This window comes from Arachis hypogaea, chromosome 18 (genome assembly GCF_003086295.3).
Source record: "Arachis hypogaea cultivar Tifrunner chromosome 18, arahy.Tifrunner.gnm2.J5K5, whole genome shotgun sequence".
Lineage (NCBI taxonomy): Eukaryota > Viridiplantae > Streptophyta > Magnoliopsida > Fabales > Fabaceae > Arachis > Arachis hypogaea.
This window is the reverse complement of record NC_092053.1, coordinates 105,953,016-106,020,272: the sequence shown is the minus strand read 5'-3', so window position 1 is coordinate 106,020,272 and position 67,257 is coordinate 105,953,016. Positions and strand designations below refer to the sequence as shown.

General features: G+C 35.6%; 2 protein-coding genes, 1 long non-coding RNA gene and 1 other non-coding gene across 15 annotated transcripts; 3 read left to right on the top strand and 1 right to left on the bottom strand.

Annotated features, from left to right (window-relative positions):
• Positions 1–9,972: 9,972 nt before the first annotated feature.
• On the top strand, positions 9,973–10,080 carry LOC112774154 (small nucleolar RNA R71). The gene has a single exon (XR_003188655.1). It is a non-coding gene; the product is annotated as a small nucleolar RNA R71 (small nucleolar RNA).
• A 26,739-nt stretch (positions 10,081–36,819) lies between these two features.
• Positions 36,820–44,867, top strand: LOC112770988 (citrate synthase, mitochondrial). Of its 4 annotated transcripts, none has more exons than XM_025815522.3 (21): positions 36,820–37,053; positions 37,306–37,375; positions 37,556–37,618; positions 37,870–37,911; positions 38,448–38,513; positions 38,643–38,708; positions 38,879–38,992; positions 39,140–39,203; positions 39,945–40,027; positions 41,072–41,121; positions 41,201–41,278; positions 41,417–41,545; positions 41,630–41,672; positions 41,779–41,865; positions 42,392–42,496; positions 42,913–43,020; positions 43,560–43,610; positions 44,137–44,210; positions 44,303–44,354; positions 44,483–44,576; positions 44,670–44,867. In XM_025815522.3, the coding sequence occupies exons 2-20, from the start codon at positions 37,325–37,327 to the stop codon at positions 44,567–44,569; spliced, it is 1,413 nt and encodes a 470-aa protein (XP_025671307.1). In that variant the 5' UTR covers positions 36,820–37,053; positions 37,306–37,324; the 3' UTR covers positions 44,570–44,576; positions 44,670–44,867. The 4 variants fall into 4 exon arrangements, with proteins under 4 accessions (XP_025671307.1, XP_025671305.1, XP_072082195.1 ...); XM_072226094.1 differs by having other exon boundaries at positions 36,845–37,142; XM_025815520.3 differs by having other exon boundaries at positions 44,483–44,867.
• A 6,419-nt stretch (positions 44,868–51,286) lies between these two features.
• On the top strand, positions 51,287–56,649 carry LOC112771379 (uncharacterized). Its single transcript, XR_003187043.3, has 2 exons — positions 51,287–51,472; positions 56,178–56,649. It is a non-coding gene; the product is annotated as an uncharacterized lncRNA (long non-coding RNA).
• LOC112771378 (putative pentatricopeptide repeat-containing protein At1g03510) lies at positions 52,318–64,674 on the bottom strand. 9 transcript variants are annotated; one of them, XM_072226087.1, is made up of 8 exons: positions 64,353–64,674; positions 60,766–60,987; positions 60,540–60,644; positions 59,601–59,678; positions 58,088–58,238; positions 57,870–57,940; positions 57,121–57,217; positions 52,318–52,747 (listed from the first exon to the last, which is right to left on the bottom strand). In XM_072226087.1, exons 2-8 carry the CDS (start codon positions 60,940–60,942, stop codon positions 52,497–52,499), a joined length of 930 nt encoding a protein of 309 aa, XP_072082188.1. In that variant the 5' UTR covers positions 60,943–60,987; positions 64,353–64,674; the 3' UTR covers positions 52,318–52,496. The 9 variants fall into 9 exon arrangements, with proteins under 9 accessions (XP_072082188.1, XP_072082189.1, XP_072082187.1 ...); XM_072226088.1 differs by having other exon boundaries at positions 60,766–60,967; positions 64,353–64,610; XM_072226086.1 differs by lacking the exon at positions 64,353–64,674 and adding an exon at positions 62,409–62,582 and having other exon boundaries at positions 60,766–60,967.
• Between the last annotated feature and the right edge of the window lie 2,583 nt (positions 64,675–67,257).

Below are 67,257 nucleotides of genomic sequence, written 5' to 3'. Positions count from 1 at the left end.
CTAAAGAAGAAGCTTATGATCCCGAGAACCCTGCAATAGCAGAGGTAAATTACTTAGGTGAACCTTATGGAAACACCTATAATCCATCATGGAGAAATCATCCAAATCTCTCATGGAAGGATCAACAAAAGCCTCAACAAGGCTTTAATAATGGTGGAAGATACAGGTTTAGCAATAGCAAGCCTTTTCCATCATCCACTCAGCAACAGACAGAGAACTCTGGACAAAATACCTCTAATTTAGCAAACTTAGTCTCTGATCTATCTAAGGCCACTGTGAGTTTCATGAATGAAACAAGGTCATCCATTAGAAATTTGGAGGCACAAGTGGGCCAGCTGAGTAAAAGGATCACTGAAATCCCTCCTAGTACTCTCCCAAGCAATACAGAAGAAAATCCAAAAGGAGAGTGCAAGGCCATTGAATTAATCACCATGGCCGAACCTGTGAAGGAAGGAGAGAACGTGAATCCCAAGGAGGAAGACCTCCTGGGACGTCCAGTGATCAATAAGGAGCTTCCCTTTGAGGAACCAAAGGAATCTGAGACTCATCTAGAGACCATAGAGATTCCATTAAACCTCCTTATGCCATTCATGAGCTCTGATGAGTATTCATCTTCTGAAGAGAATGAGGATGTTACTGAAGAGCAAGCTGCCAAGTTTCTTGGTGCAATCATGAAGCTGAATGCCAAATTATTTGGTATTGAGACTTGGGAAGATGAACCTTCCTTGTTCACCAATGAACTAAGTGATCTGGATCAACTGACATTGCCTCAGAAGAAACAGGATCCTGGAAAGTTCTTAATACCTTGTACCATAGGCACCATGACCTTTGAGAAGGATCTATATGACCTTGAGTCAGGGATAAACCTCATGCCCCTCTCTGTAATAGAGAAACTAGGAATCTATGGGGTGCAAGCCACTAAAATCTCATTAGAGATGGCAGACAATTCAAGAAAACAGGCTTATGGACAAGTAGAGGACGTGTTAGTAAAGGTTGAAGGCCTTTACATCCCTGCTGATTTCATAGTCCTAGATACTGGGAAGGATGAGGATGAATTCATCATCCTTGGAAGACCCTTCCTAGCCACAGCAAGAGCTGTGATTGATGTGGACAGAGGAGAATTGATCCTTCAAATAAATGAGGACAACCTTGTGTTTACAACTCAAGGATCTCTCTCTGCATCCATGGAGAGGAAGCATAAAGAGCTTCTCTCAAAGCAGAGTCTAACAAAGCCCCTACAGTCAAACTCTAAGTTTGGTGTTGGGAGGCCACAACCAAACTCTAAGTTTGGTGTCAAACCCCCATATCCAAACTCTAAGTTTGGTGTTGAGAGGTCTCAACAAAGCTCTGCACATCTGTGAGGCTCCATGAGAGCCCACTGTCAAGCTATTGACATTAAAGAAGTGCTTGTTGGGAGGCAACCCAATGTTTATTTATCTAATTTTCATTATTTTTCATGTTTTATTAGGTTCATGATCATGTGGAGTCACAAAATAAATATAAAAATTGAAAACAGAATCAAAAATAGCAGAAGAAAAATCACACCCTGGAGGAAGACCTTACTGGCGTTTAAACGCCAATAAGAAGCATGTTTGGGCGTTCAACGCCAGAACAGAGCATGGTTCTAGCGCTGAACGCCAGAAATGGGCAGCATCTGGGCGTTTGAACGCCAGAAATGCACCCTGGAGAAGAGCTAGCGCTGAACGCCCAGAACAAGCATGGTTCTGGCGTTCAACGCCAGAAATGGGCAACAAATGGGCGTTCAACGCCCAGAACAAGCACCAATCTGGCGCTGAACGCCCAGAGTTGTGTGCAAGGGCATTTTGCATGCCTAATTGGATGCAAAGTTGTAAATCCTTGAACACCTCAGGATCTGTGGACCCCACAGGATCACCTCAGGATCTGTGGACCCCACAAGATCCCCACCTACCTCCACTTACTTCTTCTCACCCCTCTTTCACACAATCCCATAAACACTCTTCTCCAAAACCCTTCACCAATCACCTCAATCACTCTTCCCCATCACCTCTTCACCACTCACATCCATCCACTCTTCCCCATAAACCTACCTCATAAACTCCACCTACCTTCAAAATTCAAAATCAATTTCCCACCCAAACCCACCCTAAATGGCCTAACTTACCCCCCTCCCTTCCCTATATATACCCCTCCATTCTTCCTCATTTTCTCACAACACAACCCTCCTTTCTCTTCTTGGCCGAAACACACCTCCCCCCTCCTCTCCATATTTTCTTCTTCTTCTTCATCTATTCTTTCTTCTCTTGCTCGAGGGCGAGCAAAATTCTAAGTTTGGTGTGGTAAAAGCATAAGCTTTTTATTTTTCCATTACCATTGATGGCACCTAAGACCGGAGAATCCTCTAGAAAAGGGAAAGGGAAGACAAAAGCTTCCACCTCCGAGTCGTGGGAGATGGAAAGATTCATCTCCAAAGCCCATCAAGACCACTTCTATGATGTTGTGGCCAAGAAGAAGGTGATCCCCGATGTCCCTTTCAAACTCAAGAGAAATGAGTATCCGGAGATCCGACATGAAATCCAAAGAAGAGGTTGGGAAGTTCTAACAAACCCCATCCAACAAGTCGGTATCCTAATGGTTCAAGAGTTCTATGCCAATGCATGGATCACTAGGAACCATGATCAAAGTAAGAACCCGAATCCAAAGAATTATGTTACAATGGTTCGGGGGAAATACTTAGATTTTAGTCCAGAGAATGTGAGGCTGGCGTTTAACTTGCCTATGATGCAAGGAGATGAGCGCCCCTACACTAGAAGGGTCAACTTTAATCAAAGGTTAGACCAAGTCCTCATGGACATATTTGTGGAAGGAGCTCAATGGAAGATTGACTCCAAAGGCAAGCCGGTTCAACTAAGAAGACTGGACCTCAAGCCTGTGGCTAGAGGATGGTTGGAGTTCATCCAACGCTCCATCATCCCCACTAGCAACCGATCTGAAGTTACTGTGGATCGGGCCATCATGATCCATAGCATCATGATTGGAGAGGAAGTAGAAGTTCATGAAGTCATCTCCCTTGAACTCTACAAAATAGCCGAAAAGCCCTCCCCTGGGGCAAGGCTAGCTTTTCCCCATCTTATTTGCCATCTATGTTACTCAGCTGGAGCTTTCATAGAAGGAGACATTCACATTGAGGAAGATAAGCCCATCACTAAGAAAAAGATGGAGCAAGCAAGAGAGCTCATTCATGGAGCTCAAGAGGCGCAGGAAGCTCATCACCATGAGATCCCGGAGATGCCTCAAATGCATTTTCCTCCACAAAACTATTGGGAGCAAATCAACACCTTCCTAGGAGAATTAAGTTCCAACATGGGACAACTAAGGGTGGAACATCAAGAGAACTCCATCATCCTTCATGAAATCAGAGAAGATCAAAAAGCAATGAGGGAGGAGCAACAAAGACAAGGAAGAGATATAGAAGAGCTCAAGGACATCATTGGTTCCTCAAGAAGAAAATGTCACCATCACTAAGGTGGACTCATTCCTTGTTCTCACTTTCTGTTTTTCGTTTTCTCTATGTTAAGTGCTTATCTATGTTTGTGTCTTCATTACATGATCATTAGTAGTTAGTAACTTTGTCTTAAAGTTATGAATGTCCTATGAATCCATCACCTCTCTTAAAATGAAAAATGTTTTAATTCAAAAGAACAAGAAGTACATGAGTTTCGAATTTATCCTTGAAATAAGTTTAATTATATTGATGTGGTGACAATGCTTCTTGTTTTCTGAATGTATGCTTGAACAGTGCATATGTCTTTTGAAGTTATTGTTTAAGAATGTTAAATATGTTGGCTCTTGAAAGAATGATGACAAGGAGACATGTTATTTGATAAATCTGAAAAATCATAAAAATGATTCTTGAAGCAAGAAAAAGCAGCAAAGAACAAAGCTTGCAGAAAAAAAAGAAAAAAAAAGAAAAAAAATAGCGAAAAAAATAGAAAAAAAAAAGAAGAAAAAGCAAGCAGAAAAAAAGCCAAAAGCTCTTAAAACCAAGAGGCAAGAGCAAAAAGCCAATAACCCTTAAAACCAAAAGGTAAGGGCAAATAAAAAGGATCCCAAGGCTTTGAGCATCAGTGGATAGGAGGGCCTAAAGAAATAAAATCCTGGTCTAAGCGGCTAAACCAAGCTGTCCCTAACCATGTGCTTGTGGCGTGAAGGTGTCAAGTGAAAACTTGAGACTGAGCGGTTAAAGTCAAGGTCCAAAGCAAAAAAAGAGTGTGCTTAAGAACCCTGGGCACCTCTAATTGGGGACTTTAGCAAAGCTGAGTCACAATCTGAAAAGGTTCACCCAATTATGTGTCTGTGGCATTTATGTATCCGGTGGTAATACTGGAAAACAAAGTGCTTAGGGCCACGGCCAAGACTCATAAAATAGCTGTGTTCAAGAATCATCATACTGAACTAGGAGAGTCAATAACACTATCTGAACTCTGAGTTCCTATAGAAGCCAATCATTCTGAACTTCAATGGATAAAGTGAGATGCCAAAACTATTCAAGAGGCAAAAAGCTACAAGTCCCGCTCATCTGATTGGAGCTATATTTCATTGATAGTTTGGAATTTATAGTATATTCTCTTCTTTTTATCCTATTTGATTTTCAGTTGCTTGGGGACAAGCAACAATTTAAGTTTGGTGTTGTGATGAGCGGATAATTTATACGCTTTTTGGCATTGTTTTTAGTATGTTTTTAGTAGAATCTAGTTACTTTTAGGGATGTTTTTATTAGTTTTTATGCTAAATTCACATTTCTGGACTTTACTATGAGTTTGTGTGTTTTTCTGTGATTTCAGGTATTTTCTGGCTGAAATTGAGGGACTTGAGCAAAAATCAGATTCAGAGGTTGAAGAAGGACTGCTGATGCTGTTGGATTCTGACCTCCCTGCACTCAAAGTAAATTTTCTGGAGCTACAGAACTCAAAATGGCGCGCTTCCAATTGTGTTGGAAAGTAGACATCCAGGGCTTTCCTGCAATATATAATAGTCCATACTTTGCCCAAGTTTAAATGACGCAAACTGGCGTTCAACGCCAGCTCTCTGCCCAATTCTGGCGTTCAGCGCCAGAAACAAGTTGCAAAGTGGAGTTCAACGCCCAAACTGGCACAAAAGCTAACGTTCAACTCCAGAAAGAGCCTCTGCACGTGTAACATTCAAGCTCAGCCCATACACACACCAAGTGGGCCCCGGAAGTGGATTTATGCATCAATTACTTACTTCTGTAAACCCTAGTAGCTAGTTTATTATAAATAGGACTTTTTACTATTGTATTAGACATCTTTTGATCATTTTTAGATCTCTAGACCTCCATGGGAGGCTGGCCACTCGGCCATGCTTACCCTCTATTCACTTATGTATTTTTCAACGGTAGAGTTTCTGCACTCCATAGATTAAGGTGTGGAGCTCTGCTGTTCCTCAAAGATTAATGCAAAGTACTACTGTTTTTCTATTCAATTCAACTTATTCCGCTTCTAAGATATTCATTCGCACTTCAACCTAAATGTGATGAACGTGACAATCATTATCATTCCTTATGAATGCGTGCCTGACAACCACTTCCATTCTACCTTCGATTGAATGAGTATCTCTTGGATTTCTTAATCAGAATCTTCGTGGTGTAAGCTAGATTGATGGCGGCATTCATGAGAATCCAGAAAGTCAAAACCTTGTCTGTGGTATTCCGAGTAGGATTCTGGGATTGAATGACTGTGACAAGCTTCAAACTCGCGAGTGCTGGGCGTAGTGACAGACGCAAAAGGAGGGTGAATCCTATTCCAGCATGATCGAGAACCTCAGATGATTAGCCGTGCTGTGACAGAGCATTTGGACCATTTTCATAAGAGGATGGGATGTAGCCACTGACAACGGTGATGCCCTTACATAAAGCCAGCCATAGAAAGGAGTAAGACTGATTGGATGAAGACAGCAGGAAAGCAGAGGTTTAGAGGAACGAAAGCATCTCCATGCATTTATCTGAAATTCTCACCAAGGATTTACATAAGTGTTTCTATCCTTATTTTATGTTTACTTATTATTTATTTTCGAAAACTCCATAACTATTTTATATCCGCCTGACTGAGATTTACAAGATGACCATAGCTTGCTTCATACCAACAATCTCCGTGGGATCGACCCTTACTCGCGTAAGGTTTATTACTTGGACGACCCAGTGCACTTGCTGGTTAGTTGTGCGAAGTTGTGATAAAAAGTTGAGATTACAATTGAGCGTACCATGTTGATGGCGCCATTGATGATCACAATTTCGTGCACCAACTACTATACATTACTGGAAAGCTCTGAGTGTTAGCTTTCCATAGCCGTTGAGAATGCTCTATTTGGACTTCTGTAGCTCCAAAAAAGCTCTTTCGAGTGCAAGGAGGTCAAATCTTGACAACATCTGCAACACTTTCTCTGTCTCTGAATCAGACTTTTGCTCCAACTCCTCAATTTCAGCCAGAAAATACCTGAAATTTCATAAAAACACACAAACTCAAAGTAGAATCCAAAAATGTGAATTTTGCATTAAAACCTATGAAAACTTAATAAAACTTAAACAAAATGTACTAGAAACTATATGAAAATAATGGCAAAAAGCGTATAAAATATCCACTCATCAATCACATTTCTACAAAATAAAACAACCAAAATTCTGCTCCTTCCTAGCCAAAAGCCCTCAGGAACTTTGCAATTACAACTCCTGTAACAAATGCCATAACAATACATCCAATATCATTGCATCTACTTTGAATCAAATTCACCTGAGATTTGTATAACTCAACTTCTAACCCAGCCAAGCTTTCATCAAACTCCTTCACTTTGTCATGAATAACATGATTATGTCCTTCAAAATGAGCTTTATTTTGCATCAGCCCACCAAAACGAAGATTCTTACTAGCATCCTCATTAAATGATTAAACATACTCGTCAAGTGGTGCACGAAATTGTGATGTCCAGGCTCGAACAATCCCTGGCAACGTGAGCAACTTGGTACGCATAATCGTGATTACGCTTTAATGATGTAAAATTCATGGCTCTTTCTTTCGCTGGCAATGGCGCCAAGAACATGGTGCCAATACCATGGTTCACAACTTCGATACAACTAACCAGCAAGTGCACTGGGTCGTCCAAGTAATACCTTACGTGAGTAAGGGTCGAATCCCACGGAGATTGTTGGTATGAAGCAAGCTATGGTCACCTTGCAAATCTCAGTTAGGCAGATATAAATTGATAATGGTGTTTTCGAATTTAATATAATAAAATAGGGATAGAAATACTTATGTAATTCATTGGTAGGAATTTCAGATAAGCGAATGGAGATGCTTTCGTTCCTCTGAACCTCTGCTTTCCTGCTACCTTCATCCAATCAGTCTTACTCCTTTCCATGGCTGGCTTTATGCAAGGACATCACCGTTGTCAGTGGCTACATCCCCTCCTCTCAGTGAAAAATATGCTCACATGCTCTGTCACAGCACGGCTAATCATCTGTTGGTTCTCGATCATGCTGGAATAGGATTCACCCTCCTTTTGCGTCTGTCACTAACGCCCAGCAATCGCGAGTTTGAAGCTCGTCACAGTCATTCAATCATTGAATCCTACTCGGAATACTACAGACAAGGTTTAGACTTTCCAGATTCTCTTGAATGCCGCCATCATTCTAGCTTATGCCACGAAGATTCCGATTAAGAGATCTAAGAGATATTCATTCTAGCTTGTTGCATGTAGAACGGAAGTGTTTGTCAGGCACGTGTTCATAGGGGAGAATGGTGATGAGCGTCACACATAATCATCACCTTCATCACGTTCTTGGGTGCGAATGGATATCTTAGAAGCGAAACAAGATGAATTGAATAGAAAACAGTAGTACTTTGCATTAATCTTTGAGGAACAGCAGAGCTCCACACCTTAATCTATGGAGTGTAGGAACTCTACCGTTAAAAATACATAAGTGAGAGGTCCAGGCATGGCCGAATGGCCAGCCCCTCTGATCTAAGAACCAGGCATCCAAAGATGTCTAATACAATAGTAAAAGGATCCATTTTGGGCGTTCAGCGCCAGAACCATGCTCTGTTCTGGCGTTTGAACGCCAGGCAGATGCTCCTCCAGGGTGTGATTTCTCTTTTGCTATTTTTTATTCCGTTTTCAATTTTTATATTTATTTTGTGACTCCACATGATCATGAACCTATAAAGACTTATAACTAAGAAGAATATAGTTAGATAAATAAAGATTGGGTTGCCTCCCAACAAGCGCTTCTTTAATGTCAATAGCTTGACAGTGGGCTCTCATGGAGCCTCACAGTTGTTCAGAACATTGTTGAAACTCTCTAACACCAAACTTAGAGTTTGGTTGTGGCCTCCCAACACCAAACTTAGAGTTTGACTGTGGGGGCTTGGATTGACTCTGCTTTGAGAGAAGCTTTTCATGCTTCCTCTCCATGGTTGCAGAGGGAGATCCTTGAGTTTTAAACACAAGGGAGTCCTTATTCCATTGAAGGACTATTTCTCCTCTGTCAACATCAATCACAGCTCTTGCTGTGGCCAGGAAAGGTCTTCCTAGGATGATAGATTCATCCTCTTCCTTTCCAGTATCCAGCACTATGAAATCAGTAGGGATGTAAAGGCCCTCAACCTTTACTAACACGTCCTCTACCTGTCCATAAGCCTGTTTTCTTGAGATGTCTGCCATCTCTAAGGAGATTTTAGCAGCTTGCACCTCATAGATTCCCAGTTTCTCTATTACAGAGAGGGGCATGAGGTTTATTCCTGAACCAAGGTCACACAGAGCCTTAAAGATCATGGTGCCTATGGTACAGGGTATTATGAACTTTCCAGGATCCTGTTTCTTCTGAGGCAATGTCAGTTGATCCAGATCACTTAGTTCATTGATGAACAAGGGAGGTTCAACTTCCCAAGTATCAATGCCAAATAGTTTGGCATTCAGCTTCATGATTGCACCAAGAAACTTGGCAGTTTGCTCTTCAGTAACATCCTCATTCTCTTCAGAAGAGGAATACTCATCAGAGCTCATGAAGGGCATAAGGAGGTTCAATGGAATCTCTATGGTCTCCAGATGAGCCTCAGAGTCCTTTGGTTTCGCAGAGGGAAGCTCCTTATTGATCACTGGACGTCCCAAGAGGTCTTCCTCTTTGGGATTCACGTTCTCCACTCCCCTAGTAGGTTCGGCCATGGTGCTTATGTCAATGGCCTTGCACTCTCCTTTTGGGTTCTCTTCTGTATTGCTTGGGAGAGTACTGGGAGGGATTTCAGTGATCCTTTTACTCAGCTGGCCCACTTGTGCTTCCAAATTTCTAATGGAAGACCTTGTTTCATTCATGAAACTTACAGTGGCCTTAGATAGATCAGAGACTAAGTTTGCCAAATTAGAAGTATTTTGTTCAGAGTTCTCTGTCTGTTGCTGAGTGGATGATGGAAAGGGTTTATTATTGTTAAACCTGTTTCTTCCACCATTATTAAAGCCTTTTTGAGGCTTTTGATCCTTCCATGAGAAATTTGGATGATTTCTCCATGATGAGTTATAGGTGTTTCCATAAGGTTCACCTAAGTAATTTACCTCTGCTATTGCAGGGTTCTCAGGATCATAAGCTTCTTCTGCATAAGAAGCCTCTTGAGTACTGTTGGATGCAGCTTGCATTCCATGCAGACTCTGAGAGATCATATTGACTTGCTGAGTCAATATTTTGTTCTGAGCCAATATGGCATTCAGAGTATCAACTTCAAGAACTCCCTTCTTCATAGGCGTCCCATTACTCACAGGATTCCTCTCAGAAGTGTACATGAACTGGTTATTAGCAACCATGTCAATGAGTTCTTGAGCTTCTGCAGGCGTTTTCTTTAGGTGAATGGATCCACCTGCAGAAATGTCCAGTGACATCTTTGATAGCTCAGATAAACCATCATAGAATATATCCAGGATGGTCCATTCTGAAAGCATGTCAGAGGGACACTTTTTGGTCAACTGTTTGTATCTTTCCCAAGCTTCATAGAGGGATTCACCTTCTTTCTGTCTGAAGGTTTGAACATCAGCTCTAAGCTTGCTCAGCTTTTGAGGAGGAAAGTACTTGGCTAAGAAAGCCGTGACCAGCTTATCCCAAGAGTTCAGGCTGTCTTTGGGTTGAGAATCCAACCATAATCTAGCTCTGTCTCTTACAGCAAAAGGGAAAAGCATGAGCCTGTAGACTTCAGGATCTACTCCATTAGTCTTAACAGTATCACATATCTGCAAGAATTCAGTTAAGAACTGAAAAGGATCTTCAGATGGAAGTCCATGAAACTTGCAGTTCTGTTGCATCAGAGAAACTAACTGAGGTTTCAGCTCAAAGTTGTTTGCTCCAATGGCAGGAATGGAGATGCTTCTTCCATGTAAATTGGAATTAGGTGCAGTAAAGTCACCAAGCATCTTCCTTACATTATTATTATTTTCGACTGCCATCTCCTCTTCCTGTTCGAAAATTTCTGAAAGGTTATCTCTGGATTGTTGTATTTTAGCTTCTCTTAATTTTCTTTTTAGAGTCCTTTCAGGTTCTGGATCTGCTTCAACAAGAATATTCTTGTCCTTGCTCCTGCTCATATGACAAAGAAGAGGGTAGAGAAAAAATAATAATAATAATATGGATCCTTTATACCACAGTATAGGGATCCCTGTGTGAGTAGAAGAAGAGGGGGAGACAAAGAATGTAATATAATGGAAGAAACACAACTGTGAGGATGGCAGAGATGTGAGATGAGATGTTAGGATATGAATGAATAAATAGAATAAGATGGGGGAGGGATAATTTTCAAAAATTATTTTGAAAAAGAGTTTGATTTTTTAAAATAGTTTTTGAAAAATGTTAGCAATTTTCGAAAATTAAGATTTAAAAATTAAAAAATAAAATAATTAATAAATTAAAAAGAAATTTTGAAAAAGGGGGAAGATATTTTCGAAAATGAGAGAGAGAGAGTTAGTTAGGTAGTTTTGAAAAAGTTAGGAAACAAACAAAAAGTTAGTTAGTTAGTTGAAACAAATTTTTGAAAAGATAAGAAGTTAGAAAAGATATTTTGAAATCATATTTTTGAAAAAGATAAGATAAGAAAATATTTTTGAAAAGATATGATTGAAGTTAGTTTTGAAAAAGATTTGATTTTTAAAATCTCAATTAATGACTTGATTCATAAGAAATCACAAGATATGATTCTAGAACTTAAAGTTTGAATCTTTCTTAACAAGCAAGTAACAAACTTCAAATTTTTGAATCAAAACATTAATTGATTATGTTATTTTCGAAAATTTGATATAAAAATAAGAAAAAGATTTTTGAAAAATATTTTTAGAATTTTTGAAAATAACTAAGAATTTTGAAAAAGATTTGATTTTTGAAAAAGATTTTGAAAAAGATAAGATTTTCAAATTGAAAATTTGATTTGACTCATAAGAAACAATTTGATTTTTAAAATTTTTGAAAAAGTCAATCAAATTTTCGAATTTGATGAGAGAAAAAGGGAAAGATATTTTTTTTTGAAATTTTTTTTTTTATGCAAGAGAGAAACAAGAAAAATGATGCAATGCATGGCAATTTTAGATCAAAACTATGAATGTGTGCAAGAATGTTATGAATGTCAAGATGAACACCAAGAACACCGTGAATATCATGATGAACATCAAGAACATATTTTTGAAAAATTTTATATGCAAAGAAAACATGCAAGACACCAAATTTAGAAATCTTTCATGTTTAGACTCTAATAAATAAAAAATGTACATGTAAAACAAGAAAAGACACAAAACAAGAAAAACATCAAGATCAAACAAGAAGACTGACAAAGAACAACTTGAAGATCATGAAGAACACTATGAATGCATGAAATTTTCGAAAAATGCAAGATGCACATGCAATTGACACCAAACTTATAACATGACACATGACTCAAACAAGAAACACAAATATTTTTGATTTTTATGATTTTCTAATTTTTTTTTTGTATTTTTATTTTTATTTTTATTTTTATTTTTTTTCGAAAATCATTTTGAAAAAGAAAAATAAGGATTCAAAATTTTTCATATGAATTCCAGGAATCTTGTACTCTTTAGTCTAAAGCTCCAATCTGAGGGCTAGACATGGCTTAATAGCCAGTCAAGCTTTAGAATGGATTTACATCCATTGAGGTGATTAGTTGAAGACCAATCCCAAAGGAGTTTGGGTATGGCTTTTCAGCCAGATAGGATTCAACATGTTACCATGAAACTCTAGAATTCATTCTTGAATGTTTTGAAGCCATAAAATAATTTATTTTTGAAAACATTATTTTTATTATTAATTTTTTTTTCAAAAACAAAAGAAAATTTTTTTTTTGAAAGATTTTTGAAAAATTTTTGAAAACAAAACAAAAAAAAATTACCTAATCTGAGCAACAAGATGAACCGTCAGTTGTCCAAACTCGAACAATCCCCGGCAACGGCGCCAAAAACTTGGTGCACGAAATTGTGATGTCCAGGCTCGAACAATCCCTGGCAACGTGAGCAACTTGGTACGCGTAATCGTGATTACACTTTGATTATGTAGAATTCATGGCTCTTTCTTTCCCCGGCAACGGCGCCAAAAACTTGGTGCACGAAATTGTGATGTCCAGGCTCGAACAATCCCTGGCAACGTGAGCAAGTTGGTACGCGTAATCGTGATTACGCTTTAATGATGTAAAATTCATGGCTCTTTCTTTCCCTGGCAATGGCGCCAAGAACATGGTGCCAATACCATGGTTCACAACTTCGATACAACTAACCAGCAAGTGCACTGGGTCGTCCAAGTAATACCTTACGTGAGTAAGGGTCGAATCCCACGGAGATTGTTGGTATGAAGCAAGCTATGGTCACCTTGCAAATCTCAGTTAGGCAGATATAAATTGATAATGGTGTTTTCGAATTTAATATAATAAAATAGGGATAGAAATACTTATGTAATTCATTGGTAGGAATTTCAGATAAGCGAATGGAGATGCTTTCGTTCCTCTGAACCTCTGCTTTCCTGCTACCTTCATCCAATCAGTCTTACTCCTTTCCATGGCTGGCTTTATGCAAGGGCATCACCGTTGTCAGTGGCTACATCCCCTCCTCTCAGTGAAAAATATGCTCACATGCTCTGTCACAGCACGGCTAATCATCTATCGGTTCTCGATCATGCTGGAATAGGATTCACCCTCCTTTTGCGTCTGTCACTAACGCCCAGCAATCGCGAGTTTGAAGCTCGTCACAGTCATTCAATCATTGAATCATACTCGGAATACCACAGACAAGGTTTAGACTTTCCGGATTCTCTTGAATGCCGCCATCATTCTAGCTTACGCCACGAAGATTCCGATTAAGAGATCTAAGAGATATTCATTCTAGCTTGTTGCATGTAGAACGGAAGTGTTTGTCAGGCACGTGTTCATAGGGGAGAATGGTGATGAGCGTCACACATAATCATCACCTTCATCACGTTCTTGGGTGCGAATGGATATCTTAGAAGTGAAACAAGATGAATTGAATAGAAAACAGTAGTACTTTGCATTAATCTTTGAGGAACAGCAGAGCTCTACACCTTAATCTATGGAGTGTAGGAACTCTACCATTAAAAATACATAAGTGAGAGGTCCAGGCATGGCCGAATGGCCAGCCCCTCTGATCTAAGAACCAGGCATCCATAGATGTCTAATACAATAGTAAAAGGTCCTATTTATAATAAACTAGTCACTAGGGTTTACAGAAATAAGTAATTGATGCATAAATCCACTTCCGGGGCCCACTTGGTGTGTACTTGGGCTGAGCTTTATCTTTCCACGTGCAGAGGCCATTTGTGGAGTTGAACGCCAGGTTTGGATCCATTTCTGGCGTTCAACTCTGGTTTTTGATCCATTTCTGGCGCTGAACTCCAGAATTGGGCAGAGAGCTGGCGTTGAACGCCAGTTTGCGTCATCTATTCTTGGCCAAAGTATGGACTATTATATATTGCTGGAAAGCCCTGGATGTCTACTTTCCAACGCAATTGGAAGCGCGCCATTTAGAGTTCTGTAGCTCCAGAAAATCCACTTTGAGTGCAGGGAGGTCAGAATCCAACAGCATCAGCAGTCCTTCTTCAACCTCTGAATCTGATTTTTGCTCAAGTCCCTCAATTTCAACCAGAAAATACCTGAAATCACAGAAAAACATACAAACTCATAGTAAAGTCCAGAAATGTGAATTTAACATAAAATCTATTAAAAACATCCCTAAAAGTAACTAGATTCTACTAAAAACATACTAAAAACAATACCAAAAAGCGTATAAATTATCCGCTCATCATCAAGCCATGCAAAATACTTGCAATGAGGTGCTGAAGTTTGCAACATAGGAGGAAGATTGTTACCCTTGGGAGAAATTTTGTAAACCTTCTATCGAAATCTAAATAAATGGGAAAAAATAAACTACCTTGAAGTATGGGCAGCCAAGGAATAGCCTGCCTGGGTTTAATTCCGTTCCAAACATGAAGAGAATAGCATGAGTACCGCAGTTACATTTTGGGGCAACCCACTTCTTCTTCTTCCTTTCTCTCAAAGTCGCGCCAGAATTTTGACTCCAACTTTCAGAGTCAGATGCATCTCTTCTACTTCGCCAATTTGAGAGTGGCAAATGCTCACCGCTCTTCACCATTGTTTTCTAGGGTTCATAGAAGGGATGTACGAGGAAGAGAGCGGGAGGGTTTAGGTGATGAGAATCATTTCATATAACCTTATATATTTAGCAAAATGGCAATGTTTTGGCCACCCAAATAACGAACAAATCGATCCCTGTCCAACCTCCAATTAGCCAGCATAGCATCTAACGACTCTAACGACCACATCATCAACATTAACGGCCACATATGCAAATTTCGTTAGGTCTTGACGCTGGAGATGACAGAAGGAACGCCTTATCTCACAGCAAGCAGGGACAATGACCGAGGGTACCATTTTTTTTGGACAAGGATTGCTATGTCCTTCAAGAAAATGGACAAGGACCGGGTTGGGACTTTACTCAAGAAATATCAGCAAATTAATTGGGAAGAAGAAGAAAAAGAAGTAACAGCAACAGTTTAAAGGAGAAATTAGAGTGAAAGAAAGTGGCATTGAAGAAGAAGCTCCGGAGTAAACAGATTTGAAAACGCGTTGTACCACGGCAACTACGGTGGTATCAACGGTAGAAACTGTGGCGGCAACGGCGGCAAAAACTGTGGTTGCAACAGTGACAGCAACATCAGTATAAAGAGACAGATCTGAAAACGCGTTGATAAGATAGGTGGTACGATCCAGAAGCTCTCTACTACAACGGACACGGCAGTGGTAATGGCGCCGGCGGCGAAAATGGCAGCGGGAACTGTAACGCCCTACTACACATAGATTTTTGCTTAAGTCATAGAACAGAGGTAGTGTGGTGTTACGGACCTCTAATCAGAAAATACATACGTATAATAATGGAAAAATATAATATACTAGGAGCCTTGAAAAACGGGTAAAGCAAAATCGCAAAATAAAAAGCGCAACACTCAGAGAATGGAATTACTTGCGTGCTAAGAAACCTAAAAGTTATAGATATGAATAAGAGAAAGAGTGAATAGAGAGGCAAGAATATAGCATAACTAGTTCCTGACTCAGCCTGCGAAGCCAAGGCTGGCCGGAGAATATTTACATACATATACATGTATCCAAAAATACTCAAAATACAGAAATAAGGTCCTAACTCTCCTTTAACCTCTATGAGGAATAAAATAATCAAGTTTCTTGGAGAGAAAGCTAAGTAGCTAAGTACATATATACATAAGCTGATAATCCAAAATAACCTAGGGACTACTCCGCTTTAGGAATCCAGATGCCTAGCGAGGAGCCTCTCGACCTGCATCTGAAAATAATAACACAGTATGGGATGAGAACCAGAGGTTCTCAGCATGGTAAAGGTGCCACTCATATAGTATATAAGGTCCTGGGAATGCCAGAGGCAATCCTAGAACTTCAACATACAGTTATAAAACTTAAACTCTAAGCAGAAGCCATAAAAGGGGGTAGGTGACCTAAAAGGTTCTAAACTTACCTACTTTAATCCTGACATTAACCCTAAACCGGTCCACCCTTTCTCCGCTCCTCCATCACCATTGATTTAGCAGAGACAAACAATCACACAATTTTAGGCACAAGTAGGAAACAGATAGTGCAAGTAGCAAATATAACAGGTAACATGTAACATATTCAGTAGGCAATCCCATGTAATGCATAGCAAACAAAACAAACAAATGCACATGATGTATGCCTGTCCTATGGCTGATGAGGCTCATCTGTCAGTTATCCAGCCAATCCGACAAGTCCAAAAACCTTAGACTGTCCCTCGTCGCGCATCCCCATGAGTCTATGCATAGATTTCTCATTCATTCATCATTTATACAATCATTCATTCATTTATATATCACTCAATGGGGGATATCCATTCCCAAGAATTTATATGTGCCCGGTCACCCTTATGACGTAGGGTCAACAGGATATCGAGTTTCAACCTGGAACATGTGGTGGCAAGCTACGGTTTTATTACCCAAGGAAACTCGTATCTCAGATATCATTAATTCATAAGTCGTTTAATATTCATAATCATTATATAATCATTTTTCATAGCCATGGCATCATAACTTCATTTAACATCTACATCTGTTTCTTTAACTCATCATGTTTACCCATTTCTTCATCCCCAAGTTACCTTATTTTAGCTACTAGACTTAGTATTATACTTTATGACTAAAAGGATAAAAATAGAGATTTAGAAGTCTAAAATCTAGTTTAAAACACAAAAATCTAGTTTTGCAGGAAACAGGGGCCACGCGTACGCGTGGGAGTATAACAAGCAGCTCGCGCGCGCATTCCCTTACCATGCGTACGCGTAGGTGAGAACATCATATCACGCGTACGCGTGGGCCATGCGTACGCGTGGTCATGCATGCTGGTTCATACGTGTACGCACGGGGCTTCCCACGCACGTGCAGTTAAAAATCTCATGCCACGTGTATGCGTGGATGTACGTTTTTCCAAAAAACATTAGATTACCCAAAAAGCTGCAAAACCAAAATGTAGTCACCTGCATAATACATATTTCACACCAAAACTTCCGACATCCATAACTTTCTCTACAAAATTCTATTTTTCACAAAATTTATACCGTTCAAAAGCTTGTAAAACCATCTTTGAGTTGAAACAAATTCCATTTCCAACCAAAATTTGAGGCTCCAGTTATGAACTGCCGAAATTCGGCCGAAAATCAAATTTTTCAAAAACTTCAAAACCTCATTTTCTTTTCAAAACTCATTCCCACTCAATTCAACATACTCATAACCATGAATATAACTTACCCTCAACAATAACACAACAATCCTTGCAATCCTATCATTTCCTTAACTCATTAACATCTCATTTCAACCCACATTGTCAATTGCTCAACTATAACCAAACACCAAGAAGACATCATAAATTCACCATATTCCTCAACACATGCCCAACATCAAATTATCCATCAATATCATAAAGACTAATCATTTAACATATTCAACCACTTCAACTTATCCTATAGTTTTCTAGCCTAAGTTTTCACAGAGCATTACATATTAAATGCTCCAAACCTAAACCATACCTTGGCCGATCACCACGTTTAGTCCAAGGCAGCTACCTAAGCCACACACACAGCCCCACAAGTTTCAAAAATCACCAAGACTTTAGTACCAATCCTCCACCAAGCCTCCAATTGTCCACAATTCTATTCTAACACACACACACACACACACACACACACAGTTCACACATATTATTACTTCAAAATTCAGAATTCACCTAATAAAATCAAGAGTTGGCTAGGTTAGGTGATCCTTAGCGCACCCACGCGCAAAGTAACTCAAACCCAATAAGCTCCGCAAGCTAAATCAAACCTAGAACACCAAATTTGACAAAATCTCATTACAAGGGTTCAATTTCGAAAATTAAAAGGGGGTAGAGAATCTGAGATGGGATTGTGGCTTACCCATGAAATTGATCTGATAGAAACGTAGAGCTCGATGCGCTGGATGCGTGGCCGCAAACGGTGCAGCGATCAGAGCTCGAACGGAGGAGTTATGGTGGTTTATGGTGATGGTGAGGGTTAGGAAGCTCTCCTCTTCCCCCCTTGCTATTCAGCGTCTTTTGTTGTTGAATGGGAAAAGAGGTGCTTCTGCCCACTTAAGTGATTGGGTTCGGTTGGGCCCACGGGCCCAGCTCAACCGGTTCGGCCCATCCGACTCAATTTTAGGCCAAATTTTTCGAATTTAACGTCAAAATTCTCAGTTTGAAGAGCTCTATCCTATTTTAATATTAGATTTATATTTTTAATTTTTCTAATTAAAATTCAATTTATTGACTAATTATTTGCTAATTTTAGCGGGGTTTACAGGAACAGCGGCAAAAATGGCGGTAGAAAATTCAAGATTTCATTGCCGTTCTCTTCTCCGCTAACCAGCCTCTCATCTCTGCGAAAAGGAAAAATTGGATTTTAAGGAAAAATTTTGTATTTTAATAAATTAATTATGTGGAGGTTTTCTAAATTGCCATGAATAAAATGTATTGTAGAAGTTTTCAGAAACCTCCACTAAAATACTCCCAAAATTAAAATTAAATATTAATCTTGTTGTGAAATAATTTTATTAAATTAATGTTTGTGGGTCTTGTAATATTGGTGTTTAAAAGCTTCTTTTAGAAAATACTTCTAAGTTTGTTAAATATACTTCAAGTGATGTTCAAAAGAAAATTTTATATATTTTTACTACAATGGTGAAAAACTCAATTAGAAAAAATATTAGAGATGCCAATTTTGTATCGTTATTATTAAAACTCGTGATGAATTTAAAAAGAGCAAATGACTATTATTTTAAGATTTCTTGATCTAGATGATTTTGTTCAAATGTTTCTTTGATCTTGTATATGTTAGTGACACTAGTGTGCTGCATTGACTTTAAAAAAAGAATTGGTATCTGTACTTTCTATTTATAATCTCCAATTTGTAAATTTTGAAGTTTGATGTATGATGGTGCTAGCAATATGTAAGGTGAATGGAATAGTTTACAAATTTTAATTCTCAATAATTGTCGACAAGCATATTATGTCCCATTATTTTGCTCATAAATTGTAATTAGCACTTGTGGATATTCAGGAGAAGTACTTCTCTAGAAGTACTTCAAGTTCATGAATTTCCATACAATTGTCAATATTGTTAGTGCATTTCACAAAAGGCATAATCGACTATAAAGCGCTTAAGAAATAGAAAATACAAATTTAATTGCTAATAATAAACTAGAAATAGGTCAATTTGTAAAGTTGGTGAAAACAAAGTTACCACTTTACAAAGAGTTGGAGATACAATATGGAGTTCTCATTTTTATTCTATTTATAGTTTCATAAGAATGTTTACCCCTACTCATACCATTTTCAATAGCATTATTAATGAAGGTGCAACTTCTACTAAAAGAGGTAAAGCTTATGGTATTAACAAAATGCTATTCTCGTTTGAATTTGTTTTTTTCGCTATATTTGATCAAGCAAATTTTGTGAATTACTAATATTCTGTGTTAAGCGCTACAACAAAAATCCCAGCATATTTTAAATATAATGCATATTGTCTCCATATCAAAACTACTCTAAAATTTGAAGAATAATAGATGGTGCAATTTATTTGATATTATTAAAAGGTTTTATAAGAAACATGAAATTGATATCCTTAATATGCGTATATAATACATTGTTAAAAGAGGTTGATTTCATCAACTAATGATAATAGTTGAGTATCATTATCGAATAGATGTATTTTTTAGTAACAATTGACTCTCAAATACAAAAATTAAATAGTAGATTCATGGAGAAAATGATGGAGCTTGCGACTTTAAGTATTGTTTTATATTTTAAAAATAATTTTAAGTTGTTTAATATTCAAAATATATGCAAGTTAGTTGAAAAGTATTTTCGTTCTAATTTTCTAATCATGAAAAGGATTCTTTTAAATGTTAAATTGCAACATTATAGATCATTTAAAAAATTTTAGGGCACTTTTTTATTTATGTAAAAGATTGAAAGAAACAAAAAATATTAAGAATTTTTTATTTGGTTGATAGATTGATTCGCGATGTCTTGACTCTTTCGGTATCTACAGCAACAATAAAAAGAACTTTCTCAATAATAAAAATTGTTAAACGGTTTCGAAATAAAATGGCATATGAATTTTTTATAGATAATTCAATAATTTACATTGAAAAAAAATTACAGCTACTTTTAATACAAATTCATAAAAAAAATGACTTAAATCAAAGAAAAATTGTCAAACACAATTATTTACGTAAATTACAAATTTTAATTTATTTCAACTCTAGTATTATTATTGTTAATTTTTTTTCCGTAGATAAGTTATAAATGTATTTCAAATTATTTACATGAACTATGAATATATTTTTTTATAATTTTACTGAAACATCGTCTAAAAAATTGATTAATAGTTATAGATTTTAAATACAATCATATTTTTATAATATTTGATGTTAATTTTAAAATATTTGTGTTTAAGTATTATGATAAATAATATGTTCAATTACGTTGTATTTGAATAAATTCTAAGTTTTGATATCGTAATTTTCAATTCAAATTTTTTATATATAATGATTTTTAATGAAAGTTTTTTTTTTTTTTGTTAAAGTAAAAAATTCAAAAAGTTTTGTTATTGCTACCCCCACTAATGTGTCTAGCTTCGCCCCTGCTACGTACATGTCTCTGTTTTTTGCTCGTAAAAAAGGAAATTAAAGCCTTTTTTTGTAAAAAGCAAAAGTCTGCAAAATCAATTAAATCATCTAAAAATGAAAAGAATCGAATACCAGCATCTATATAAAGAACGGCCAACTTTGGTTCTTTTCACAACATATCATGCAAGGATCTTGTTTTCACAGCACGTAAGTAACTTTTGAACCTCCGGTTTTTTTTTAGGAATCAAAAATGTTATTTTATACTAAAATTAGTAATTAATAAATTTATCTATAAATTAAATATATACATAATTTAATTTTTTTAATATATATTTATATTTTAATATATATTTTATACTAATAATTTATTTTAATAGCTAATTTTAGTATATATGTAAGAAATGAAGAAGAAATTAAATCCAAGTATATCGCCTTAAACCTAAGGCAGAGAAAGACACTCAACAATTTTTTAGGTGTTTTTTCTTTTTTGGGAGAACTAACGTGTGCATGGATCAACATTTTGTAAAACAATGTAGGCGTCAATTATTATTGCTTAACGTAGAATTAATTTAATTAGAATAGGATTAATGTGATTTGTATTTGTGATAGATTTTTCTCAAACATAATTCTGAATGAAATAAATATTATTTAGATGACATTCACTGAAATTACGTTGAGGTGTATAATAATTAATAAGGACATACTATATACCTTTTTGTAATTATTACTTTTTTATTTCATATTTTTATTTAAATAGAACACATAAATAATTAGAAAAATTATATAAATATTATTTTATGATATAAATAATTTTAAATCTTTTAAATTAATATATTATTCTAGTTGATTAATAGTTTTTATTTTTTTTAAAAAAAATTAATATGTTTAATAATAATAAATATAAAATTAGTTAATACTAAATATTTTATTAGGCTTTTTAAATAATTATCCAAGGAGACACCAAAAAAAATAATTATCCAAGGCCTATGACTCAACATTCAAAAAAACAAAACAGACGGTTTAAGTTACCAACAATAATAATCCAAAGTTCCAAACCGACACTATCCGAATTTATTTTGTTAGCATATGAAGTCGATAATTAATTCAGCTTAGCCTTGGCAATATATATCTTATCTGCAAATATCTAATTTGGATCAATCTGTTTGAATAGAATTGTCTATTTTATTCATTGCACAGAAAAGTAGGGTAGAATACAAATTTACCTGCAGCTACAGGACTGCAGGTAGAGTAGAGTACAGATTTAGAATATATCATATCCTATCTTATCCGCACCCTTAATATATTATATAATATATATATAAAAATTATGTATGTAGTGAAGAAAGTAAGTCTTGTCTTCACAATTTTTTTTATAAAAGTTTAAAATAATCACTAAATTAGTTGATGATCATATTATTTGTAATTTTATGTTGAATTTCTTTAAGATTTTATTGTTTTTAATTTTAATTTAAACTTAATTTTTATTTTCTATTTTATTAATATGTGTGAAATTTAGAATTGTTGAATTTTATATTTATTTAAATTTTTTTTTGTTTCTGTGAGTAAGGTTGGGTAGGGTAGGGTTAAAAACTTTGTGCTAATAGGGTTCTCAACCCGCCAATAGAATAGGGTAGAGTTTTAAAAAAATTTTCAACCTGCGGATAAGATTAGGGTAGAGTCAAAACTCTATCCTATCCTACCCATTGTCAACCCTAATTCAGCTGGATGAATATAATTCAGATTCTTCAAAATGAAAATATTAATAAAGTAATAAAATGAGGAGATAATTATTTTTAAATTAAAATAATAAAATTTATATTTTATAAAAAATACAAATTTAATGATAATTAAGTTTTTATTTTATTAACTTTATTTTTTATTTTAAACGATCTTGATTCATATAAATAATATGATTTATGTATGATTAAATTTTGGATAAATTCTTAAGAAAAAGCTCATCAACAACTAACAGAAAAAGAGGAGGGGAATTTATTTGTGCATGTGTTTTTTTATCTTTACAGTATGCTTGGAATCAAAAGTGTGATATAGAATCAAATAGAATTTTCAAGTGAATTCAATTTTGAGACAAATTATTTAGGTCTTTAAAAAGTATAAAAGCATTTTCAAACCAAAAGTAAATCAGATTAAAATAAATTTACAGATTCATTCTCATAAAATTTGTATTTGAAATTTAAATATCTAAATTAATTTGATATAATTTGATATTTTAAATATATATTTTTTTTCTCTTTTCTCTTCTTTCTCTAATCTTTACTATTCATTTTTTTTCTGTGCGCACCATCTTCTATAATTACATCACATCTTCTCTCTCCGCCTTTCCCTTCTTTCTTTAAGAACTGCTACAAGAAATAATTTTTTTTAGTTGAAGGTAAAATGATAATATTAAATATATTTTAAAAATTCACTTTCTATTCGATGTTATCATTTTTTTGCAAATTTAATTACAAAATATTTTTTTCAAAAATTCAATTCAATTCTATCTTATTCAGAATACAGCTCTATTATTTAAATAGTGGTGACAGTTTTTTAAGAAAAATTGTGCGTTATAAAAAAAATTGTCTGTTTTTGTAATAATTTAAATCCTGATGTATTGCTGAGTCAGCAATTCGTACCTGCTAGAGGGAGACCATGGAAAGATATTTGTCAGCTACAGATTAAGGAGCAGAAGGTGAGGGAGAAGATGATCAGGGGGTTTGTGCTTGGAGGTAGGTAATGGTAGACGAGTCCAATTTTGGGAGGACAACTGGTTGTAGGGCTGAAAGTGAGCCGAGCTGAGCCGAGCTAGACCAAGCTCAAGCTCGACTTACAAAAATTGAGCTTGGCTCACGTGTAACACCTTAACTACTAAAGCTCACGCTTCCGGCTACGCGACTCTGATAGCTCGGACATTACGACGACACTTATTCTATTTAATACTAAAATATGATCCTGTTTAAAACTTTAAACCGCAAAGCCGCTCCAAAAATACTTTTGTTCGATAACGTACATCCATAGATACCATACAATTCACAAAGACTCATAAATAGTACATCCATTACATATATATATATATATATATATATATATATATATATATATATATATATATATATATATATATATATATATATATATATATAACATTACAAGCATTAACCAATACAATTCCTATCCCTCTTACAGAATATATCAAGATAATAGCGAGGGTACAACAAGTAATAATCTAAAGCAATACAGAGCATTTCAACAACTAAATAAACTATTCGTGACTTCTGCGCCCATATTCTGAAAGGGGAAAAATGTAGGGGGGTGAGAACATCATCCTCGAAAGGGTTCTCAGTAGAGGGTTTTTGAGAATTACTGTAATAGGATACGTGAAGATAACCGCACCAGTGATTAATAACCGTCTTATGCCTCTTTTCAAAAACAACGGTTTACAATAAAAGTAAAGTCAGAAATCTTTTCTGAAAGAAGAACCGTTTAATTTTCAAAAACTCCAAAGCCTTTCAAAACGGTTTATCTATGCAGAACCAAAATAGCCTTTCATATTTTATTCCAAACCAGAAACACAAAACCGAAATCAACCATCAGTTCATCTCATTCCAACCACGGCCCTAGGCCCAAACAATCCAACAACAACCAATCACCACAGTCCAACAGAGTCCCAGTAGCAAACACAAATAGGAAGATGCAAGCACAAACAAACAGTTATTGCAAGTAGAACAGTTAGTAATTAATCACGTAGACAAACCAAGTATAATATGCACACCCAAACAATGTCACATAAATTCATATGATGCATGCATGTCCCTAATGGCTGATGATATCATCTGTCGGTTATATAGCCAACCCGACACGTCCTGGTAGCTAACCATGGACAGAAACACCCATCGCGGAGCAAGTAGGTTTGAGCTACAACCCCATTGCTACTACCCGCTCAACCCAGAGCCAGTGGAATAACCACTACTGCGGCTACTACCCAGGCGGGTGTTTAAAAGCTCAACTTGGAGCGAGTGGAATCACCACTACTACCGCTACTACCCAGGTGTCACAGTCTCTAACCTGGAGCAAGTGGGACGAACCACAACCCTTACTACTACCCAGGTATCTCAAGCATATATTCATTCAGTCCCAGCCATGGATCAACATCCATCTCAGCCATCCGGCTTAAATTCATAATTCATAGTCAGCCATACGGCCCATAACTCATTCGGCAATCAGCCATAAATCAATATCATACACAGCCATTCCGGCTCACGGTTTAATCCAGAACCAGCCAATATTCATAATCATACACAGCCATTCCAGTCCATAACAAAACAGCACTTCCGCCATCCAACATCATCAAATCCATAAATCCAGCACTTAAGCCATAAATCACTTTTTCTCAAATAGCTTCACTTTGAAATCAAGTTTCAACTCTTTTCAGCCTTGGCTTTAGAAATCTCGTTTCTCAAATCATCTCAGGCTCATAAGCCAAATTTACTCAAAGTGAGTTCCCTTTTTAAAACAAAGCCACTCTCGGCATTCTCTTTCCAAAACTTCCAAAACCATGGCAAGTTAAGGATTTATTTCAAAGTATTCAAAATCACCCATACAACAATGAGATTTTATAACAAAAGTTTCTCGGCAGAGTCCTAAGTCTTTAGGGAAGGTCAACCTATATCAATTCCTTAAAATTCATTGAAACTCTTAAAATCATGGATTCTCGGTTCAAGTAAATAAAACTGAATTTATTATGAAACCAACCATACAAAATCACAAGTTCCAACCCGGTCCAAAAATCAACTCATTTAAAAAGGAACCGGTTCATTTGAATCAAACCACTTTCAGGTTTCTTTTTGGAACCCATTTTTCTAACTCTTCCAAAATGCCTCAAACTAAATTACTCAATCAAAAGTCTAGATTCCTTTGAAATCAGTAAAGGCTCCTTTTCATATTGAAATCAATATTAGAGCATCATTCTTTCCTTCAGTGATTCAAACAGTAAAAATAGTTCTAAATAAGTCAAACTCAAGGCATAAAGTTCACTAAATAAATTAAGCTTGAAAATATAAATATTCTCTTAATAAATCAAATAATACAACTTCTCAAATCCAATCCTTTTTAAATAACTTTTAAACAAGACTAGGATTTTGTAGAAATTTCGGCAGCATCTCCCCTAAAACTTGGACTTTTGCCACCCGGTTCGGGTCCCAACTAAACCGTTTCTCATTCCTTTTCAACAGCTCAAATTCCAAAATCAGTTCAAGGCAAGCCAAATCCAACAGTCATCTCAATTCCATATTTCAAGAAAACCGTTTCAAAAATCAAATCGTTATCAGCCGAATAAACTCATTTCCAAAGCTTTAAAGAAACGGTTCAGTAACAATCATTTATCAAAAACCAGATCATTTAAAGCAAGCCAGGCTGAATTCAAGAGTGTATTCTATTTTTCACATCATCAAAATAATTGACTCAATTCAAACCAATCCTCAATGGATTAAACTCAGATTTCAAATCTTTTAAAGAATCAACTTTAAAACATTACATTTCACAAAGCCGCACAACAATTCAACCAAACCAACATCCATAATCACTCGAGTCAATCAAATAACACATAAGGCAGATACAATCACCAAATACACAATATCTAATAATAGTATCCATATGTAATAATTCCAATATATAAGAATATAGTTTTTGGAAAGCGCCCCTACCTCAAAACGCAAATCCATAACCCAAAAGTCTCACAGAGTCCTTTCCACCTCAACTCGAACTGACGGCAACCAAAACCTCAGCTCCAAGTCACGTTCGCAATAACCATAGCATCACTAATCGCAACATACAATAATCAGGACTCGACCCCACGTTATCAAAACTCATATTCATTAACCGAACACAACAGAATACTAATGCGAGACTTTCCGAAACATAAATACCTACTGGGATGACAAAACGAGGCAGCTGCAGCTCCGAGCACGGAATGCAAGCACGAATCCACAACCCTATGATGGACAACACCGCAATGCCTCAGCATAAGCTTACAGAACAACGACAAAAGGCCTTTCGACTCGGAAATTCTTACGAAAGCAGGGGACTCGGTGGCTATTTTCGGCGACAGAGGCGGCTGCAGCAACATTCAGTAACTACAGCATTTCGAGAATTCAAAAAGGACCAAAGCCAAAAACAAAATCCTTACCGCAACCAAGAAGGAGTGACTGATCCCAGTGACGGCATCTCTGGCAGTGTTTCTAGCGGCCACAAGACTGCTCCTGGCGGCCAAAACAGTGGCACGGCTTCTCTCTCCTTCGGCAGCAACAACAATGGTGTCTTCCAGCAACCACCGACCTCCATCATTAGCAACAGAAGCTCCAGCTAGGCACCGCGGAGCAACAGATCGGCAGCACCGTCGGCCAAGGTGTGGTGGTGGAGACGCCCTCAACCGCGGTGAAACGCGGCGGCTATGGATGCTCGGCGGCGGCTGGCTCTGTGACGAGAATGACAGCGCGGTGACGGCGCGTCAGCGGTGATGGGATAAGCTGGTCGGCAACGAGGAGAATGGCGAAGGCCCACGCTCGGCGACGGTGACAGGCGGTGATGGCTTCCCCGCGGTGGCTCCCTTTCGCGCATCTTCTCTCTCTCTGCGCGCGAGTTCGGCAGTGGCGAGGCAGTGAGGCGCGACGGTCTTCTCCCTCAGTCAGGCGATGGCGCGATGGCGGCAGTGAAGCCCGCATGCCGGCGCGAGTCTTTCTCTCCTCCTTCTCCTTCCTCGGCCCTCACAGATCTCTCCCCTCCTTGTCAGCAGCGGCGGCGACGGTGGCAGTGGCGTCCACCGCGCCGCCTTTCCTCCTCTCTCAATCTGCTTCCGCAAACCCCTCCCCTGTTTCCCCCTTCTCCCTTCATTTCCCTCTTTCACGTTGCAGCCGCTGCTGCTGTAGTATTAGGGAGTATTTGTGTGTGCTGGGTTGTGGGGGAAGAAACGGGTTACTGGGTTAGGGTTTTAGGGTTAGGGTTTCTCTTTCAAAAATTAGGGTTATGGACATTTTAGTAATTTCAAATAAAAATAGGGATATTATAGTAATTAGAAGTAAATTCTAATCCATTAATAATAATGTATAAAAATACTATTTGCTCATCAATTTCATAAATTATTTTCAATAAAATGTCCCAACCAAATAATTAGAAATAATATACTTAATTTTTTCATTTTCCAAAATAGAAATATTAATATTTAAAATATTAATTATCTAATCCAAATCATATAAAATCCTTATTATTTCATAACTATCAACTTTAAAATTTAAATATAGAAAATAATCCAATAATTATAAAATTGGATAATAATCATAACTTATCTCAAATTCAATAAATCAAAACTTGCCTTAATTACCTTTAATAAAATAATCTCTGAAATTAAGGCTATAAATAACTATATGATTTGAGACTTGATCATAATAAGACTTTTCAAAAGTTCTGGATCTTACATCACAGCTCGACTCATTAACAATCGAGCTTATTTCTTAAACTCAAGCTCGGCTCACCAAAAGCTAATGAGCTGGCTCGAGCTCACGAGCTGACTCAAATAAGAGAAACATAAATACATAATTTATAATTTTATATCAATAAATTATAACTTATATATTTTTAAAAATATTTGAAAAGATCAATTTTATATATTGTTTATCTATCAATAAATTATAAATTTTTTATTTATATCCTATATTAAAATTATATGTAAAAAATAAATATAAATATTAAATAATTAAGATTATTATATATATATATATATATATATATATATATATAACAATCTTAATTATGAGCTCAAGCTCGACTCATTTAATTTATGAGCTCAATTTTAGGCTTAAGCTTGGCTCACCAGCTCACGAGCTTAGCTTATCGAGCTGTTAACGAGTCGAGCTCGAGCTAGCTCATGAGCTGGCTTGACTCACTTCCAGCCCTAACTGATTGCCATCTGGTGTGTTGAAGGACTCTTTCCCAAGACTTTTCTCGATTTTAAATCAGTACGGATCTGTGATAGGGAATTGTGGATTATGGGATGGACTAAAATGGATATGGAACTTTCAGTGGAGAAGGGAACTATTCTAATGGAAGTTGGAACTAGTTAACCAACTTTATGAAGTTCTACGATCAATTAAGTTAACAACTGATAGACAGGACAGGCTGGTGTGGAAATTTGATAAATCAGGCGTTTATTCTACTAACTCTTTTGTGCAGGTTTTGCAGGCGGAAACACTTCTAGAGAACATTACCAGCTATACTTTTGCTAGTTCCATTTGGAGAGGCTTAGTACCTCCACGGATTGAGTTATTTACCTGGTTCGTGTTAGTTGGTAGAGTCAATACGAAAGAGAGATTACGTAGGATAGGCATGATTGATCAGCATGATAGTGTCTGTGTCTTATGTAAAGAGGATGTTGAGGACGTCCACCACTTGTTTTTTCGGTGTCAGTTTTCTTGGCAGGTGTGGTGTGCTTGGTTGTGTGACTATGGTAGATTGTGGGCCGTTCCAGGAACTATTAAGTAACACTTTGAAAGTTGGACAGAAGTGCCTGTAAGAAAGGAGGAGTGTAATAGATGGTTAGCTGGTTTTTTTGCTATCATCTGGCACATATGGATGGAAAGGAACAACAAAATCTTCAGGAGCCAAGAAATAGAAGTTGTGGAAGTTATTAATAAGTCTCGTACGAGCTACTACGAGTGGAATAAAGTTGATTCTAATGGTTCTTGATGGCAACGCCGGAGATAACCTTGGATTTATTTTTGCTTCTGTTTCTCTGTTTTTCTTTTTAATTTAGTTTTGTTCTCTTACTCTACTTAGTTGTGCTGAGCTCATTTCTTCAAAAAAAAATTTAAACATATTTTAAATTTAAAATAAATTAAGATAGAATTGAATTGAATCGTAATAAAACAATTTAAAATAATGATACTTATACTTTTTTAACACTTTAACATCAATTTTTTATTAAAAATGATAATATTGATGTTGATGATGATGATAATGATGGAAGTAATCTTGGTGGCGACGGTGATTTGTGAGAATCATTTTTTATTGTTGAATAAAAATGAAAGAACTATTAAATAATATTAGGAATATTTTTTGATATTTTAGTTTTATAATGAGAATATTCTTGGCATATTAATTTTTGAGTAATATTATACATATAAATTTTTTTGTCAATTAAATTGAATTAAATTAATTTAATATAAACAAAAATTATTCTTATCATTTTCATTCACCAACTTATCCAAACTTTATTATTTAAGTTGGTTGGATTTAATTCAAAAAATTTATACCTATTAAATAATGAGAATTGCATTTTTATTACCTTTAAAATCGGTTATATTTTTTAGTAGCAAAACATAAAAGAAAATTCAAATTCTTTAGAGAATTCTATTCCAAAAGTTTTCAAACAATTAAGCTATTGTGTAGGAGCCAACCATGTTAGACAGGTCAAAATTTGGAACTAAGTCATTGCATTTGCCACCTAACTTAACTGACCTAACCAAAATTCTAGCATTGCCATCTTTTTGGAGCTTTTGAGGACAATTGAGTTTCAGAGTCTTCAAATTAAACAAAAGAAAGAAAGAAGTGTTAGGCGGCTTTAGGGCTAAACTTTCCGCCCTAGAAATATTTTTTTTGACAATAATTTTATTTAGAAAATGATCATATAAGGAATATTGTTTTGAGAAGTCCTAATAAATAGAGAACTTTTCGGTTTTTTATTTAAATAAATAAACAAAAATAATTAATTCTCAAAATACGCAGAAAATAAAATTAAAATAAAAATACACATAACGCATGCGAAATAGAAAAATACATCAATTTAAGAATAATGCCAGCGGCCCAATTCGTATTTGTCACAATTGATGTGCTCCAATTCGCGGGTGCTGAATCAGAGGTGACCATTTTGCGATCGTTAGTCCTGTATTGAGAAGTCAGGCTTTGTTTTGCTTGCGATGTCTATTCTTTTTCTATATCAACCCCGTTTCGCTGGCGTGATCTTTAAATTTATAAAAGAAAAAAAAATTAATTAACAACATAATACATATAATTAAACATTTGTGACATGTCAATAGAAATTAATTTAAACTTTAATAAACAAACCAACCTTTTATTCCGGATAAATTTCATCACTTGCGATTTCAAATATATGCATGAATCCATGAAGAATAAAAGTCTACATTATGTGTGGGTCAGTTATTTAACGGATTAAAGTACTATTTTGGTTTTTGTTAAGATTTTTATCAAAAATTAAAATTATCTTCAATATTAAAAAAAACCCTTTCCTAACATTATACTAATTAAAGTAGAATTTAAAATATCCTAAATATAAAATTAACTTACAATAAATTTAAATATTAAAATTATATTATACTACATTAAACTGGGAATACGTGTTTTAGTTTTAAAAGAAATTTGTATTCATAACAATATTATCTAAACTTAAATTATACTAATTAAAGTAAAATTTAAAATGCCTTAAATACAAAATTAAATTACATACATTTAAAGTTGGAAGTGAGTCAAATCCGCTCATAAGTCAACTCGACTGTTAATAGCTCAATAAGCTAAGTTTGTGAGTTGGTGAGCCAGTCTTGAGTTTGGAATTGAATTCATAAATTAAATAACTCGAGCTTAAATTTGAATAAGCTCAGTTCATTTGCTCGTGAACTGGCTCAATTATATATATATATATATATATATACTAATAATCTTAATTATTTAAAATTTTATATTTATCTTTTATATATAATTTTGATATAGGACATAAATAAAAAAATTATAATTTATTGATAGATAAATAATATATAAAATTGATTTTTTTAAATATTTTTTAAAATATATAAATTATAATTTATTGATATAAAATTATAAATTATATATTTATGTTTTTATTATTTGAGACAGCTTGTGAGTTTGGTCTAATTCGACTCAACTCGACTCATTTCCAAAGATAAGGAAACTCGAACTCGCGATCTTTAAGTGAGTATAAAAAAACTATGTCATTTAAATTATAACTCGTTGGCGTTTAGTAAATAACAATGTGCTTTCTCATACTAGATAAATCGAGCACCTTATGGAGTTATGGTATAACAATGACAACTATGAAAAAATAATAGTTGTGAGAAAATATTTAAATTAGTTTTTATACCGTAAAAGATGCCAACAAATAATTATTTATATTAACATTAGCATCATGTTTTGCAATTAATAGATTTAAGTCGAAATTATTATTTTTATTTTATAATCGTAAAAAAATAAAATTTAATAATGTAAAAAAAAGGAAGTAAGCGAAAATAATTAATTTAAATCGATCGTATAGTTACTTGTCTTTTTAAATAACTTAATCTTTAATTTAGTTTGTCGTCAAGAACAAATATTACTCATTGTTTTTTATTTTTTTAAAATATATTATATACAGCAAAAAAAAATATCAAATTAATTATTATAAATTCGTATATAAATATATGTATTATTTAACTTACTTTTAATATGTATTTTATATTTTTAATTTATATTTTAAATAATTAATTTAATAACTATTTTTTGCATATATTTAACATAGTTATTAGGGCAAAAAATCATATTAAGCCACATGCAGAAAAGTTTAACCAAAATACGCCAAACAGAAATTTGTTTCAGCAATAAGCCAAGAGGCATTTTTATATAAATCGAACCAACAAGGTTCGAACTCTATTAGTAAGTAATTCGAACCACATTGGTTCGAACTACTACAAAAAAAATGTGAATAATTCGAACCGGTCAAGTTCGAACCAGGAGAGCATGTAATTCGAACCGGTTGAGTTCGAATTATGTGGAGATTAGTCTAGTGTAATAAATCGAACCAGGTTGGTTCGAATTATGGGAAGAGAGGTCGACTGAAGTAATTCGAACCAGGCTGGTTCGAATTACATGTATCATGGTTCGAACCAGGTTAGTTCGAACCAAAGAGAGGCTGATTGTTATAATTCGAACCAGCCTGGTTCGAATTACATGTATCATGGTTCGAACCAGGTTAGTTCGAATTAGTAGGAGTCAGAGCTCTATATAAACGCTGTAAACGTGATTTGCTCTCATTAGAGGACTTAAGATGGCTAGTGAAGAGGAGAGTTTTGCTGTTTTGGTACACCACAGAGGATCCATCAAGAGGAAAACTCGGTCCGGAGTGAAGTTCACAGATAAGAATCCTCTCTATATTGTGGTGAATCGAACGACAAGCTATGATGACCTGGTTAGAGCTGTGCTGATGAAACTTGGCCTGGAAGGTGCGAAGCGGATTAAGAAGTTTTTCTATCGCATTCCAGTCACGATCCTGCACGATACGGTGAAGTATGATTGTCTCACGATTGGTAGTGATGAGGACCTCCAAGTCATGTTTCTTTGTCGGAGGCAGTTTCCGGAGGTCCGCACACCAGAGTTGCTGGCAAAGCTGGTTGATGTGGTATCCAGCTCAGGCGGTTCGAACCGGAATACCGCCAATGTAGCCACTGCAGCTGGCTCCAGTTCGATGGCTGCTGTGGCTTCTTCCTCCGTCCCAGTTTACGAGCCAGCGGCCCAACTTGTCGCCTCTCCGTCATTTGCTGTTGATTTGAATGACGGCGTCCGCGACGAGGTAGGATCCTTTGATGTTCTGCCAAACGCTTTACACGGCGTTCCACCGGTTGGCGTCGGAGACGGAGAATTGGGTGATCCTGATGAGGACGACGTTGAGCCCGAAACGATTGAGGAAGATAGCGGGGACGAGGTTGTAGCGGCTGGGCCTGCATTGGCTGGCGGTGGTTCTAGCTCTGGCACACAGCAGTATCCACCATATTTTTCTTCGCTGGACCTGGACGCCATGACGCATGAGGGTGCGCTAGGGCACCCTGTTGGATTCGGAGCTAGAGATGCGGAAGAGAATGCTGGTCTCACAGAGTTCCAAGTTGGTCAGCAATTCCAGGATAAAGATGAGGCCCTGTTAAGTGTGAAGACTTACAGCATCCGGCGAGGGGTACAGTACAAGGTGGTGGAGTCCGATCACCGCCGGTATGTGGGCAAGTGTTCCGAGTTCGGGAATGGTTGCACATGGTTGATTCGGCTAAGTCTCCGGAAGCGCAAGGGCATTTGGGAGGTCAAACGGTACAATGGCCCTCACACTTGCCTAGCCACATCCATATCAAGTGATCACAGAAGTTTGGATCATTCTGTGATTTCGGCGTTCATTATGCCAATGGTTAGGGCTGACGCATCGGTTAGCATCAAGGTGCTCCTGAACGCCACGACAGCTGTAAGTCATATTGAAAAAGAATAGGCCCAGCATAGTACCTCGACGCCAAAGGCCAGCTGAAGGCCTCATATCCTGTAGGCCTAAACTGAGGAAACCGCCAAAAGATCCAAGACTGCAGTAGCTGGAGCGGGCCCGCTAACTTCACAACATGTCTGTTTGCCACCCTGCACATGCACCGGTACAACCAGGCCAGTGCTGCCGAACCCCAGCTATACGTACCCAGCTCCTCCAGCCTCGCTACATATGGAAGCCATCTAATGTGAATCCGGTTGCCAGACTTGTCCGCAAACAGCTGCGTGCCCAGCAACATCATGATGTACGCCCGGACATATCGGCGAACAGTGTCATCATCTGCATCCTCAGGGCACTCACCAAAGGTCTCCTGAAACCAGGTGCAGTTCACTGCGTACTTCTGAACCTGACTGGGAGGAGGTATAACTCCTAGCAACTCCTGGAACCAGACCCAGGGTGGACGGCCGCCATCGATGTATATATGGAACTCTGACAGGCACCCGCTCACGTAACGGCCATCGACTGGCAAACCCAGCTGGTATGCCACGTCCTGGAGTGTGATCGTGCACTCTCCGAACGGCATATGAAATGTGTGCGTCTCGGGACGCCATCTCTCCACGAATGCACTGACGAGCGCCTCGTCTAGCCGGAACCACCGGTCGTTCAGCCTTGCAAGATGGTATAGCCCTGCCATCTGCAAGTATGGAACGTATCTGTCATCAAGACGCATGCCCTGCTGCCGCCTCATGCTCCTAATGCATCGCTCGGGCTGCGCATGAAAAGAAACGCATACTGAGATATATAACTACACAGGTTTTACAGTCAACCGGTTCACATAAACCGGTTTACAGTTAACCGGTTCACATAAACCGGTTAAAAGTAAACCGGTTTACATAAACGGGTTTACATAAAACGGTTTCTATAATCCGGTTTACATTAACCATTTCGCTAAATTAAACAGCATAACATCACATGAAAGATAACTAACTGGAAAACAAACCCTAAACCACACAACTAAACCGCTAGCATATACCACAATTAACGAGAGCCATTAACAAGAAAGAAATTCAATAAACCGGCTTACTTAAACCACCTAGCATTAAACAACTACCCTAAACCACATATAAAAACCGCTTGCAAAAACTGCTAACAAAAACCGCTAACATAAACCACCAACATAAACCACTACCAAAAACCACTGACTTAAACCACTAACAAAAACCACTACCCTAAACCACCACCCTAAACCACTAACATAAACCACTAACTAATACCACTAGCTTAAACCACTATCATAAACCACCTACATAATCCCCTCACCTAAACCACCTACATAAACCACTAACATAAAGTACCGTCTAACCAGGATACAAAACCACTAAAGCACAACTAACGCTTGAATCAAAAATATTTCCGTACTAACCTCGTCGTTGATGACCCCGGCTATATGAGCGACTCCGTCCAACCGATATAACTGTGCCGGATCGTCCCCCATCAGCAGAGTAGTCCGTTCAGGTCTTCCTCGGAGAGAATCTGGGTCGTTTTCTCTGAGATTTTGTGGGGTAGGGGTGAAGGTATAATGGTTCGAATGAGGGTGATTCGAACTCCTTATATAGTCGAATCACACCTAATTCGAACCAGCCTGGTTCGAATTATGAAGGAGTGCATTAGGAGTAATTCGAACCGGCCCGGTTCGAATTACATGGAATCGATTTCAAAGCATAATTCGAACCAACCTGGTTCGAATTATGTATGAGAGAAGTTCGAACCATAGTGGTTCGAATTATGTATGGGAGGAGTTCGAACCTTATTGGTTCGAATTATTCAAAAACGTACAACACTAAATCGAACCATGTTGGTTCGAATTATGAAGGAGTGCAATTCGAACCAGCTTGGTTCGAATTATATTAAAATACACTTTGGCTCATTGCTGAAAGGAAATTGGATTTGGCGCATTTTGGTTACAAGATTCTTGCTTTGGCTCATTATGGTTTTTTGCCCTAGTTATTATTTTTATTTAAAAGTCTACGAAGTTGAATTTATATTTTGACTAATGCGCGCAAGAGGAACGCAAAAAATCTTTTTAAATAGGCAAGTTAAATTTAATATTTATTATTGATTATTTAATATTTATACATATATAGATTTTCACATTATTTAAATTTATATTATATATATGGAATTTAATTAATTAATTTATTTTTAAATCTAGAGACACCCAGTAAACTTTTTGTTTTGATATTGGAGTGACAATAGTATTTTTTAAAATATAAATAGTTGAAGTGTTATTCTCAAATGTAAAACCGTTTAATTAGAGAAGTAAAAATTGGACGTTTCATCATTTTAAAAAAAAAAAGTATAGGTAGACAATGAAAATACTAAATAATGTGAATAATTGATATATTGGATTTTTTTTTTAACCAAAGATAGGAGACTCGAACCCGTAACCTCTTAATTGAGTATGGAAAGACTATGCCATTTGAGTTATAACTCATTGACTGATATATTGGATGTTCATTTTACTAGGCGTGCGAATAATTATTCTAATATTAAGATTTAGGTGAATAATTTAAAAGTGTAGTATATTTTGATTTGACTGGTGATTATTTATATTATTCAAAAAAATTATAACCCTTTTAAAAAAAATAAAAAATTACAATATTTTACTTCCATAAAAAAAAAAACGCCGCACGCAGCATGCTCCAATTATATAGGATTTCCGTGGTAAAACAAAAACACAAAAAAGGCGTTTGTCCATGACCAAGTGAACAACCCCACAAGTCGACAACCAGAGTTCCCCACTAATCACATTTTTTTTACGACTAAGCAGCTCCACCCCAAGATGCCATCATCGTCATTATAATACTTAATAGTTAATACTATACTTCTTCTAAGACCAATTCAAAAAATTCACAAATCTTCTGGATCCGCGATCTTTCTCCTTTTCCTTCTTTCTCTTCTATTCGAACCGGTAATACTCTTCTTCTTCCATTTCCAAACCCTAGTAATTACCTTCTCTACAATTCCATTCTGCACTCTTACCTTTGCTATTTGCCTTTGGTAATTGATTCCGTCGTTCTCTGTCATTCCTTTCGCGATTCGTCGTCGTTCCGATTTGTTCAGCTCAACCACCGCGTTTTTTCATCATCGGTTTTATTTTTTATTTTTTTATTTTCTTATGATTTTGTTGTGATTTGGTAACGATGAGGAGGTGAACCTACAGGTTGCTGTGTTGATTCAGAATGGCGTTCTTCAGAAGCGTTTCTGCGCTTTCTAGGCTACGATCTCGCGTGGTAACTCTCAAGAAAAATGCCAACTTCTTTTTCCTTTGGTGTTTTTCCTTTTAGAAATATAACTTTCCCTTTTAAATGGAATCTCTGTTGTTTTTTTTCTTTCTTTATCTTTTCTCTCTTTGCGCACGCCATTTTACTTTTCTCTGTAATGATTATCTAATTTTATTTTTATGATCACAGGGTCAACAACCTACCCTTGCCAATTCAGTTAGATGGCTTCAAATTCAGACATCCACTGCCACTGTATGCTCTCCCTCACTTCCTGTTTATATTTGGTGTTTTATGAAATGTATACAATAAGCCTTTATCGCGTGTATTTTTTTTCTCTGTGAATGGAATTACTGCTATATTTCCTATCATTGTTATATTGGTACAGTTGGTCTTTTTTTGGGGGGGGGGGGGGGGATTTTGATACTAATCGTGATATTTTCTGGAACTTTGTTATCATTATTAATGTTGTTGATAACTTAACCATTTATTTTCCTATCTTTCAGGATCTACGTTCTGAGTTGAAGGAGCTAATTCCAGAATATCAGGTTCGTTCTGTTATTTTAAGCTTTGGCAGTGATACCTGTTTATGTTGGATAAACTGATTTAGAAAGGGTAATCAAAGATAGCAGTGGCTAGCTTACATTATAACCTTTTGGTGTGGTCCTTGCTTTGATCCTGCGTAATGTGGATGCATTGCACCAGGCTGATGTATAAATGGTCCTGCTCTATCAGGGATTAATGTGATTTGGGTTGTGTCATAAGTTTTTTTTTTGTCTCATTGTATGGGCTGGTGTAATCTTGGTTTTAATGTTAATTGTTTGATTTTAATGGGTGTTAGTGTATGTAAGTTGAAGCCTTGTTTGTGCTGCAATGGCAAATACATGTTAGTTGTAGCTGTTTTCGCAAGTGCACAAGATATTTTTAAGTCTGAAGCTCTTGGTAAATGTCTTTCCTGATTCGTAGTTTTCTTTGATGATTGGTTGTTGCCCAATATCTCCTGATCTTCATTGTTTGTTTTATTTGCTCTAAGCTTGCAGTATATCTAGTTATGATTTAATCTATACATAAAATCTGGTTTCAGGAGCGTGTTAAGAAGCTGAGGAAAGAGCATGCAAATGTTGAATTGGGAAAAATCACTGTTGATATGGTAAATTATGTTTGCTTTATAATACATAGTGTCAAGTTACAGTAAATGTTATATTCTGATCTCTTACCTCTTGTTTATAAGCTCACAATGTGACTGATTCGTTGGATCATCCTTTGTCATGTTTAAAAGGTACTTGGTGGAATGAGAGGAATGACGGCTTTGGTATGGCTAGGTTCAGCTGTCGATCCAGATGAGGTACATATCTAAAATACCCATTCTTCACTCTTATACTTGCGTTTTTTGGAGGGAGGTGGATTTTACCGCTAACGACTATTGATAAGTTGATAGTATCTTAGGTTTAGGATCCGTTAGTTTTCTTTATTAAGTTAAATTAATTTCTGAGGACAACACATTATGTCTTACAGGGAATTCGCTTTAGGGGCATGACAATTCCTGACTGCCAGAAAAAACTTCCTGGTGCATGTCCTGGTGGGGAGCCATTGCCTGAGGGCATACTCTGGCTTCTATTGACAGGAAAGGTATGCATTAGATTCATTCAAACATATTGGATTATTTATTTTGGATGCAGACATATCTCTATTACACTACATAAGATTATACGTGACAATATTTTTGATATGTTCTCTTTATATGAATTTTGTTATATTTGATTCATTGTGTCGCAGATACCTAATAAGGAGCAAGTAGATTCATTATCCCAGGAATTGCGAAGTCGTGCAACTATCCCAGGTCAGATTCCTTTGAGGTCACAACTTGATTTTAATTATTTATGAAGCACTGTGTTCTTCCTCATCATACAATAAACTGACACCAAGTAGATTGACATGCTTTTGTAAAGGTAGTGTATGTCCCTCAAGCTAGAGTTGAGTAGGTTTGATATCCTGGATAGATAGTGCTTAATAGGTTAATGACTGTGTATGACATGTTTGGATTCTGTTATTAACTTTTTTTTTTTAATAAAAAGAAAAAGTATTATTCTATTTGAACTTCATATGAATCTAGGATCACTATTCTATACCCATTTATCATGAATGTGAGAGGAACTGAGCTTTCTGATGCGCTGTTGACTAGTTAGGAGTTAGTATAAAAATAGATGGTAAAGAGTAGAGGGGAAATCAATCTAGGAATGGAGTGAGTCACTGAATTTCCTCTCTGTCATAATCATTGAAATAATGAAATGACACCGATTCTCATCAATTTCTGAATCATTTCTATTAATATGGTCCATGTCTGTGAAAAATGCACATCCTTGTCTAAGCACTTGTTAACTTGGAAGATATGGACTTGCCTTGTTGCATTATGTCCGTGGCAAACTTCAGGCTTGCTCTTGCTCAAATGTCATGACTTATGAGTGGCATGTCCATAGAAATTTTAAACATAGTTTTTACTTGGTTGTTCCTAATATATGAATGAGTTAATGATCATGTTTTGTCTGAAAATTGTGGATTCATTTTTTTTTCCCAACTGCAGATTATGCTTTTAAGGCTATTGATGCTTTGCCTGTTTCTGCTCATCCAATGACTCAGTTTACTACTGGTGTCATGGCCTTGCAGGTTGAGTATCAGATTCTTTCTTCAACTTCTAATTTATACAGTCTTCCTAGCTTTTCTTCTGTAATTAAATTGTTTACAGTGGGTTTTATTTTGCTTTTACCAACAAGATTAGATGATCTTGATTTCTCCATAGATGACTTTTAATTTAAAGTGATTAGGAAGTAAACTAGGTTGTGTTTGGTACTTCTGTTTAAAAACTAGTTTTGGCAAAATTAATGTTGGAATTGTAGCCCACATTAAAGTGAGAACTTCTTTCTGTGGACAAAACCATGGTTTTCTGTGGCAGAATTATGTTTAAGCTGAGAATGAAACCCCAAAACCAAACATGATCACAATAAAAGTAAAATCATATTTGAACTCTTAAAACCCCCCGTTTTGGCAACCTCAATACCACATTCACTCTTTGATTCTTGAATTTGTGATATGTTATCCTTTGTTGATTTATTTTTTTATATCTGTTTGCAAATAAAATGATAATATTGATAACAAAGAAGTCTATATAGTAATATTAATCATAGTGACAATGGATAAACTGTTATCTCATATTCAACTGACCATCATAAGCCATAACTGGCTAAGGAAATTGCTCAATAAGTGCATTGAACATGTGCTTATCTCTGGTCCAATCTCACCATAGGTTCCTATGTATCCGAAAAATATGAAATGAAGATAACATATTTAGTTAATGTTTGTTTCAGTTTATTTTGTCAGACAATTAGTGTTTTCACTGAAAAGAATATTTTTCATATATTTGGATAAAATTTTAAAATAATCAGTTTTTTCAAATAAAAATATATTCAATTTTTGGCTATTTTGTAGGCTAATAGTAACTTCTCAGAAAATCAGTTTTCATCTTTTTAATTATATATAAGATTTTAATTTAATTGTAGAATCACTTTTTCAGAAGCTAAAAACAAACACCCTTGTTTACAACATGTTGCTGAGGATCACTATAAACTTAACTCACTGCTGAATATGTACACTTTTAATATTCTTGCTGAAGCAAGCAAGAGTGAACTTACTGTCAATTCATTTAACTTCCAGGTTGAGAGTGAATTTCAGAAGGCATACGAGAGTGGGATAGCTAAGGCAAGGTATGGTTCTAATTTCTTAATGGCGTTTGCATTATTTACTTGTGTAAGTTACTATAGCCTTTTTTTTGTTTCGATATAGGTACTGGGAACCAACGTATGAGGATACATTGAATTTAATTGCTCGTTTGCCTGGAATTGCTGCTTATATTTATAGGAGGTATGTAAAATACTAAAATTGTAAAGGATATCCTCATCCAAGTTACTGTGGGGGATACATTGCAGGATCATTGATCCTAAGTATTTGACATCTTCTATCATCCTCTTACCATTTGGATTACTTTCTCACCTTATAAAGGAAATACAAGGATGGAAAAATCATACCATTGGATGATTCTTTGGATTATGGTGCAAACTATGCTCACATGTTAGGATTTGACGATCCAGAAATGCTGGAGTTTATGAGGCTGTATATTTCCATTCATAGGTTCGTATTCCATGGGTTCCTTGGTTTCATTTGAGTTACCACCCTGGCTTTACTGTTGAGTTTCATGATGCATTTGGTTTGCAGTGATCATGAAGGTGGTAATGTTAGTTCTCATACAGCCCACCTAGTGAGTTACTTCCCTTAATTAAAGTCTTGCCCAATAATGTTGAACTTCTGTATATATTACTTATGTTGCTATTTTTTTAATGTATGGTGTTGTTTGATCCCTTCAGGTAGCCAGTCCACTATCAGATCCTTACCTTGCATTTGCGGCTGCTTTGAATGGTTTAGCTGGGCCACTCCATGGGTTGGCTAATCAGGTATATTTTGTTAATCGTCATAGTTCATCCTTCTGCTAAGAAGTCTGTTTGCCTATAGTATTCACTCCAACCCAACATTACAGATTTTAATGGTTTGAGTATAGGCTTAGTTTTCAGAATGACACTCGTGTTTTCTACTTTATAGTAGCTAATCCCACTTACTAGGACAAGGATCGCTTGCTTGCTTCTTGATAAAATAAAACTGTTCTGCATTACAACTTACAAGTATGTGCTGTATTGATATGTTCTGTCTGCCAGATACTGGTCTAGTAGGAATGCTGCTTTCTTAAAGAATGATAATAGTAAGAAAAAAGCCTGCCTTGTATTCTTGAAAGGGGTTTAAGTTGTTTACCATTGTGAGAGCATTGTATTTGCCATCTTATTACCTTATGGAATATAAATATTATTAAAGCTTACACAAAAGACAAAACTAGGTAGTGTCATAGTATGTGATTAATGTTCATAGTTTTTCTCATTTATTATTTTTAGTTTAATTCTCTAAGTCCGTTTTATTATGTTGTTACAGGAGGTTCTGCGATGGATCCGATCAATAGTTGCGGAGTTTGGCACTCCAAACATTAGTACAGAGCAACTGAGCGAGTACATTCATAAAACATTGAATAGTGGCCAGGTGACGTGGTAACTTGTATTATGGGAAGCGAAATAGTGTTTTTGAAAGCCATTTTCCTTTAGATTTGGCATTTTGGTGAATAAATTATATGGTAAAACTTCGTGCAATTAATATTGTTTTAACCTTTACTCTTCTTTTCCTTTCAACTAAAAGAATTTGATAGGTAGAGCTGCGGATAAGAAATCCATTTAGATTTTCATATCTAGCGTTATTGACTCTTGTTCTCTTGATCCCTTGTATTTGTCTTACAAAACAAGTGTTTCCTAACAGGAAGTTTCTGTAAAATATTTGAAAAGAACTAGGGGACAATTTTTTATACTTCCAAAATAAAGGTTGTTTTCGTAACTAGAGTAAGTGCAATGAGAAGTATTGGAAATTTGTTAATAGGTATTGGCTATTCTTTTTTGGATCGCCAGGTTATTCCTGGATACGGACATGGTGTTTTGCGCAAAACAGATCCAAGATACACATGCCAGAGGGAGTTTGCTTTGAAGCATTTGCCAAATGATCCATATTTCCAGCTGGTAATTGTTTATTTCCTAATATCAATATTATTCTATTGCTTTGGAGAACTTTCCCGTTTTAGTAATATAATATTACTCACCTTAAAGAGGGGAGTGGGATAGAAGGTTCATAGGATGCTATAGTGCTATATTAGGGGAAGCACCACCTTATGCGTATATATATGTGAGAAAACATAGGAAGTGGATAACGGGGACTAGGGGAGTTAATGAGCGAACAAATGTTGTAACTAACCTTCCAAATGGCAAGTTAGGGGGGAGGGGGTGGGATTCTCATGATTGAGGCGAGGGAGGAGGATATTTAGGGTGCAGGAGATGGTGAGGGAATCATTTAAACTGTTGGAATAGGAGAATCAACTCTCTGGAAAGCTTGATACTATCACAGTTTCTTTCATTTTTCTCTCAAATTTTATAGTTTAGGAGGCCACACTGGTTTTGATTTAAATCTCAGTTTCGGCTACTGTTTCGTCTCTTTTCCCCATTTAGATACCATTTGTTACATCTAGTTTCATCAAAATCTAATTTGACTGTCACTGTTTCAGGTGTCAAAAATAAAAGAGGTTGTGCCTCCTATTCTCACCAAGTTAGGCAAGGTAATGTTGTGTTTGTTATCTTTTGATAAACATTCTGATACAAGGTGGTCTATGCTTAATGACTTACGGTAGTCAATGGTCTATTGGTAATCAATAAGCATTCCCATAGAATAATGAATTTAAAGTGCTTTGTTGACCTTTTGGAAACTTCTAATTCAATGGCATCACTCCGCCATTCTTGGTAAATTTCATTTCTAAAGTTTCTTAGTTCAAAAGAAAGAGGTAATATATATTTAAATGATGGAGAGCTGTAGCAACCATGCAGTTCTGTTTTTGTTCCATTCTATTTACTTTGCTTATTTCTTGCCCCACACGATTGATCCTTGAATCTGGATACACTGGTTCACGTTTTAGTTTTGTTCTGTCTGTGTTCTATTTATACTTTTTCTTATATATATATATTGAATAAACTATGATTTTCGCAGTTTAATTGATGAACCATATATAGCTGTACTCTTTGCTATCTTGCTATTAAGGTAATTTTTCCTTTTATAGTGATTAAATTTGAGATATTCTATGGTGGTAGGTTAAAAACCCATGGCCTAATGTTGATGCTCACAGTGGAGTGCTACTGAACTACTATGGTCTTACCGAGGAAAAGTACGTTGTTACTTCTCTTGCATATTTCACTTGTGATGATTTTCATTTTGCAATAATGGTGAATCTGATGATCTGCTGAATATTTTCGGCAGCTATTATACTGTTCTCTTTGGCGTGTCGCGAGCTGTTGGAGTTGGCCCTCAGGTTAGTTGTGCTTCGTTAGCTATACACTTTTTTTGTTGCGTAAGCTTTTTTTTTTTTTTTTTTTTGGACTTGGTGTTGCGTAAGCTTAACATCACTCTTCTTTATGGCTTCTTTATGGTGCATTACAGTTGATATGGGACCGAGCTCTTGGAATGCCACTCGAAAGGCCCAAAAGTGTTACATTGGAGAAACTAGAGCAATTGTGTGCCAAATAATCATATGGTAAAATCTGGGTACAATTTAAAAAAAAAAAAAGAGGAATATTCATTAGCTGGGCACAAGTCCCTGAGTTGTTTCATAAGTTTTTTGGTTTAGGTAAATGGTGTTCTATCACCCACGCAGTTGTCTCGCCACGTTTGAGCTGCATAAATTAGATTTCAGGGAGCATTCAGAATAAAGGAATTACTATTGTTTTGGGGTTATCTCCTTTCATAAATTTCAAAATGGGATTAAACCCTTCGGCTAGTGATCAATAACAAGTATTTACTTCGAGGAGTTAGATTTGAAACAGCATCATTCTGTGCTTTCTTTGGCTCTATTATAAATAAAGAGTATACATTACAAGATACCACAAAATATATTAAAAAAAAAAAAGGGATGCTTTAGCCTTTTAGGCCCCAAATGTGAAATGTGAAAATGAAACGATTGTAATAATTTTTGTAATTAGTTAAAAAATTGAAAATATGGTTTGATGGATTTTGTAATTCACCCAAAAATGTGCAAATATGATCCTAGAGTTGTGAAAAAATATATTAAAAAGCTTGCTTAATTCTAATAGGCAGTTCTAATTTTATAATCACAGGTAATATATTATCGTACAATGCTACTGTTCCGTGAATTATGTGAGACTGGCATGATTTGGCCTAAGGTCCACTCCTTAGATGTCTTTTTTAGTAAGGTGAAGTCTGAGTGAGAATGGGGATGGTATCTGTAAGGGAGAAATTTTGATATGGTATCTGTAAGGGAGAAATTTTGATATTTAAGTTGGTTGAGAAAAATCTGTGTGTGATGAGGTATTTATATAATAGGAATGATGACTTAATTATCACTTTGGAACTTTCCTACTTAGAGTGATGGGTAGTTATTTTCTATTGTTTAGGAAGGAGTTGTTATCTCATATTTCGAATAGTGGGCGAGTTTGTAGACATGCACATTAGTGTAGTTGAGAGGACTTTCTTATCGTGCAAGTCGAAACGAGTTTGGACTTAGGGATCCAAGCTTTAGTCAAATTGAATAACCTTAGTAAGATATGTTTCCTAAATTCTTTGAATTGGGCTTTTTAGTACTGGCATTAGCTGTGGGTCAGGGTATGAATAATACCGAGTCGTGTAGTTGGTACTCAAATCTTATTATTTTGCTACTACTTCAAGTCGGTTTTTCGATGAGATTTATTAGAAGAAGTCGGTTATCTTGGCGTGATTTTGATTGATGTAACATTTCATATTTTTGTAATCGTTTGCACACTTTTTTATTTTCCTTGGTAATTGTGCAGCATTTAAAGCATGATGATTTTATCTCTTTGTCCTTATAACTATATTAGCTTCTTCATACAAATTCTCCTTCTCCGTACAAAAATTTTTCACATTTCACTGAAACTGCTTTCCTCTAAGTTTCTTTCCTTCTTTTGTCAGAGTGACTTCATTTTCATCACTTCCCTTTCCACCGTATTCTTTTGCTTCCAAGAAATTTTTTTTATCATTGCTTTGGTGCTTCCAAAATTTTTTGGGTGTTTATTTTGCTTCTCTTGTCTTTCCAGCATTTCAGGTGGGTTCTTTTTCTCATTTTTTCTCATTTGCTATGGTTGAATTTTTTTTATCTGTTTTTTTATTTTGACAAAATGTTCAAGAAAAGGAATTTTTTTAGAATGATTTAGAGATTCTTAGTATTGCTTTCTTGTTGAATGTTACTACTTCACTTGAACTTGTGTTTGTGGGACATTTTTTGCTCCCAAAAAATACTGTTATCACTACTGATGAGTGCGTCATTTGCGTTTCTAGACATTGATGTGGCTTTAGTCATTAAAAATGACTTAGATTGGTTGTGTTTGCTATGGTGACGATACCGAGTTGATTGATGTTGCAACCGACTTCTTTCTCTTCATAAGTAGTTACTTTATTTTGTAGGTATACGACCTTTATGTCTCGTTCTGTAGTTCAAATAATGCCTTCTAATATTCCAAAAGATTTAGATTGGGTAGATAGTATTATATTAGGGGCTATCTCAGTGGTGGATAAAGAGACTCTAAAAAATTTTCGACTTAAGTATCCAATTTGTAAAAAATTAGAGGATGATGAGAATTATGTCCTAGTAGTCCCTGACCCTGAAGAAAGAATTTGTTATGCTCGAGTCAATAAGTCGAGTCCCTATTTTTTCTTCACGTATGAGTATCTTTTCCTTAGGTTGGGTGTGAGAATCATTTTATCGACTTCGAACAAGATGTCCTTTTGACATGCCGAGTTTCTCCTACTTAGTTGCATCCAGATTCTTGGGAGTTTTATGAAGATCTACCAACTAGTTAGCCATGTGCTCGACCTTCTCCTGTCTCAAAATTTTCTTTTATCTGTTTCAATTGACTAAACCTTTTAGCTCAAGAAAGCAATAATAAACCTCTTTCCGAGCTATTTAGGGTAGAAAAGTGTTTTCTATTTTTTAAGAGTCTTTCTACGACTTCAAAAATTATTACTTCAAAGTCCAACCTTGGAATTTGCAGTGCCTTCCATAGCAGTCGTTTGGATTTATGTTGTCGCTCTAACTTGATTCCAGTTGTTCTAAACGAATTTGATAACCATGACCTAATACCATGATTTTTGTTGCTTCTATGTTTCCCGACCCTTTAGGATTATGGATCTGAGAGCCTAGCTTTCGTCTTCTTAAGTCGCTTCTATCTCTGTCTTCAGTAATACACTTACCCTTCTCTGAATGTTGGGGTGTAAAAAGTGTTTGATCATTGTTTTGGAGCTTCCTACTATGGGATTTCAATTCAGATGCAGTATGTCCGTCTTTTGGATGAGCTTCCACCATGGTTTGGTATTGACTTTCAAGTCTCTAACAACAATGCTAATGTTCCATGCATTATCTACTAGACGTAAGATCCAGAATCCTTCTGATGAGGGTTTCGACGTCTTTTTCAATGAGGCAAATCTGTCTGAAGTCTTTGAGTGAGATTGGAGAGTAGTACTTGCAAGAGACTCTGATACTTAAGTTAGCAAGAGTTTAGGCAGACTCAATGAATTAGGATTGATAAATAACTGTGTGTGATGGGGTATTTATACAGCAGAGATGATGACTTGACTGTCACTCTGGAAGTCTCCCATCTATAATGGTGGGTAGTTATTACCTGATATTTAGGAGGAGTTATCCCATATTTCGAATAGTGGGCGAGTTTGTAGGCATGCATGTTAGTGCAATTGAAAGGCTTTTCTTGTCGTGTAGGCCAAGTTGAGCTTGGACCTAGGGATCCAAATTTTAGTCAAATCGAAAAAATTTTAGTAAAATGGGTCTCCTAGACTCTTTCACTATTTTTGATGGGCCTTTTTGGTCATGACGTTAGCCGACCGCCAAAGTATGAACAACTGGTAATAGTTAAAAATATATTACAAAAGAATGTGCAACTTTAAAACCACGCACGTGAATTCTAATCAAATAAAAAATGAGTTAACAGGCAAATTCGTCCTTGAAAAATTACTCATTTTTTAAATTAGTCCTCACATGATTTTTTTAATCATATTTGTCCTTGAAAGATAAAACATAAGTCAAATTTATCCTTCCGTTAGTTAGATGATGACGTGTCACGTTAAGTGCCACGTGACTTGATGAAGCGGTAGGTTAATGCCACGTGTCACATGATGATTGGTTGACGTGTCAGGTCAGTGACACCTAGCACGCCACGTGTCACTTGACATATAAAAATGTTATTTATAATCAAAATAGACATAAGTCATTTTCATCCCTAAAATTTTAAAAATTAATCAAATTAGTCCTTATATAATTTTTTTTTTATTTTTTCTTCATAATCTTAAATTTAAACTTTTTTTATAGTACTAATTTTAATATTATTTTTTAGATCTTAATAAACAAAATTCTCTTTACATAAAATAATAAAAATAATTTTTAAGGTAAACGAGTTTTTTATTATTTTTATTATTTTTAAAATTTTAAGGATGAAAATAATTTTTGTCTGGACTTTCAAGGACTATTTTGATTATAAATAACTTTTTTACATGTCAATTAATTATCTTGTGACACGTGACATTAACTTACAACGTCATCATTTAACTAACGGAAGAACCAATTTGACTTATGTTTTATCTTGTAAGGACTAATATGACTAAAAAAATTCTTTGAGGATTAATTTAAAAAATAGCTAATCTTTTAGGGACAAATTTAACTATTAATCCAATCTAAAATCGTTGTAAAATAATAAATAAAACAATAAATGTAGAAATAAAATAGATGGAGTGAAAGAACTTTATTAATTCTCTAATATGTATACATAATATCTCATTATAATTGAGATTTTATCTCACACTCTTAATAATATAACTGCTATTATATATATATATATACACACACGTTTGTGTTGTGCGTATTTGGTCTTTCATAAAATGCCTATTTATAGACATACAAGAGCATATTCTTGAAAGGAAAAGTATAGGGTACTAACATATTATCTGTCAACTTCTGCCAACTTTTATTTATAATTGTGTTTTATGGAAGTGTGTTCGTGGATGTGTCTAATAATTAATATATTTTAAATACATATATAAAGAGACACATCCAAAAAATATATCTATAAAGACACTTCTATTAAACATAGTTATAAAAAAGATATTTTTATTAGATACATCTATAAACACACTTCCATAAAACACAATTATAAATAAGAGTTAGCAGAAGTTGACAGATATGCTGTTGGTAACGTAGCGGAACCGTTCTTGAAAAAACCATGCTTGAGTTTGATGATTTAATTTCCAAGATCAACCCCCTGTGATTTTGATACATAGTTTAATTTCCAAGATTGACCAAATTTATTATGTGCACCAGCAAGGACATTTACTTTCATAACAAAAATTCATTTAACGACTTTTTAAAGCTGGCTAAAATTGAAAGCTACTATTAAATAAAGACTTTGCTAATTAATGTTTAAATGGTACATTTTTAAAAGTAAAAAAACGCATATTAAGAATATTATAAAAAAATAATTTATTAAAAATTAATAAAAATATATATTTTTTCCTTTATAATGTACTAAGTACATAAACTTTAAAATTTTTTATTATTATATTTATAAAGTATATTTTTCAACCATAAATTAACTAAATTTATTAAATACTCCATGCATTATATTTATAGTTATAAAAATTAGATCAGATCAACTGATTTGATCAGAAAATCAATAAACTGAATTTTAAATTAGTTTGGTCTAATATTTTGAGTAATTATAAAAAAATAGTCAAAATAAAACTGAATGGATCAATACTGATGCAAATCGGAATTGAGCCGCTAGTCAATCGGTGATCAATTCGCGCGCTGATAACGTCATACTGATATCGAGGCTCGAGCTGTTAAATTTAACAAAAATAAACTCTAGTTTGGTTTAAACTTAGGACCTCTAGCACATGCAATAACTTGGTAATCACTAGGTCAAGTTATTTTTCCTTACATTTAACTTTTTTTTAATATATAATATATATAAATTTAATTATATTTTTAAAATTATATTTATTAGTTATAATTTAAATAATTTAACCAATATTTCATCAATCGAATTACGAGTAAATTTTCATAATAATTTTTAAAATTTAAACAATTATTTAATGTGGTTCTCAAAATTCTAACTTCATTATAATAATCATTTAGATTAAGTTCCAGACACCATAGTAATCCCTAAGCTCATTCTAGCTGAAAATAAGAATTCCTCCATTTCCAAATCTTACAATTCATCCATGTAACTTTGCAATTCATAAAAAAAACTAGAGTTCTTCCTTACCTTCCCCCAATTTAGTTCTTTCTCCAACTATAATTCCGTCCACAACCTCCTCCTTTTCGTCACCACTGTTATTACTGGAGGCCTTCACCTCGTCACCTTTGTCTACGCATCCTTTCTCGTCATCGTCATGGTTGCGGCGATAGATTTTAGGCAGAAAAGTACCATCTTTAAGGTTTGGGAATAGGATCTAGTGCAGTAATTTGTGTTGTTTTTTGGCGGACTCCATTGAAAAAGCCAGGTTTCGATTCCGAATTTTATTTTTTATGATCTTTTGGTTTTGGAAAATAAAACTCTTAACTCTTCTTGCTTGTAATAGAAGAAACGAACAACTAACTCAATTTTGAGTCGGATGTTTTTTTGTCTCAAAATTTTGACTATATAAAACCCTACAACAGCACTATTGATGAAGAGAAGAAGAAGAAAGAGAAAAAAATTGGAAGTAGAAAAGACGAATCGAGTGATAATCCAAATGGCTTCGTTTTTTCCAAATTGAATTCCAAACTAAAATAACAACGGTTTGACACCTCTAGCATAATAACGTAATACTAAGTCCATGCGCCAATAGCCGACTCATTACGAAAAGATACCTAAAATTACTATGATGTTTTTTTTTTTTTAATATCAAAAATAGGAGATTCGAACCCACAACCTCTTAATTGAGTATGAAGAGACTATGCCATTTGAACTATTACTTATTAACAAAATTACTATGATGTTAGAACTATATTTAAAAGGCTACAATAATAAAATTAAAATTTCAAAGACCGCATTAAATAATTATATAAATTTGAGGACTATTATAAAAATTTACTCATCAAACCACTAACCAAATGATCCATTGTCTGAATCGATTATCCATTCGGCTTTGGTACCTACAGTCTTACCTCACGATTAGAGTAACATTAAACTTTTATTAGGGCATTAAAAAGAAAAGATCTTGGAAACAAGAGGTCCTGATTTGTTTTAGACTTGAGAGAGAAATGGCCTCTTTGACACTCTCAGTCTCCGCTGCTACAGCTACAACACAGTCACAGCTCACACTACTCCGATTCCACCGACGGTTTCCTTCAACGCATTCCATTCCTCTTCTCAAACTCACTCCCCTGATTACTCCCTCATCTTCCTTCGGGTTCGAAATTTCTTCTTCTAATTTCGATGCTTTTTTCCCCGTGTATTTGCTTATATTTACTATTTTATAGTTTCTAGTTTTGTTTCCGGGTTTCGAATTTCGCACTAACTTCTACTGACAATTTTGAGTTCATTTTTCAAATTTCACAATTTTTGCCGCAGTACATTTGACACCCCACATACCGCTGTTTATGGTGTGCTGAACTTGATGTAGCTTTCATTAGTTTCTTTTCAAATCGTGCTCATAACAACTCTGATTTTGATTTTTTTTTTTCCCATTCCTTCCTTGAAAGAATACCTGTATCTAATTTTGCATACTACAATTTCACCCTTTTGGACAAATTTGGATCCAGGAAGTTCGTTTTCAAAAATACCACGTAAACACCAAAATTAATTGAGTCACCAATCAGCCACATACATATAGTGGTATACATATCCTAACATCGTTCCGTGTTTGATTTTTAGAGTTGAAATGTTTGAATAATTCTGTTGAAATATTTGATTACTTATTGGTTTGATTGTTAATTTTAAAGTATTCGCTTAGAGAAATGCTCAAGGGCAAGCAGAATTTATTGTTTTTGACTATCATTTTTAGTCATTAATCGAATTAGTTAATCTAGTTATTTAATAACATTTATTTTAGCCCATACTTTTAAATAATGATAGCTAACCGCTGACCAAAAACAATAAATTCTGCTGGCCTCTATGGTTTTTGAAATGTTTTGGATTCTTTTATGGTTTGATTGCTTTAATAGCAATGCGCCAATGCATGATTATATGTATTGAAAAGTTTGGTTATTGACTTTGTATTCATCGAAACATTTCAATGTTAATTGGTTTCACCACTAAAATGTAAAATGTTTTAGATTAATTATCGTAAATTTGATTGTTACCTTTGGGATGTTTGATTATAACTATTGAAATGTTTGGTGGCTCAATTTTTTGGATATGTAAATTCTGTGTGTTGTGCATGGTTAAGGAAGTGGGTGGTGTTAGACATGAATGTGGGGACAGTTTTTTCTGAACTATGAAGTGAAGAAAACGGACTGTCCGATTTCTTTATTAAATACCTGCGTGTGATCAGTTGGAATTTGCTTTTTCTTCTTTCCTTCAAACTCAGAAAAAGTCAAACACCCTTTTGGAATGCCGTGGTATATTCCGACAGTATTATCACTTGATAATTTTACCCATTTCTTGTATTCCTCACTAGAGTTGAGAATAGCCAGAAAATATTCAGCAATTTCTTTTCTACTGACCAAACAATCTCCGATTGTTCCTGCATAAGGAATTAAAACAAAGGCATGATTTCTATCAACAAAATGTAGATATTATCCAAAAGTTTGAACTACAAAAGCTAAACTAAAACAGAAATAGTATATTGCTTTTCATGAGGATAGCTGTTTTTGTGGTACGTTTGCTTCACTTTTACGAGTTTGCTTGTTAGTGAAGGAAGGAATTTGGTATGAAAACAATTCTGCACTTTCTTAATGAAGGAAGATAACTTGAAGCATAGAAGATGAAGAAATATTGTGGCATGAGAACATTTGAAAAATGAAATCGTTAACTGCACCAAGAAAGGCAGAATGGTCTTATGGTCCAATCTTTAAGAATAAACTTTAATAGTTGCCAACTCAACTAGTTTTGGATCTGATAGTTAAGTTCATTAAGTTTCTATATGCCTGTAGTATCTAAACATTTATTTAAAGGAATTTAGAGTGTGTTTGGAATATAAAAGAAAGGGAAATTATTTGAATTAAGATAAGCTCAATTGAATTGATTTGATTTGACTAATAAATCAAATCATGTTTGGAATAATTATGAAAAGAATGGGTTTGCAATTGCCTTGATTTCCAAATCAATTATTACGTTTAAAAAGATCTTAAATTTGATTCTCTTTGCAAGGTCATCAATTGGAGCATTGTGTTTGGGTTGGTAAAAGTTTTTTTTATTAGTACTAAGGGTTGGTAAAAGTTTAAAGGACGAAATAGTCTTTTCAAATATTTATAACTCAAATAAATCCAAATCATATTATATCCTATCTAACAAGGGAAGAAGATCAAAACTTTGACTACTATCGAAGGATTCGAGACTTCAAGGTAAAAAAGGCTCTAAAACAGATGAAAAATAGCAGGACAGTAGGACTTGATAATATTCCAATTGAGGTTTGGAAGGGCATTGGAGGAAAAGGTATCAACTGGTTAACCAAACTTTTTAATGAGATTTTAAGGTCAAAGAAAATGCATGATGAGTGGAGAAAGAGCACCTTAGTACTTATCTACAAGAATAAGGGGGATATAGAAAGTTGCGGAAACTATAGAGGGATCAAGCTCATGAGTCATACCATGAAGTTATGGGGAAGGGTGATAGAACGGAGGTTGAGAAAAGAGACACAAGTAACAGAGAACCAATTTGGATTTATGCCAGGCAGATCTACCACTGAAGCGATATACCTATTAAGAAGGATGATAGAGAAGTATCGTAGTAATAAAAGGGATCTACATATAGTGTTTATTGATTTGAAAAAAAGCGTATGATAGGGTGCCAAGAGAGGTTTTATGGAAGGTTTTAAAAAAGAAGAGAGATGTATGATGGGGTCACAACTAGTGTGAAAACTCAAGGTGGTGTGACAGAGGAATTTTCTATTGGTATAGGATTACACCAGGGATCATCCTTAAGTCCATACCTTTTCACATTAGTCTTGGAAGTACTCACAGAGCATATCCAAGAGCTTGTGCCATGGTGCATGCTTTTTGCCGATGATATCATCCTTATAGGAGAGTCAAGGGAGGACCCAAATAAGAAGTTGGACTTTTGGAAAGAAGCTCTGAAAGTGTATGGTCTGCGCATAAGCCGTAGCAAGACGGAATATATGGAATGTAAGTTCAGTTTTAGAAGGGAAAACCCTAATATAGAAGTGAAGATTGGAGAAAACATCTTACGAAAAGTTAAAAGTTTTAAGTATCTTGGGTGCATCATACAGGATAATGGAGAGATTGAACAAGATGTAAATAATAAGATCCAAGTAGGTTGGTCAAAATGGCGGAGTGCATCTGGTTTTATATGCAACAAAAAACTGCCTATAAAACTTAAAGGTAAATTCTATCGCACCGCTATAAGACCGACTATGCTTTATGGTACGGAGTGTTGGGCGGCCGAAGGGGAGCACAGGCATAAGCTAAGTGTGACAAAGATGAAGATGTTGAGATGGATGAGTGGTCATACGCGATTAGATAAAATAAGAAACGAAGATATACAGGAGAGAGTTGGAGTAGCATCCATTGTGAAAAAGATGGTTGAATCGCGTCTTAAGTGGTTTGGACATGTGAGAAGAAGATCGATAAAACACCCAGTCAGGAGGGTGGATGAGATGGAAGATGGACCAGAGGCGAGAAGCAGAGGAAAACCTAAGAAGACCATCCATGAGGTGGTCAAACGAAATTTACATGTAAACAGTCTCTCTGTAGACATGATACATGATAGAGTACAATAGCGTCGTTTGATTCATGTAACCGACTCCACCTAGTGGGACAAGACTTTGTTGTTGTTGTTGTTGTTGTTGTATAAGATATGAAAAGTATAGGATTCGACTAATAAATTCTTTCTTATTTTGTTAAATTCCAAATACATTATTTGATTTCTAAATCAATTCTTCTCTAGGTTTGTTGGATTCCAAACACACTCAATAATGCAAATTCAATATAGACTATATGGTCTTCTTTCTTAATAGCAGAAGAGATTTTGTTATGGCCCACGCGTACGCGTGGCCCCTATTTCAGTAAAACTGAATTTTTGTGTTTTTAACCTTAATTTCAAATTTTTAAACCTCTATTTTCATTCTTTTAACCTTAAAGCATAGTAGTAACTCTAGTAATAAGATGAAGTTAGAAAATGGGGTAGTTTGGAGGTGAAGTAAGACTGAAAATTGATGAATTATCTATGGAAATGTAAATACTTGGAGTGCATATGGTGTTGACTTTAATGAAAATGATTATGCAATGATTACAAGTATTATGAATGCTTTTGGATTATGCATTCAATTATTTGAGATACGAGTTTCCTTAGGTAAAGTACCGTGGCTTGCCACCACGTGTTCCAGGTTGAGACTCAATACTCTATTGACCCTACGTCGTAAGGGTGACTGGGCACATATAAATTTCCGGGAATGGTACCCCATTGTGTGTGTGTGTGTGTGTGAAAAAGCTATGCATAGACTCTCGAGGATGCGCGACAGGAGGACAGTCCAGGGTTTAGCAGCCGGACTTGTCGGGTTGGCTTGATAACCGACAGATGAGGCTCATCAGCCATAGGACAGGCATACATCATGTGCATATTGTTTGCTTGTTTGCTATGCATTAATTGGGAGTGCCTAATTAATTATAATATGTTAACTGTTATACTTGCTATTTGTATTACTTGTATTCTATCTGTGTTTGCTTTTGTTTGATTATCTGTCTATGCAAATTCACTGGAAATGGAGGAATGGAGGAAAGCTGGAAAGACTAAGGTTAAGTTCAAGTTAAGCTTAGATATCCTTAGTAGACCACCTGTTTATGGTTTCTATATTAATACTTTAACCTTTAATATCTGAGTGTCGGCGTTCTAGGATTGCCTCTGGCATTCCCAAGATCTTATATCTTATGTGCATGACACATTTCCCATGCTGAGAACCCCCAGTTCTCACCCCATACTATGTTGTTGTTTTTCAGATGCAAGTCGAGAGGCACTTCAGTAGGCGTCTGGAGCTCTACAGCGAAGTGGTTTCTGGGTTATTATTTTGGGTGTATATTTGTATATAATCTTATGTATTTAACTCTCCGACAACTTACTTTATTTTGGTACCTCTTAGAGGTTTTATGGAGAACTAGGATTTTTAAACATGTATCTTTGGGTTAAAGGTTGTATATTTTGTATGTGAATATTCTCCGGCCAACCTTAGCTTCGTAGACTGAGTCGGAGGCTTGTTATCTTATATTCTTGACCTCCTAATCCTGTTTTCTGTTTAGTTGTGCTTATAAACTTTAGTTTTCTTCGCACACAAGTAATCCTTAATTCTGAGTATTATGCTTTTTATTTTGTGATTTTGCTTTATCTGTTTTTCAAGACTTACTGTATCCTTTTCGATATTATTATGTATATATTTTATTTTAGAGGTCGTAATACCACACCACCTCTGTTTTACGGTTTAAGCGTAAAGTTTTGTGTGGTAGGATGTTACATTATGGTAGACCAGAATGAAAGTACAGTTATGAGGAGGAAGATATATTATCCAAAATATATAAATTCTACTTAACTTCCCAGAGTAAAACACTCAAAATAGTCATTGAAAGATCACATGTGCATTCAATTTTGTCCTCAAAAATTCAGATGCCTCAAATTGATCCTAAAAGATACAACCATGAGTCAAATTAACCCTTCCATTAGTATGATGATGACATGTGGCATAAATAATTATGTGACACGTTATCATCTAATAGAAGACGGATTTGATTCATTGTTGTATCTTTACTAATTTGAATCCTCTGATGTTTCGAAGACCAAATTGACACATCTGATCTTTCAGAAATCATTTTAACCATTAACCAAGTGATGTTCGTTTAATAAACACAACACAGCAAACACAAGAAAAGGATAAAAATACTTTTAACACACCTGTTAAAATTAGTTTTGATAGTACTTCAACGTCAGGAACATCAGGAGATAAAACAGATGGTGTGTCTAAGACAAAAATATTGGGATGACTACCAATCTGAATGGAAAGCAAAGTTTTAGCAGAGAGAAAAGCATGAAAAGATGCAATTAAGACAAAATTTGCAACAAGTTCTTGATTAACTTGTCATTGGCTCAAAAAGTTAGGACATATAAACAATTTTCTTGGTTTTAGCATCTTAAGGGTATGCACACCTCAAAAAATAAGATTATGAAAATAAAAACTATATATATATATATATATATGCTTTATTTGAGTCTTTGCTAGATAACAATTAAAAACAAAATTGGATGCAAATTTTGTTCCTACTAGTTCCTGAAAATAAGGTAGGAATAACTATGCGTCATTAATTGCTTTTCGTTTATCTGTTTTTGCTTTTGTGAGGATCACTTGTCCCCCAAACCTCATGTCATTCTTCTGAGCCTTACTATATTCTTTTTATCAAAGCTAAACAGCAAAACTTTGTCAAAAACTTTTAAAAGAACAGAGAGCAAGCTAGAAGGTAGCATTAGACACAGGGTTTGAACAATCTTTTTTGTTTCACCTATAAAAGAATAAATTTATTTGGGAAGTCAACAAATAGAAGTACGAAATATTGGACGAAAGAAAACTATTTTGGAGTTTTACAAATATGTAATTCTACAAAAATATTAAAATATTATACAAACTGCAGGGATAAAACACAGCTAACCTTAAAACTTTTTATGTCTTTAGTCTCCCCAGGTTCTGGACTCACAGTTGCATGCCTCAACTTTCCTTTTTCTATAAAGTGAATTTTTCCATAGAGAATAAATTTTACAAGATAGAACTCATCAAACTGACAAAATACACATCAACTTGTGCTTTTCAAAAGTTGAGCATGTCAACTACTCTACATCAAAATTGTAAGAAAATTTTAAATTTAAATACCTGCTGCACTAATTCTCCCCACTTGATGCAAGGAATTGGCAAGAGCTGACTTTCCAACATTTGGAATTCCAATTAACATCACTGTTGCAGTATAATTAGCATGACTAGTTCCCCTCAATTCTCTCACTTGCCGCTGTATAAGGCCCAAAAGCTTTACAAAGGAAAAAGTCCAATTAGTAATTCATGAACAACTAGAAAATCGGTATCAATAAAATAAGAAGATCAATATAGATGTATCAAAATTATACTCTATTTAGCACATTTCATGGTTGTCATATTTCTATTGTAGAATATGCACAAGATCTTTTTCCCTTTTCTTTTGTATATTTTGAGTTTTCATGAAAGAATATTTTGTAAGTGCAGGAGAAACCAAAGATAACAAAGCAGGACATGCTATACTGCCTGCCAACAAGATGAGGTTGGGAGCAACCTTTAGTGAACATATAGAGAATGAAGGAGAAGATTTCAGCAAATTCAAGATGATTTCACCTTATGTAACTTTCTATGATATCACCATTCAAATTGGTGAGTAAACTATATCTAACGGTTGATATATCCACTAACAAGAAAGTGGAACGAATTCATATTCCCTACAAAATCAGTAGCAAACCATCAGATGTTTCCATAGAGAATGCTGAGTTCTTAAGAATCCTAAATTACCTTTCTCCATCTATGCTTGAGGCTCAGAAAATAGGTGCTGATTGGTCATATTTTGATCTTGAACTGGAGGTATTGACAGCCATTTATGGGTTAGCAAGGAAATAGGCCGAGGAATTGAACATTTGGCAGCAGGAGCGGTGGGCTTTGTAAAGGATAGTTATATAAACAGGATTTGATCGTGTGGAAAGTGCTTTATTTCAAATGCATTTATTCAAATATAGAATGTTCTCTACTAGGCTGCATTTGAGACAAGGATAGGGTGGAACTTGACACTGAGACAGACACACAAGTATTCTTCCTTCTAATATGTGCATTGAGAAAGTGTATTTCAGTCCCTCCATGTGTTTTACTGTTTCTGTCTCTCTGACTCAGTGCTACCAAACATCTTTGCATACCTCTGTGTCCATGTATTTGTGTCTCTAAGACACTTATCAAATGGAGCCCTAGAGAACATATTCTAGAATTGAATTTACAAGAGAACACACATGAAGACTCAAGACGCCAAATTCTTTTTATAATCATATGAATCACTGCACATCAATTGAGAATCTCATTTTCACAATTCCACTCACTACAATATGCATCTTTTGCCACATGTGAAACAATAACAATAACAATAACAATAATAATAATAATAATTACTAGTCATGAAGGTTGCGATAAAATAAAATTGTACTTTAAAAAAGGAGTTCAGAATAGCAACAACACAGAAAACAATTTCAGAATCTCAAACTGACTTCTCCTAAGGAGCAAAAGTTATTTGCTAGACTGAAAAAAATCAAAATACTGTGCTACAAACAAAACCATTGATGCATCATGCCACATGTACATGTACACATTCAGTATAGTTTACCTCTTTGATGCTCTCCTTGTTATGAGCGTCGACTCCACATGATATGCAATTTGTTCTCCTAAAATAATCAGTCCATGCCTATTCACAAATGGATTACAAGAAAAATTTATGAAATAAATACACAATCAGAAGCTAAAACACTTCAAATGTCACTTGTTACCAGCATAAACAACCAGAATCCTTTTATCCCACTTGGTGGAGCCAAATGAATCGAATAACATCATTATTCATAAAATAACCTTGGTCGGTAAACAAGTCCTTTAGTATAGGTTCTTCTTAATGATTTTGTTTATATTTTTCTTAGTTTCCTTGTACTGCTAACTATTGGAACACCCTCTATTTTATCTAATCTTCTTACCAAGGCTTTTGCAATTTTTCTCACATGACCAAACCACTTAAAACTCTAGTTTCAATAATATTTCCTACTATAACTTTCTCTCTGATGCCTAATTTCACTCACTACAATGTGTGATTGTAGATTGAATAAGGTAACCTCAATCATCCTTTGTTAGATTAGTCCATTAATTAATTAGTAGAAGGTAACTATAGGTTATTCAGTTAGTTTAACTTCAAAGCTTCTATATATGAGCTAACAACTTCATTGTGTAAACGCAACTTTTCTCATTAATTTCAAGTCTTCCCCCTTCTCTACCAAGAATTTCAACAACTAGAGGAAAGCTCACATTGAAGAATACTTACAGTCTTTAGATCTTATTAATTTAGCAACCAATGGAACATACTTGGTGAATATTTTACTTTTAACTATACATGCCTTCTAATTAAAAGTCAGAATCAATACTATCCAGTGTCATGTATTATAATATTACAATATTATTGTGAAAGTGGTGTAGCATTCTTAGTGTATTTGGAAAGTGTCTTCATTTCAGAAACCAAAATGCCCAGAAAACAGAAAAACCAAAAAGGGTGAGGATTACATACTTGCGAACCAGATCGACCAGCAAGATCCGCTTTGTTCAGTGCTATAATTTGCCTAGAGGAGCATAGGTTGTTTCTTAATAACTCACATTCTGAAGACAAAGGAATCTGAAATTAGAGGGATGAAGAAAAAAGTAAGTTTAAAATAAGGGAAAGAAACAAAAGATAGAAGCTGAAACACGATTTACAGAGGACTGAAACAGCACAAAAGTTTGCGGTGGCATGCTACCCTTGCATCTCTGACTTCAACAATGAGATCCACCAATGGTAACCTTTCAACAAGTGCACGAGAAGCAGCAGCCATCAGAGAGGTGTACCATGGTGCTTGTGCTCTTTTTGTCCTTCCAATTTTCTCCTTTACAGCTGTGCCTACTTGTCTCGCAAAATGTGTTGCTGTTGCTGCCATACCAGATGTTGAACATGGCCATGCACTACATGCAGAAATTTATGACTGTTTTTCAAAACATGGAAATTAGCAATCAGGAATACCCATCTTGTCAATTAGTTTAACTAAGTAGTGAATAAAACAAGGCTTTTTATATCATATAGGTTGGTCATTCAATAGCCAAGCATAACTGTGATGCCCGGCAAATATAAAGTTTGGCACCAATAAGTACTCTTCACTAATTTTCTTTGACATCTAAGCTCATAAACTTCATGTTTGCAACACTAAGCAAGGGCCGCAAGAAAAGCTATAGAAATTGATATTAAAAAACAGATATAATAAAATTGATTATCAAATATGTAGCTGTCTCTTACAATATAGTAAAATATTCATCAAAAGAAAATTACTTTTAGAATCATATGTTGGGTAAACTACCAAAACTGTATTCAATTTTTGAACATGCTGACAAAAATACCTTATGATGTTAAATATAGACATATTCTCAAAAAGTGTTTTAAAGATTGAATTTTAATGTGGTTTTTTGCAAACATGATTATAAAAATGAAACATTTTTATTCTCAAAACAGAATCACGAGTTTTGGAAATAATATGACAAAAATTATGTGCTCTCCTTAAGAATTCAGAGAGAACAGACAATTGGATCAGAATCTCTCAATGTGATATTATTGGTTGGGCATGAATGAGTTGTGATTGCAGAATATATAGGGCTTATATATTCTGTAATCACAACTCATTCACACACAATATAGTTGGAGGTACAGCAGTCACTACAGTTACAGCTGTCACTGACTACCAGGCAGTTACCTACTGCTCTTAGTGTCTATACACCTATACTCTATAACTCCTCATTCTGATTGATCTATGTTATCTGGAAAATTTTGTCCCTGACTGATTGAATGTGAAGAGATGTATGTGAGTCTAAGACTGACACATACAGATCAATTAGATAAAACTTGTCAATTAATCCTTCATAGAGATTAATCAGAAAAACATGCCTAATCACCAAGTTTGATTTACTTTAAGTAAACCAAATTTTTAAAGATCCAGCATAAAGAACAAGGAATGGAATGGAGCAATTCAAATTCATGTATCAAATAATATCACCCAATCTTTGAGTATAACTAATAAACTCTATACGCATGGTGCCATGGTTGGCAAACTATGCTCCTCTTGTCAGGTCGAGGAACAAACAGCAATACAATCATTATTTTCCATCAAAATAAAACAAATCATGAGAAAAGTATAATTCTTAAGTTTATAGATCAATGTAACATTTTGAGTTTGAATTATCTTGTTGCTAGAAAGCGGTAGCCGATGCTAGAAATGAAGGATTCTTGTAACGGGTTTCACATCTATCTCCATCTTAAAATGACAAAGTAATCTTAATCTCAGGACCAAAAAGGAGATCATTCACGAAAACCTTGACAAGAAGTGCAAGTGCCATATTCCCACCCAGTGTGCCTTACCTGTCAGTCATGAACACATCTTGATATCTCATGCATTGCTACTTGCCTGGAGTTAGTACATAGTGAAAGAGGCAACATCTCTAAAACAATTAATCTTTTCATATTATGAAACATTCATCAAGCATTCATCGGGAAAATTGCAACACTAGTCCAAGATTTTCCTCCTTCATTAAGATAACCCCGTATCAATGTGCTCATCCTTCTACAAGAACATCATTTCGGATGAAACACATGTAGCCAAATGTCATCATTCTGAATACACAACCCAACTACTTCCAGTTGTTGCCTTCACTCCCTGCTCCTTCATCAGCATTCTAATTTTCTCAGCTTCCTAATGTCATCATTCTGAATACACAACCCAACTACTTCCAGTTGTTGCCTTCACTCCCTGCTCCTTCATCAGCATTCTAATTTTCTCAGCTTCCTCCTGTCTCCCAACACTAGCATACATTTTTGCCAACAGCACATAATTGGCAGGATTATCAGGCTCAATCTCTGACAAAGCTCTAGCCGCAATCTCTGCCAATTCCAGATCACCAAAGTTCCGACAAGCCCCAAGAAGGGCACCCCATGCTTTGGCAGTGACTTTCACTGGCATCTCTTGTATAACTTGATATGCTTCATGTAACCTGCCTGCCCTGCTCAGAACATCAACTAAACACGAATAATGATCACTATTTGGTTCAACACCAAAATCTTTGTACATCCTAGTAAAATAATACAAGGCTTCATCAGCTAATCCAGCATGGCTACAAGCTTTCAAAACCCCAAGAAAAGTAATCCCATCAGGCTGCACTTTTGCAAATTCCATTTGCTTGAAGATTTCTAAAGCATCCCTTGCCCGCCCATGGAGAGCATATGCAGATATCAAGCTGCTCCATGCAACTAAATCCCTTTCCTTCATTCTCCAAAACACATCATGCGAATGCATAAGGCAACCACTTCGGCCATACGCCTCAACTAGACCACTACTCAACTGGGGATGGGAGTCGATGTCATTCCTTATTGCATAACCATGAATCTCCTTAATCAAATTCAAAGCTGCTACCCCAACAGCAGCAGGAAGCAGAGCAAGAAGGGTTATCAAGTGTGGCTTCAATCCAAGTTCAATCATCTTTCTATAGAATGCTATAGCCTTGAATGACCCATCATCCAGTCTTGCCATACCAGCTATAATTGAATTGAAAGTTGATTCATTAGGCATGATATCCATGGCTTGGAACAGCTGTAAAGCATTACCCACTTCATGAGAATGTGAATAGAGCGATATCATTGCATTCCACACAACTACATTTCTACTGGGAATTTCATCAAACAGCTGGCGTGCAGAAGAAACAGAGACGCATTTCCCGTACAAATCCACAAGCGCGCTGGCAACAAACTGGTTCGAAAGAAAGGAGGCTTTGGAGACATGAGCATGGATTGAAGTGCCAAGTTGGGGGCGATTCAGGGCAGTGCAGGATTTGAGTATGAGGGAGAAGACATGGGCATCAAGGGTCAAGGCAAGAGATGAATGCATGTGTCGGAAAACAGCAAGCGCTTCTTCATGACGACCACCGCTTATGTGGGAGGATATGTGCTTGGTGAATGAAAGCAAGCGTGTAAGGTTGGTAGAGTAAGATCCCATGATCAGTTGACTAAGACATCCACCCTGTAATTCCTTTGGGTTATTAATTAATTAAGCCATGCCTATGGTAATAACCTTTCTAAGCGTGGGAAATGGATTCAACCCAAAGGGCTCTCCAATGCTCGTTTCTCTCCTATGGCCATTAGGATATCTAGCTCGTTTTTTGAATGTGTTTTATACTTTTATGTAATATTTGTTCTAATGAAACGTTCGATAACATTACCAAAGGAGAGTTTCATTTCTAGTTGAAGGTGAAAGTCAAATAAAGTTAAGTCCGAGAAGAAACAGCAAGAAGTAAGAGAAAAGAAGACACTCACAGATTGAAGACACAGCTTTGTGCGCGGCTCTCGGCTGATTTCGGTAATTCGGTGGACGTTACAAAACTCCCTTTTCTTTAAATAAAGAAGAAAAAAAAAAAAAAATAGAACTTGCTTTTGTGGGTGTGGTTTTTAGAATGGTTGTGACTTTATGTTGAATTTATTTGATTGACGTTAATATTTGTTGAATTGATGAGTCTAGGAGTGTGGCAGAGAATCGGATATAGCAGAGACAAAAATCTCTGCTCAATGTCCTCTATTGGAAACACGGAATTTTGGACTTTCTTAAATTTGAATAGTTATGGGGCTTCCACAGTTTCACGGTACTATGGAGGGGTGTTATTAGTTCGATCTTTATAAAGTACCAATTAATCGGTTTGCTATTTGTGTAACAATTGAATTGAATCTAACTGAATTAAAGCGGCTTGATTCGGTCAGTTTTTTTTATTTTTAAATTCTAGCTAATAAAAAATTAATTTTAATAAAATAATATTTAAAATAATTAATAAACTGAAATAACATTATATTACATTCAAATTCAATACAATTTTAACTCATTCCAACAACTAAACATAAAACAAACATATTTGTTAAGTCTAAAATTTTCATTTCAATGCATTACTAAGTCACTTTTTCGGTTTGGTTTCTATCGAGTCAATCGAAAATCAAACCGAACCGATCGGTTTAATTCGGAAAACGATGAGAAAAAATTGATTCCACACAAACTCACCGGCAAGTGTACCGAGTCGCATCAAGTAGTAAAACTCACAAAAGTGAGGTCGATCCTACAGGGATTGATGGATCAAGAAATTTTAGTTGGGTGATGAATTTAGTTAAGCAGACAGTTGATGATTTGAGTGGAATTTGATTAACAGAAAGTAAATTGCAAGAAAGCTAGAGTGCAGAATGTAAATTGACAGAAAGGTAAATTGCAGAAAGCTTAAATGGTTGAAACTTAAAGTGCAAGAAATTAAAAGAGCTGAAACTTAAATTGCAAGAAAGGTAAATAACTGAATCTTAAAGTGCAATAAATTTAAATTGCAGAATCTAAATTGCTAGGAAACTTAAATTGCATGAATAATAAAGGAATTTGGGTGTTGGGAATCAAAACAGAATGTAAACTGCAGAAAATCAAAGTAAATGATTCATTAGGGTTTGGAGATATCCTAATCCTTCATGAATCAATTGGTCTCAACTCCTTTCTCAATCATATGAGTAGATCTATGGCGGATTGAAATTGATTGGATCCCAATTTCTTGGCAATCCAATCTCTCTAATCACAATCAATCTTGCCAATTCCTTGATCTAATTGTCATGAGAAGAGTTAGAGCACATTCTTTTATCTATAAGCCACACAAATTCTCAAAACATCAATTCCTCCCGAATGGTGTTAGTTAGGAGAATTGTGAAGGATAGAGCTCCAATTCAAATGTAGGTGATTCCCCTTCCGAGGCTCACACCCACATTCAATTGAATTAAACCTCCATCTGGAGTGAATAATTCACAATCAAAACAGAAGATATCCTATAGCTACCCAAGCAGATTGAGAAGAAGAAGAATTTCATTGATTCATTGGAATTACAATATATCTCCTCTCCCTAATGAAATTGGGAGTTAGTTCATCATTGATCTAATACAAAACAGAAAACAGAAGAATTGCAGAAAAGAAAAATACAGAGAATGCAGATTCCCCAATTGGGGTCTCTGCCTCACTGGCCTTCCAGATCTGTAGCCAGCCTGCTTTTTTCAAATCAAATTCTCTTCTATTTATATACTTTCCAATTCAGTCTTCCAGTACTTGGATTGGGCTTTTCTGGTCTTTGTTGAGGTAAGTCAGAATGGGTTTTCAGCTGGTAAGGTGGTGATGCTTCCCAGGAGAACGTAGCGCTTTCAAAGAGAACGGAGCGCTCAGGCATCGACGCGTACGCATCTCCCACGCGTGCACGTCATTCTTCATTTTTGCACTACCGATGCGCACACGTCACCTACGCATGCGCGTCGCTTCTCTCTGTAGCCCATGTCACGCGTATGCACCTCTTACGCGTACGCGTCCCTTGTAGCGCTCTCCAAATGAGCGTAGCGCTCTTGGAAACAATGCTCCCTACGCGTACGCGTCAACTACGCGTACGCGTGGATTGCAAAACATCACTTCCACGTTGTAGCTTCATTCATGCGTGCGCGTGCTTGTTCCCAAAATGTCACATCCACGCGTACGCGTCATGCACGCGTACGCGTCGATGGCTAAACTTCAAATTCAAATTTTTAATGTGTTGCAGGCGCTCATTTAGAGAACATAGCGCTCTTTTGTTTAACGAGCGCTGAACATACCCACGCGTACGCGTCATGCGTGTGTACGCGTGGGTCTTCCAAAATTCTGGCCCTACGCATAAGCGTTCTGTATGCGTGCGCGTCGCTAAAGAGCGTAGCGTTCTTCAATTGAGCGTAGCGTTCCTCTACCTTGCTTCTTTCTCTGTTTTTTCCTTGCATCTTTTCATCTGTCATTAATCAAACATTCAATCAACGCCTTGCTAAAATCATAAGATTTTGCATCATTCATAATAATCAAATAAATCTTGCATAAATCTCATGATAATGCATAAAATCAACAATGTTTGATTAAATCAAGGCAATCATGAAATTCCTATTCAAACCCTTACTTATTGCCTAAGAAATGCATGAAAACTAAGTAAAAATGACTGAAAAAGGCTTGTGAAACTAGCCTAAGATGACTTGTCATCACAACACCAAACTTAATCTTGCTTGTCCCCAAGAAAGCACTAAAACATAAGGAGATTGAATGAAAACAGAGAGAGGTATAAACCCTTTATTGGAGGACATTCAATACTGGTTAATGGGGTTTTCATGCATGGTGCCTTAGTAATTTTTATTCTGTGGGTAAGCTATC

Bases quoted from the DNA above. Each gene is read 5' to 3' on its own strand.
- LOC112770988 (XM_025815522.3), top strand. From the start codon at position 37,325: ATGGCGTTCTTCAGAAGCGTTTCTGCGCTTTCTAGGCTACGATCTCGC. The intron at 41,673-41,778 runs GTGAGTTACTTC...TGATCCCTTCAG, and splicing joins GTTCTCATACAGCCCACCTA to GTAGCCAGTCCACTATCAGA. The intron at 43,021-43,559 runs GTAATTGTTTAT...TCACTGTTTCAG, and splicing joins ATGATCCATATTTCCAGCTG to GTGTCAAAAATAAAAGAGGT.
- LOC112771378 (XM_029295141.2), bottom strand. From the start codon at position 64,035: ATGGGATCTTACTCTACCAACCTTACACGCTTGCTTTCATTCACCAAG.